The sequence below is a fragment of the Cavia porcellus genome, unplaced genomic scaffold (assembly GCF_034190915.1).
Source record: "Cavia porcellus strain 051 isolate PalLab524CR breed Dunkin Hartley unplaced genomic scaffold, mCavPor4.1 scaffold_37, whole genome shotgun sequence".
NCBI classification, from domain to species: Eukaryota; Metazoa; Chordata; class Mammalia; order Rodentia; family Caviidae; genus Cavia; species Cavia porcellus.
Window position 1 is genome coordinate 5,110,107 of NW_026947520.1, and position 72,089 is coordinate 5,182,195.

Below are 72,089 nucleotides of genomic sequence, written 5' to 3' on the forward strand. Positions count from 1 at the left end.
GTTTGCAGCCACAATTAACTGCTTCCCCTCAACCATGTCACTTTGCCTTGGAGCCAACTGAGTATGGACTGAAACCTCTGACTTGTAAGAAATAATCCTTTCCTTCTTGCATGTTGGGTGTCAGGTATTTTGTATCAACAACCAATGAAAAGTAACTCACACAACTGGTAATCAGTGTTTCTCAATACCCAACTCAATGCCCGAAACAAGAATGGCGCACTCTTGTGGACAGAAAGAAAACCAGTAGTAGCACACAATTATAAATTTGTATCACACAGAATTTCACTGCTTCCAAGGCTCTGCAGTGAAATGAGGTCTCATCAGTTTTCCTCTCTGTAGGCACTAAGCTTGTCATTTCTTTTGCTTTATTATAGCAAATAATGCTCCTCTGTCCATGTTCCATTCTCCCTATGTTCTTAAAAATCTATTGCAAGCTGTTATGCAATCTCATGCTTGGCATGGAAGTCAGGACCTCCTGCATGCTAGGCAAGTGCTCTACCCTCAAGATACGTTCCAGTCCTCCCTTTCTTATTGCTGGACATTAGGCCATGGGAATGTACTGCAGTTTTAGCCCCAAGCTGACTGAAGTTATTTGACAGGACACTGTAATCAATAACTACGGAACTGAGCCTAGTAAAACCAGAAAATTGAGTGTCAATTATAAAATTTTGCAATAAGGCACTGAGTTTGGGAATTCTTTGTTATACAACAATGGCTAATGAGCAAGATAGGGCCAAGAGAGGCACTATTCACAATAACCAAGACAAGCAATCAGTGTAGGTATCTGTCTGCAGGGAATGGGGAAAGCAATCATGGCATGCACTTGTGCACACATTCACACACACACACACACACAAACAAACACACACACACACACACACACACACACACACACACACACACATACCCTATTCAACCACAAAGAAGAATGAAATCCAGTCATATGCAGAAAAATTCAGGGAAGTGGAGGATATCATGTTAAACAAAATAATTCAAACAGACAAATATTGCATGTTTTCTCTCATATGTGAAAACTAAAAAATAAAGTAGAAGAGGGGCTATACAGGCCTGGGAGAAAAGTTAGGAGAGAGCAAGAAGATAGGAGAGGGGTTGGCAAACTTGACCAATACACAGTATATGCATATATGAAAATATCATGATGAATCCCCTTACTCTATACAACTAGTATGTGTCAATAATTATAATGTGTAAAAAGGAAAAGAGATGGAACAGATTTTAAAGCATTTGGGCAGTTACATGCTAATGCATACATTACTTAATCCATTGCTAATCCCATGCACCTGGTGGGGTTGCAGGTAATAGTAGTGCAGTGATTCCTGGGGAAACATCACTGGCCGTATTAAAGGCTCAGACACTTGCATGTGGAACATGAATCAAGAGGCCCAAGGCTAAGAATCTAAATGATAGAAGGTCCCCTTGCCCCAAGCCATGTACTATAGCAAAAAGATCCCCTGCCTTCATAGGGCAGGGAGGTAGCTGCCAGACACCAGGAACAGGGTCTGCATGCTGACTCTCCTATTTTAGAAATGACCTTGAGCAGATCTTGTCACTTTTCCACACTGTTTTCTCACTTACAAATGATCACTTATGTTAGCAGCAGTATGGAGACTGGAGATGAGAAACAGCATTTCCATGGTGTTCATGAGTTAGAGGTGGCCAGAGGAAACTGTTTTGCAGCATCTTCTTCAGCCTTGCATTTTTGGCCATCAAGGATGAAGAACAAGGCTCTTGTTTCCCTAAGGAAAACAAGAGGACAATGGGTGGTCCTGCAGTAGGAGTCAGCAGAATTCTAAATCAGGTCACCATGCTGGGGAGCTTTGAAGTTTCATCACTGAATCCTCTAATTTTTCTTTTTCTGTTTGTCTCTCAATTATTGTTTTGGTAATTATGGTAATATTTACATATTTCAAAAAGTACAACAAACAAGAAAAATTAGAAATATTTGCTCTTTTTCTATGTAGAGAGGTAGCAATCTTTGGTACATTTTTTAGCCTCCCTTTTCCTGTTAATGTTTTATTATATATCTGGTTCCAGGGTGATTAATTTAGGTTTATATCACTGTAACAGGAATCAGTGAAATAGGAATTAGAATTCTACCAGGCATTAAGGATAGTAGCCCCAAAATGGAGTCAGGAAGTCCAAATTGGAGCCTGCTGAGTTGTGACCTTCCAGGGACCTTACAAAATCATCTGCTGACTGTCCTGCAGTTTTTTGGGACCTGTCAAGAGCACGATCATGCAGGACATTGGCTGAAGGGTACATGGGCTGTGCATGGGCACTGTGTGAACACTTGTTGGCCTGTTTTGTGGACTCAACAAAGATTTTGCTGGGTGAGGTCACAAAATTAGAGAATGTACATGTTGAAGACATCAGCAACAGTGGTAGGCAGAGTGGAACAGAGCAGAAAACCACTGTTCATTTTTTTTAGTTTTATTTAAGGAGAAAAAAAAGCAGAGAAAGGGTACAAATTATACAGATTTACAGAAAAAAATAAACAGTAGCAAATTACTAGTTAATGGATTACATATTGTCATCCTAGAAATAATTGTTCAAGTCACAAAATTAAAGCTTGTAAAGTGGACATTCCAATAGTGAGACTGCAAACAGTTCCGTTCAATGATCCAATAAAACTCAGTGATATCATTTTCTATCTTATACACCTAAATATACATGCAGTTATATCTTTCAGAGCACTTTCTTTTCCTCTCTTTTGTACAATGACAATTACACATTTTGGGTTTTGTTGCTCTCACAGTTCTTATTATGTTTTTGGAAGGGAGTTGAACCAAATGTGACCTAACAGAACAGAGTCAATCAAGTCAAAAGGGTGGACATAATAGATAATGTAAAAGCATAATACAAGGTGATGAATAATGGTTACCATAATGCCTCCCGCTATCTCTAATAGAATTGCCTATATCATCAATCACAATAAAATTGAACAAAACAGTAAAGAACAAAACTGACAAAACCAAAACATTGGAGACATTATAGGTCTTCAAAAGTAGATAAAAGTCAATGAGAATGGGCGTCATAGTAAATCTCACTATCTTCACAGCTGTTGCCTAAACTTTCAAACCTGGTACTATCAAGCAAAACAGAATAGGGGGACATCAGTCAAAAACAAGATGGTGAGAGTAATACAGGACTTTAAATCGAGATAATGGAAAGTCAAAGTGGGTTACTATAATACATCCTGCTATTTTTTATTTATTTTTCCCTTAATTAAAAGGATAAAAATAAAAAAGTGAATAATGAAGTGGAGATTGAGATAAAAGAGGGCATAACAGCAAAACAGTGCAGATCAAAACATAACCATTTAAGCAGAATAGAGTTTCACCACAAGATAATCCTGACTTAAAAGTAGTTACCATATTGTCTCTTTCCTTGAAATCTTTGAGTATAACTTCATATACTGTAGTATCAAATACATCAAAACAATATAAAACCATTCAAGAGAATGACAGCATTGCAGGGTATTAAGAATCAACTAACAGAAAATGAACAATGGTTTCTGTATAATCTCCTTGTCTTTAAAAGTTTTTGCTTATACTATCGTACATAATAAAATCCAATAAGATACAACCTGTTTAGACCAATGGAGACAAAAGAACAAAAGCTTGATGAGACTTCAAAATTAGACAATACTAAACCAGTATTACCTATTAAGATGTCATTTTCTCCAAAATAGCTGTTCCTATCATCCAATCTTCTCTGCCTCGTTTCTATTGAGCTCTTTTTCTGTCATTAGTTGTCAGTTTGTCTTCTTCATTTTGTTTTCTGCTCCATTCATTGTGGCCTCTCTGCCACTATTTCTGGATTCTTTGTATTTTTCTTTTTTAGAATATCCTGCAGTATTCTCTGTAGAGTTGAATTGGTGGTTGCAAATTCCCCTAGTTCCTCTTTATCCTGGAAGCACCTTGTTTTTCCATCAATTTCCAGGGAGAGTTGTGCAGGATATATCAATCTTGGCTGGAGATTATTATCTTTCAAAGCTTGAATTATTTCCCCCCACGCTCTTTGTGATTTGATGGTTTGTGCAGAGAAATCTGCTGTTCCCTTGTAAGTGGTCTGTTTCTTGTCTCTGACAGCTTTTAATATTCTGTTCTTGTATTGAATTTCTGGAATTTTTATTATTATATGCCTGGGTGTTGCTCTGTTTGGGTTGTAGGTGGCTGGGGTCCTGTATGCTTCATACATCTGAGTATCTTTACCTTTTGCTAAGTTAGGAAAATTCCCCTGGATTATTTCTGTGAGTAGCTTTTGTAGCTCATTTGTTTGTGTCCCTATTTCTTCTTTTATGTTCTTAATTCTTAAGTTATGGATCCTCTTATCATCTTCTAGTCTTTGTATTATTGCTGTTTGTTTCCTTGTTACTTTTAAGAAGTTTTTCATTTCATTCTCCCATATTACAAATCTGCCCTCCAGTTCAGATAGTCTGTCCTTAGTTTCTTTCAAGCTGTTATGCCAGTTTTCGATAGAGTTTTTAGTTTCCTGGTAGTCTCTTTGAACCTGCTTCACACATTCTATGCTTTCTCTATTTTCTCCATCAAAGAATTCTCCCCTCTTTTTCTGTTCTTCCATTCCACCATCTGTTTTTTCTTGGGTGGTGCTTAGCATTTCTCTAACTATTCTGCTTATTTCTAGCTTCAGGTCATTAATAACTTCATTCCTGAACTGATCTATGAGGCTCTCTAGATGGCGCTTTATGTCTATTGGTGCGGTGTCTGCTATTGCCTGTTTCTCAGGATTGGAGGCCGAGGAGCCTTTCTTGTTGCTGCCTCTTCCCATATTCTTTGTTCCTTATATATGCAAGCTTATATAGGAGGCCCAGCTTCCCTCCCGTCAGCCACAGCCTGATCGAATTGCATTGGCTAGGTGTTCCCACCCACCGCAGCACACCAGGAAATTGTAGACCAGGCAGCCTACGTGGGGCCCGCCCCTCCAGGCCACCCTCAGGCTCTGGGATCTGGGTTGTGCTAGCCTACTGGGTCTTAGCCAGCAGTGTCACATAGGCTAGGCACTTCTCACCAATCCTGCTTGAGAGGGGGATATGTGGCTGAAGTCACTGCAGTGCCCCACTCCCGCAAGTCTGCCCAGTCCCAGAATGTCTTTTGCTGGTGTCTCATTAAACTGCGGAAGAGTGTCAGTTTCTCTCACTCACCTCACTGCAAGTCAATGCACAGCTCCCTGCCTGTCCTGTTTTCAACTCCATTGGCCGATTCCCATTCTCAGGTCTGTCTCCCTGCTGAGCTGATGTAGATGCAGCTGCCGCGTGGTGGGAAATCCAAATCGTGGCTTCCAATGCACGGGCTCCATCCTCCACACTGAGGCCCCTCTGTTCCTGTTCGAGCACCAGGACTGCCTTGCAAGTTGGTTTCTCTCAGCCGAGTTCATTCCTGGGTCAGCAGAGCATATCTCCACCTGCTTATGACTCCTTATTGCACACCATTCATGAATTCTAAGCTGAGTCTTTCAGAGACCCTCTGCAGCTGCTGCTATCTGTCTGCCATGTTCTCTCTGGAAGTCCAAAACCACTGTTCTTGATGTATAATTCTTACACAGGTTGTTATCTCATATTTACATACTTGTTCAGTGCTCTAACCTGTTCATAGGAGTTCACCTGTGCTGTCATGGTTACATAACTGTACCCCTCTGTGTGCCTGTGCAGACAAGCAGGGTCATGTCCTCAGTTGTCTTTAGATGTCCCTGAACTGTCCCTGAAGCAGTCTGAGTGGTTCCCCACAACACTACATAGATTGAACCCTAAAAGGTAGGTAGTCTTCCATAGGGTAACTCTTTTCTATACCCCTTAACAACTTCTAGATAAAGCCTCCCTCATGGGTATCCTACTCAGAACCTGCTCCTTGCTGGTGGGAGCTTTACTCCCTTGCCTTTACATCTATCAGAGAGGAGGAGGATAATGGGTAAATTGCTTGTGAAGTCCCCAAAGACAGCAGGGAGGCAGACCTCAGTACATCAGCAGTAGCAGGCAGCAGGCAGCTAGAGTTGTGTCTTTATCGTCCAGCCTCTGTATATGTTGTTATGTTTCCATTCTTGCAGGCTGGCCTCCCAGTGGTGACACAGCTGATGACCAAGCCTCTTCCACAAGGATCGCTGAGGGACAATTATAATCCAAACCATCACGCACACAAACAAAAAGCGTTTCTCATGTGTGCCTCACCCAGGGGCCAACACTGGTGTCCAACACACGTCACCTGCACTTCCTTCCCCTCAGTGGGACACTGCACTTCTTACAGCAGAGGAAAAAGAATTTTTACTAATTATTCAATGACAACTACAAAAAATAGATGTCTAAAGAAATGGTACATGGGAAACCATGTTGCAACTCAGGTGCACCCCCTCAAGGCAGCCCCACAAAACAAATGCAGTGAAGTTTGTTGTAGAGGATTCCCAGATTTATTTTCAGAGACAGCTCTATGATTACACAGACTCCTGAGTCACATGTGCATCTGACTGTTAGTTAACAAGGATGTTCCTGGGTGAGAGGTGTTGGAGGAGGAGGTGAATCTGTTCATTTGTTCTCTAAGTCTAGGGAATATCTTTCAGTTTCACCTTCAGTGGGTTTGCCTACTGTCCTGTAGCCATTTCCTGACTTACCTCAGAAAGTCTTAGCTTTCCTGATTTTGTTGTATTGTCTTTCACAGCCCTGACTCTTAAGGCTTCTAGTGGGTAGTGACATGTATCACTTGCATTCGTGTCTGACAACTATTCTCTCCTTGCCCAAACCCTAGTCAGGATCCTCTAGTCACCTGAAAGTGTCTGAGAAGTCTCCACAAAGAGGAGATGGGGACCTCCACTCATCCTGGGCCTGGTGCAGAGGTTCCAGTCTTGTCATGGAGGAGAATTGCTATGTATCCCTATGAGAGCCTCAGTAAAAGTTAGTAATCAGATTCAAAGATGCAGGCAATCAGAACAGAGTGCAGGTGCTCGGAGAATGAGGCCCATTATGGTCTAGGGCTGGGCAGCTTCTGTGTTATGGGGGATGGAAATCTGTGGAATTTGTGAATCTATAGAAGGCAGGGCCTCAAGTTACAGGCACCACACAATGGCCCATTTTCTAGGTAAAAGGCAAAAGAAGGCCCAGTTTAAGGCTTTATTTTATGTTTAAGACAGTGGATTTTTTTTTCAGTGACTTTCGTGGAAGGAAAAAAAGACATTGTAACTCTGGATACATTTGTATCCTGAAGCTGGGATTTTCCAGGAACCATCTCTGGCTATACCTGGCCTTCACATTTACCAGTCCTCTGAACATATCTTTGCAAACCAAATTGTGCTGTCCCAGTAGCATTCCACTGAGACTCTGGGTTCTGCATTCTTTACCTTAAACATAATGCATTTGTAAAACTTCCTCGTGAAAAAATACTCATATGGCCTAGTATAGCACAAAGTCCCTGGGGTGACCAGAAGTTAATCTAGTTTAAGTTAATCTGTTATCCATACCTGGGTCAAATGGGACCAGCAATCCTAGCTTTTGAGGAATCTCCACACTGATTTCCACAGTGGATGCACCAGTCTATGCTCCCACCAGCAGTGCAGAAGCTTCCTTTTTGCCCACAACACCTTTTAGCATTTCTTATTGGTTGATTTCTTGACATAAACATTCTTTTCAGGGTGAGGTGGAATCTCAGTGTTGTTTTAATTTTTCACCTATATTACTTCATATTTCTCACTCTCAGTTCATTTTTAGCTTGTGTGTTCATATCTGCATTATCCAGTTTTAGCCAGTGTCCTGCTAACGCAGTTGGCCGCAAGCCTCCATCCCTGATGTCTGATCTCCCTTAACATCTGATTGGCTTCTCATCCTCCACCATCATGCAGCTCATGCTTGTTCAGCCTGGCTTGCCCTCTGCAAGCATTCCATTAGGCTGTTAGGAAACAGCTCCCTTCCATCTGCTGCGCACTCTTAGTGTTGTCAGCTCCCTGACCTGACCCTGGCCTGCAGCTGTACATCCCTAATTTTCCTAGGTGCATGTAGAGTTCTCTGTCCTCCACTGGTGAACCCCTAACAGGGGCACCTGCCTCTTTCAGGAAGGTCCCTATATTGTGAGAAACTTCTTGACAACACAATCGGGGCCCAAAGTGGTGGCACAGAAGACTGTGGCAACTTCCTGAATGAACTAAGTTAAGAAAAGCCCTGGGTGTAGCTGCCTACTGCTTCCATGGTTGGTTGTACTGTCCCTGTCCCAGGACAATTTTTGTCGAGTACAGGAGAATCTCAGTTACAGAGTTAAGACTGCATATGTTTAGAGTATAAAAAAATAACAAGTGCTCTCTGTCACACAGTGTACATCTAAAGGTTAAACAGCAGTAAAATATTTCAACATCTCTTTAAAGTTGGTCATGCTACTTAAAGTTTGATCTACATCTACTGGAATTTATTAAATAAGCATTTTGTTATTGCATAAATAATATATAATTGAATTGGTTAATAACTATATATATATGGTCATTAATGCTATATCCTAAATTTATTAGATTTATACAGATATCTGTTAAAAAATCTAAATTTTGCCTAAAGTGTAAAACCTAAGTAAATGTACACAAAGTTTTTATATGGCATTGAAATTAATTATTGCTAACCTCACGGTATATCAAATACATTTCTTTTATCAAGGATGTAGGGTTTTATATGATATAGCATGTGAGAAAGACATCTTATCATATTGATGACTCTAAACTACAGTCGTAGGTGAGATCTAGGGTATATAGGAGAGATGGCAACCAGAGGAAGGTGATTAGGTTGATGACTTTGTCCACTCCATTTGTGTGCACATGCGGGTTTGGGTCAGAGAGATGCTGTTTGCACAAGGTCCCTAAAGTGATGTTTGCACGTTGACAGGGCTTGGTTGGTTGGCTGGCTTTGTCTTCTGCAAAAAGTATTAACCAGTATCCCTCTCACTCAGCCCAACTGCACCAGGACCCCTCTCTAGTCCAGCATTGTAGTTCACAGAATGTCCAGGAGGTGGCGGCGGAGCAGCGAGTCAACTTTGACAAGTTTTGTAGGAAGGCAGCAAGGAAAGGGAAGCTTTGGTAACAAGCAATAATAAAGGAAAATGTTAAATTCAATGAGTTTTCATAAATGAAATGAACATTCACCTTTTATGCTCTTTTCTGCCTGCTTCTCCTCTCTGCCCCCAAGATAAATCCTATCCAGAGATTAGTTTGTCCTCTTTTTATCAGTTATACATATGCATGTTCATTTATATCCATATATAGTTTGTGTTTTTTGAGGGTCTGACTTTTTCATTTATCTTCATGTTTGTGAGATTTACACACTGACTCATTCACAAAGCCATTACATTATGACCTGTCTCATGTAGTTGTAGCTATCTTTCTTCTCATGGCCCCGTGTTTCTCACCTTCATTTGTTCCTTCTTCTGGCTGGTCTCTTCTCCTCACAGGTTGATTGCCATCTTGAACTGTATAGTGAGACTCTGCCTCAAAAAGACAAAAATCCATTAAGTCAAGGAAAACACTGGGGATTGCATTTGTTACTGTGGATCATCTTATGCTTTCGGGCCACTGTTTTCAGCTTTGAATTATATTAAATCTGATACATGAAACACACCAACAGATGACTTTAGTGTTGCATGTGTTGCTCTGAAATGAATGCAGTATGAGCCAACCTTTGACAAACTATCAGTGTGCATGCAACCACCAAGATAACATTAATTGTGGGAAAGCATACCAAATGCAAAGCTTCACTTTTCAATAAAAGGTTCTATCATTGAAAGCTTTGTGATTGTGTTTTTGTGTCAAGCAAAATATGTCAATGGATGAGCATTTTTTTCTAAACTAAAACTTCAGTTCAGTATTCAGATCTAGTTGCAGTGTAGGCAGTGCAATAAATAAGTGAGTTTTGGCTTGCAGTATGGGCCTTGTTCTCTAAAAGTTTTCCCCTAAATGATCCAGGAGACCTGAAAGGTAAGGATTCCATGCCCAGGTCTCCTGTCTGGCCTCTGGCACTCACTGGGGTCCCAGGCATGGACAGGCCATTCAAACAGGGTCTGATTCCTCAGCTCACGCAAGGCAGATCCCAGCCTGAACATCAGTTCACTGGAAACTGTGAGAGTCAGCAACTAAGTTTGGGACACAACCAATCAGAGTTCTGCTCAACTTGTAGAAGCAACAGCTGATTCATCTAGCTCTTTCCCCTAAAACACAGAAAGTGGAGCATCCACACATTCACCCTTAAAAGGATCAGCTTTGTGGGGCACCTGGGCTTCATTGGGGAGTGGGGAGCTGCAAGGTGTGGGTCACAAGGCTACTGGTTTGCATGGTGTAAAAGGGGACAGTCTCTAAAGAGTTCACATCACTGCAGAACTGACCCTAAATTGGGTGTGGCTTCGATCCAGTCCCTCTGTGTTCCTACTGCCTCATGTGCCACACAAACCCATCAGGTGGAGTGTAGTCTGAGGCTTCCCAGATGAAGGATCAGAGACAACAGCTTGATTAGATTCTGTGACTGCTCCGTGGCCCAGCGGATCTCAGTGAGAAACCCAAACCACATGTCCTGTTCATGGGGTTGTAAAATGGACTGACTGCTGTAGAGAACAACATAGCCATCCTCTCCAAATTCCATAGAATCATTCTATGATTCAACAATTCTAAATATGTTTATACAGCTTAACGAAAATCAGGAGCTCAAGCAGATATATGCATTCCCATGTTCACAATAGGATTATTCCTAAGAGCCAAAACATGGGGAAAAAAACCCAAATGGTGGATAAAAAAAGGTGCTATGTATATATCCTGCAATATTATGTTAAGGGAAATAAAACAGAGAGAAAAAGAAATGTTATATGATTCCAAATATGTGATGGACCAGAAGAGTCCATTTCATGGAGACAGACAGTATAATGGTATTTCTAGGAGTTGAAGGTAGCAAAATGATGCTATTGTTGGGAGGGTTCACAGTTTCTGCTCAGAAACAGAGTTTTGGAGCAGGATGGTGCTGATAATTGCACAAGGTAAATGTTCTTAACTCACTGACAAAAATAGTGGATTTTGTGTTGTGCATATTTTAACATATTTTGAATAGTAGATAGGAGATGATAAATTGGACAGAAGAGATGAGTGAATTCAGAGACAATTTTTTGACAACCTGTTCACATTTTGAGGAGTATTACTCTCCTGGGTCCTGATCATAACACACACCCCATATATCACTCAAAAGACAGTACTTACAGTTAAAACTTCCCATCTCCTGACTGTGCACATCAGATTCTTCACCTACACTTAGTAACATGTCTCTGATGGCTTCATTCTAAGCAGAGGGAGGAAAAGAAGCATTTGCAAAAGATCTCCATGACCAGTGATGTCCTCAGGAGGCTCCCACTCTACAGGTCTGTAGTGGGGTTAGGGCCACTCCTTATCTGCTCTTCTTTCTTTATTAAGACAAAATTCAATCTAAAATTCAGCATCTGTCCTAGAGCAAACAGCTCAGAGGCAATTCATGCATTCAGAGCTGTGAGACCCTCACCATGCCTGGTAAAGAATACCTTCACCATCCCAGGTGGTAACCTAGGTTCATTAAACTGTCATTCTCCATTCTGCACACTCAGCCATGAACCACTATTGTGCTTCCTAAGGATTTTCCTGTTCTGGATATTTATACAAATGGAAGCATAAAAATAAGTAAATATTTACATTTGACAAAAAATTAATTTTATTACTCACAAGAGTTCTAAGTCATGAAGAAGACATTTAACAGTATGTTTGTACACAGTTCAGTATTTAAATGCATAAAAAAATTGATAACAATTCCCACATCTGACCTGAAAGTAAGTGTGAAATTATGGTAAATTATACAAAAGCTGTGTAGGTTGAAACACCTACGTAAACATAAAAACAATTGTCTTGGTTAAGGTTTCCCATTAGTCGAACACAGAATCCAAGACTCACAACTTGGAAGAGGAGATGTTTAATCTAGCTTACGGTTTCAGTGGAGTCAGTCCTGCCTGGTTTTAACATATTTTAGACAATAGATAGAATATGATAAAGAGGACAGAAGAGATGAGTGGATTCAGGGACATTTCTGTGACTCTCTGTTTACTTTTTGATGAGTAGTGTGCTCCTGGGTCCTGATCATAACACACATCCCATATATCACTCAAAGGACAAAGTTTTCAGTTGAAGCCTCCAGTGTCCTGACCATGCACACTTGTTTTTTCACCTACACTCAGTAACACATCTCTGATCCCTTCATTCTGGGCAGAGGAGGGAGAAGAAGAAGCATTTGTGAAATGTTTCCATGACCAGTTCTGTCCTCAGCGGGCTCCCACTCTACAGGTCTGTAGTCAGGGGTAGGGAGACTCCTCATCTGTGGTTCTTTCTTTATTAAGGTAAAAGTCAATCTAAAATTCAGCATTTGTCCTGGAGCACACAGCTCAGTGGCATTTCATGCACTCAGGGCTGTGAGACCCTCACCATGCCTGTTAAAGAACACTTCCGCCATCCCCAGTGGTAACCTAGGTTCGTTAAACTGTCATTCTCCATTGCCCACACTCAGCCACAGACCACTACCATGCTTTCTAAGGTTTTGCCTGTTCTGGGTATTTATATAAATGGAATTATAAAAATAAGTAAACATTTACATTTTAGAATAATACAGTTCCATTAGTCACAAAATCTCCAAATCAGGAAAGACTACATTTAACAGCATATTTGTGAACATCTCATTTAAAAGGGTAAAAAAATTGAAAACAATTCCAACATCTGACCAGAAATTAAGGGTGAAATTATGATAAATTCTATAAAAGCTGTGTAGGTTGAAGCACGTATGTAAACATAAAAACAATTGTCTTGGTCAAGCTTTCCCATTAATAGGGCACATAATCCAAGACCCACAGCTGAGAAGAGGAGAAGTTTAATCTGGCTTATGGTTTCAGAGGAGTCAGTCCTGCCTGGTTCCAAGGCAGTGACACCACAGCAGGAGGGTGTGATGGAGCAAAGCTGCACAGTTCATGGTGGCCAGGAAGCAGAGTGGAGGCACAGTGCCAGGGAGGAAGGGGCCAGAGACCAGATGGAGTATCTAACATCATTCCTCCATGACCCATACAGATGAGCCCAGAAGTACACTTTACTAATCCCTTGGACAGCTCTCAAGTCCATCAAGGTGACCATGAATATTAATCATCACATAGCAGAAATTTTGTGATATTAAAGTTATATGTGATTTACATATATGCATATATACAGTATTTTGAGGTTATTTCCACCTTTAAAATTCTAACCAACGTCAAAAAACGGTGAATTTTGTGTAATAGAAATAACCTTTACTTAAGTAAATTTTATAAAATCAACCCCAAAAGATGGAAAAACATAAGAGTAGTGTTTAAAAACACTCACAGGAAGACACAGAAATCTTAATTCTGTTGTGAAGAACTACTCTGAAAGACAGTTAAACATGGAAGGCACGAATTATTCAACTTCACACTAAGTATCTTCCCCAGAGAAATGAGTGCTACAGCTATACAAACACAAGAATGACTGCAGCAAACTTATTTTTAAGACTAAAACTGAAACAATACACAAGGCCTCAGCTGATAGACACATGAGGATTTGTGGTTCATTCACACAGTGGGATGTGATGGCTCAGCCACTGACAGGGAGCAGCACATGGGAAACCTCACATGGTTATGAGGATTGAAAAAACTCTATTAGCTCCCCCCAAACAAAAACAAAAACACTCTGTATAGTGGGTGGTCACAGCCCTGTTACCTCTAGAAAATACAAAGTGATTCCCAGAGACAAAAAGCAGGTGCATTGCTTAGGATAGAAGGAAGCAATTGTAAGGAGCCATAAGGAAAATTTGGACATGACTTATGAACGTATGAGAGGATGGTTCACTTGTCCCAGATGCTTCAGAAAGCTCACCTGGAAACACCCAATCATCATGGGCAGCTCAGGCCAAGACTCACCAGCTCCAGGCCAGAGGCTCCCAGAGATAAGAGGGAGCCCAGGACAGTTATCCCTAGGCTCAACCACCAGCCACTCAGAGACACTGAGTCCAGGAAAAGTTCAGATGCTGGGAAGGTAAGTTCTTACCTGAGCAGCCCTTTGGAACTTGGCCACTTGTGCATTCAAGTTGTGGCCATGAGCAAGCAGCTGAGCCTCAGTTTACAACACTGAAAGAGGGGTGCTGAGTGGATGCAGAGTGCAGGGTAACTGAGGAGGAAATGGTGGCTCCATGGCAAGGGGACAGCTGTGGCCTTAGCCCCATGAAGACCAGAGGCTATGCTGATTCCCAGGGATGACCTTCCACCCCTTCACCACTGACCTACACTTGCGGAAAGCTGTTCTATTCATTGGAAAGGAGATTGGAGGTTGGGGTGTGCTAAGGACAGGAATTCTTGGGGATGGCAAAGTGTCCATGGCCCACAGGTATCATTGGAAAGTGGGTGGATGTCATCAAGCCACAAATACACATGAATACACCCTGTGTGAACACACTTTTCCGGGTATTATCCATGGTCCTGTAAGTAGAACAGGTACAAACACTGCCCTTTTGAGTTTTGATGTTCTTTGGAGGTCACAAAATCAGCATGGCAGTAGAATAGACATTGTTCACCTCCAAGCAATTTTTCTGGGTCCCAGGCCTCCCTAGATGTGGGTACAGACCATGCAGGAGGAGTTGTACAGAGGCAAAGAGAACTAGGCAAGAGATGTTTGCCTGACCTAGACACTGCAGAAAAGCAGTACAGACACTGATGACCCCTCACTTCTCAGATATTCATGGAGCACCAGCCCTGAGCACTTGAGTGCAAAAACATGGCAGATATCAGTCTTTGCCTTTGCTGAGCTGACTTGCAGTGGGGAAGGACAGGGAGACACTGTGTCAGGCTTCCATGAGCAAGGGAGTGGTGTCATACCACTCAGCAAGGACTGCCTCCTATGGAGCATTCTGTCATTCTGTCAGGGCTCCCAAGGCCCACAGTGCCACACTGTAGTTGGGAGACAGAGGGAGTGGATCCTGCACTTGCTGGGCTAGAGGTCCATGTGCCCTCCCTAAGGTTACCTATGTAGGTAGTGTGTGAAGAGAGGCAAGACCTCTCACTCTGCTGCCTCCCTGTCTGCCCCAGGTCCACATCTCCTGTCCTTGACTCCTCACTGGAGCTGAAATCCAAGGTGGTTCCTCAGGCCAAGCTTCTCATGGACCATCTGGACCCTCCTACAACCCTGGAGCCTAAGTCACAGGGTAAGGAGCCCTGGGATTTGGGCTGTGGCCTTTAGGGTAGGGAATGTGCTAGGGAACTCAGCAATGTGTCCAGATGATGGGAGACCCAGGAACATTAGCCCCTCAGCAGTCATTTTGGGGATGCAGTCTGGGAGGCTTTACTGGGGCTGTCTTCTTGCACATAGCTGCCTCTGAGAGGCAGTGGCAAGGTTTGTTCTTGAGAGGTCCCTGAAATGTCAGTGATGTTTTCTCCTCCTGCAATTGCAGCTCCCTCACCAGCTCTGGCCCCACAGCAAGAGCCAGGACCTGGATTCAGTTCTCCACCAGCTGCAGAGCTGGACCTCCTGGTGGCTTCCCAGCAGGAGTCATTTCTTGAGTTCTACCTGCAGGGAACACTTGACGCACACCCACCAAACCCCTCTCTTACAGATTTACTTATCAGTGTATTCATTGCTACCCTTATTTCCCAAAGGTATGGCAGTAATGGAACTAGTATAAATAAAGTTTAAGATTTCAGTCATGTTTAAAATAATCAGCCTGGTAGCATTCTGTGTATTCTCAATGTTTTGCAAATTTCACCACTGTGCACTTCCAGAACATTTTCCTCCTCAATTTTGTACAGAAAGGTGTTTTCTTTTTTTCACCATCATGCTCCATCCCAGCCACCACTCATCTTGTTTCCTCATAACTTACCTCTGCTACTTTTTCCACATCAATGCTATCAAGTTTCTCTTCAGCCAGAGGATGCTGGATGTGACCTTTAATGTTGCTTTTTTTGTGAGAAGGCAGAATCTTAAGCTAACGTCCTTGGTTAGTCAGTCCCAGATTCAGTAAATTATCCACTATTCTTTTCTGGGGCAAGAAATACATATTATGGTTAAATACACAATGCAATATCAGTGAATAATATAGGACATAGTGGCTGTTGTTCCATCCATGAAAAGTGGCCTCCCTCCTAGGTGCTACTCTTTCAGTCTCATTTTAGTGTCAGCCTGAGTGTTTTAACTGTTGGGTGGGAGTGTGTCTCAGGGAAAAGCTCCTCGTAGATTGCATCTAGGATATGGAGACACAGTCTTGTCAGGCTCTACCCTATATGAAGCAGCCACCTTTTTAAATCTCCTTTTGTGTGTTAGATTCTTAGCAGTGGAATTTTACAGTCACGGTCATGGAAGCTTGGGTAGGACCAGTTCCTGTCCATGGGTCTGCATACATAGTGTCCATGCAAAGAGCATCATGGTGACCTCTGGCAAATGCAGCTCTACAAGCTGTGGTGTTCCCATGGGGACACTGCTTCCCCATGACATCTCAGCAGATAGCACAACAGATAGCACAACATCAACTCTGCTTCTTGAAGATGGATGAACATTGCCTACAACTTGACTCACTTTCTCTTACAAATTACTGAATCTCAGACAATTTTGGAAAATCAGGGCTTAAGGTTCCTAGGGGAATTTCCTTTCCCATTGCCCCAAGGAAGTTGTAGAATCCTCTTGATTGAGCTTCTTCACAAGGTAATAAGTTTTGGATTTATATAGGAAGGTTGAACTGAGGTCCTTCCCACAGAGTGACATCCCTAGCCCCTTTTAGTTTTTGAAATTTAATTTGACACTGAGTCTCACTGTGCAGCTAAGTTGTTTAGTCTGGGTTCAAATATGTGACCCTGTTGCCCTAGTCTGGTAGAGCATGGGGATTACAGAGACTCAAACTTCAACTGATTTCACTAAGAATTTTTTAAAAACCAAATCCAAATCTACTGCTATAGTCTGGCTGACCACCTTTAGAACATGGTTGATTGCTATCTCTCTCCAGGCTGTACCCAGGGGTCATTCTATGAGATGTCAATAACTTTCTGCACTTGAGGCTACAATACCAATACATAGAAGCAATTGCATTGCTTAGGGAACATAAGGATGGCCAAACTGATGAACTTCTGTCTCCTCACGACGCCACCAGAGAAACATGTCCAGAGGTGAGTGTCATTTCCACAACCAGGCAGGAGGAACCAGCCCAGCGTGCACTGTATTCACCTCCATCCCAACCCTTCCCAGATTTCTCCTCTATTTCTATACATTATGTACCTGGGATAGCAGCTCCCAAATTTCACAAATGTCATCTCACACCTCTGATGATGTCCCTAGCAAGCAGATGACAGTATGACCTCTATAGTGCATGATGTTTTACCTAGGTTTACATAGGAAGTCAGAAGGAGCAGGTCTTTTTCCTCAGAAATGGCACCCTGGCTACACTGCTGTTTTTTCTTTCCTATGCGGAAGCTTTGCCTCCTACCAAGGAGCCCTTGCCTCGGTGAAGCTGTTCTCTTCACTGTGAAGGACACCAGAAAGTCATTTCATGGGCTTCTATGGTATGCAGAGCAGTAATCTCTGGAGGATACCAGAGGACTCAGGTCCACACAGACATCCTTCCTGTCTGGAGCTGGAGGGTGCTTTAAATCATGAGTGTACCAGGCACTGACCATGATGCAATGCCAAGAGCAGATGCAACCATTGCTCTCCTGTGCTTTCATTTTGTCCAGGCACACAATCAACTTGGACCAAATGCTACCAATAGTATAGACTACGTTCCTGGCCTCTGTACATGGGGACAGAAAATAGAGGAGGGATGTCATGGGAAGCCACACAGAATGGAGTGATGCATCACTATATGAACTGAAGATGAACGAAAGGCAGGCAGGACACATTCCATTTGCACTTCTCAGATTGTTAGAGAGCAGCACCCTGTAGAGTACCCATGAGTAGAGTAACACTGAATACACCACTCTCTTTCTCACAGAGGCAACATGCCATGAGGTCGGGAGAGGGAGATGCATTTCAGGCTTCCTGAAGAATAGAGGACAGGTGGTCACAGCACTGTCCAGAGACTTCCATTAGCACATGAGGGCTGCCTGGGTCAGCATTGCCCCATTCAGGGCACAGTGATGGATGGGGTCTCTATAGCTGGAGCAAGAGGCTGGTGTCAAACTCCACAGGATGCCTTGGGAGGGCAGTTTGGGAGGGATGCCGGACCGGTACTGCTGCTTCCAATTGTCCTCCCTTGGACCAGTGCTTCCTTTACTGACTCCAGGAAAGTGCTGCTTACCAAGTTGGGACACCCAGTCCAAACTAACCTGAGTCTTTTGGAACAACCTGAAATCACTGAAGATGAGAACTACAGTGAGCAAGGTTTGGCCTTGTTCTATTATTCTCTGGGGAGGGTGTGTGTAACTTTACATGGAGAAAGACTCTCAAACTTGGGGCCTTCTGCAACAATGAGGCATGCACAAGTGAGTGGGGCGAGGCAGAACAGGAAGCTTTTCTGTGGTGGATTTGTGCACAGAATTGTATTTGAGAGGCCTTGGGAGGCTTTGGGGCCTACAAGTATCAAGGACAGTTGGTGATCTTTCTCCATTCTCTGAGGCAGGGCTGGTACCTGACTGAGCTCAAGTCCTACTTGCTGAGCTTGTGCGAGCTCCACCCCCAGTGACCTCACCAACTCTAGGATCAATGTGAAAGCTATGCCCAGTTCAGTACCAGGACTTCATGAATTTCAGAGCTGGGCTGTTGCTGGCACCATGGTAGACATCCTGAGCTCTGCATAGGCCCAAGTCCTGCAAAGTATTGCCTTTCCTTCCCCTCCCCTGGTGCCTCTTGTATTTCTTTCAGTTTGCATTTCTACTCTTATGTAATTCTTCTAAACATCACATTCTGAGTTAATTTAAATTATCAGTTAAGATTTTATTAGTTTCAACATGTTCAACTCAGTAGCGCTATCATAAGCGCATCACCAAATTGTACAATATTCACATCTGTCGAGTTTCAGCTTTCTGCTGTTTTGGACCCATCCATAGCCCTGTACTCTCCTGCTAGTCCCCATGTGCTTCTAACATTTCTCTCGATGTGATTAGCTACTCTGAATCTTTCATGTCAGTGCATCAGATTCTGTTTGGCCAAACATTACTGGAGGAGACTGGCTGCTATTGCTCTTTGATAGAAGAGAAAATACCAGGTAGACAAAGTCTGCAGGGAAAATGTAGAGGCCATTGTGTATATACTTATCTTTTCATGTTGGAAAAGCTTTCCCATGATTTCAATGACAGAATGGAGATTGAAAGTTCTGATACATCACATTTTAAAAACAGAAACAAGACTAATGTAGAGACCACAGCAGGAAACCTTTCCGTACAACCAATATTCAGATAGATGATTGTTATTACAGGTATGAAAGACGTCTCAAGAGTCCAATTTGTGAGAGAAGTGACAAATTATTGTAACTCAAAGGCAATCACCACACATGGCCAACAAGTACAGAAAATGTTGAGCCTCCCAAAGCTGAAGCATGCAGGGGACACATCCTTGAGATGTGCTGTGTCCCCATTCGATGGCAGGTTCTAAGGCAGATGCTGAACAGCACACATGAAATTATGGGGTGCAGAGCAGAACCTTGACATGCAGCTCCCATCAGAACTATACACTGGTGTCCCTGGAGCATGCAGGGCTAAGAACAGAGATTTCTCCCAGAGAGAAACTTGCACAACTTTTCAAGATTTCTGTTAAAGAGTTTGATTCACAGTACTGTTTGAAGCAGAAAGGAAATGGGACCCTCCCTAGCCTCCACATAGAGGGTGCACAGGAGAGCTACCTGGAGGATGTTGTGCATGGTTGCTGGAACTAACTGGCCACAGGGCCACAGAGTGAAGGTCTAGGAACCAACAACCTCATGGCAGCACAAGGCTTTCCAAGAGCCAGCCAGTGCACAGGGAATCTCTACAGCAATCCAATGCTTCCCAAAACCAAGAAGAGCTTGGGGAAAGGACATTTGTATATCAGGGTGGCCAGTCAACTAATGAGCAGCCCTTCCTGGCACAGCTGTGCAAGGCATGTCCCTCTGGGGTAACCCTCCAGCAGGTCCAACTCACTGCCTTTTTCAGGTCTGGCAGCAAAGGAAGTCACACAGAAGCACAGCGACACAGTTGAAGTTTTCTCAAACTAAATTGTTTAGCTTCCTTTGAAGAAATGATTGAAAATGCACAGGTCTGGAGAAAAAAGGCTGAGAAAAGTGCTCTGCATGTTGTGTAAATAAACTAGCCCTTGACAAGACATGGGAATAATGCCCATGAATGGGTCTGCAATGGCAGAGGCATAAAATCTCATGCATGCAGATTCCATAAATGCAAAAGAAAATGGCAAATAAATGATACATGTACAAGATTTTCCTTTGGAAGGATAATCCCTGCAACACCTGGATTTGCCAAGCCACATCAGTAAACCCAGGGCAAAACCTTCCACACCATTCCATCACCCAGCAGTGAAAGCTCAGCAGCTGTGTTCCCTGCTTGTTGCAGCTGCTGGTTGACTATTTCTAGGTGTTTCTATCTGCACAAGCCATCTGCCCCTCTCTCAGCTCATGGCTGCCAGAGTGTGGGCTGGACTATGTGTTTACATAAAATCCCATCGTGATTTCAGGATGGGTAGCAGCCTCTTGTCTACTGGAAGTTATTTTTCAAGTTTGGGCATAAGAAATCTTAGACAATGTGCTAATCCAGTTGAGGGGAAATGAGATTGTTTGAAATAAATGCAGGAAGCTCATTTTGTCAGTGGCAGATTCAGTTGGTACTGAAGCCTATATTTTGGAGGTAAAAACACACGAGTCAAGGTTTTCTTTTCAAGGTGCTAGAAGACAAAGAAATATCCCCAAATTCAGTTTCTGCTTTGTTTCCACCACGCTACGAAGCTGCAGATTGGATTCTGAGCATTCAAGCATATGGGTTTGAAGTGCAGTAGAAATTTGTAAGAGCTTCAGTTAACTGGGGCATGAAAAGACAAATAAAGGTTTTTTGCAAAATGCAATTCTAAATATATGTTTAAATAAATAAAGAAACCACTAAAAAAAAACAAAAAGAAAAGGTAATGACAATTATGTGTATTGTTCCAATGCCAAAGCCTCAGTCAAAATTTGCAGACTGGAAGGGTCAGTGTGGTCAGTGATCTTTGTGTATGTGGGCCTGAGGGTGTGCACCACCCACTATGCCAGCTGAACACATGGCAGCACCTGAAGCCTGGTGGAGGCTGAGGCCAGGACTCAGGAACTGAGGACCCTGGGGCTGAGGAGGCAGAGTCTTGGCTGCACCTTTGCAGGGCTGCAGCATGGATACAGTGGGGGAAAGGGGTGTAAGGCAGGCAGTGCTGGGCTCCTCTGCATGCTGCTCACTCCCTGAGCTGCCTGGAAGCAGGATGATTCAAGAATTCCTTGCTGGAAAAACAAACATTGAACCAAATCTCTTGCTGTCCTCTGGCAATAGCAGGCACAGATGTGCATGGTGGCTTCTAGGGTGGCTTCTAGCACCATTGCACCGTGGAAGGACTCTGCATGACCTCATGTGTTAGAGATAGTGATAAACAGAGTGTTGCCTTTCTGAATATCAAGACTCCTTTACACACACACCAACCCCCACCCCCACCCCCCCACACACACATACACACACACATATAGATAGATATTCAAAGTATGTATTGTGAATTTCATTATATATAATGTAATTAAATCATCCATTTTCACTTACCTATTCAAGGAATTAGCCACTATTTGTTGTTAACTAAACTGAATAGAAGTAATATTGAATACAGCACTATAATTAATCCAATGGTATAAGAAAATGGACAAAAAAGAAATAGGCATACTCCCAGGATCATGGTCTGCCATCGATGAGCCCCTCTCTCCTGTCCTTACCTGTTGCATGGGTCCCTGTGTCTTCACTACTGGGTAGAGAGAGGGCCAGGCCATGAACTCTCTGTCATCTCAGGTACATGGGGACATGGCCTGAGACATGGCCTTCTTGCTGCATTTTCAGTGGCTGTAATTTTATAATTGATGCAACAGCACTGCTGTGGTACAGACAGTGGTTTCTAACTATTCACAGCTAAGCTGAGTAAGAAGAGAAAATGGGTGTTGTCAGCCTCATTCTTTATAATGAAGCCTTAAATGTTGAATTTCCAGGTTAATTGTATACAGGTTGAGTTTCATAGTCACAGATTTCCCACCTGAAGTTTCTACATAGAGTGGAAGCCTGAAAGAGGAAGCCCAAAGCTGTGCAGATCTCTGTTGAGATCTGAAGGTGGGGAAGATGGCCCAGGCAGAGGTGCTGGACACCATGACACCTAGCCAGAACCATGGCAAGAAAGGCCCAGATTCAGGCCTGCTGATCCATGAGTGAGCTTCTCAGCAAAGCAGCACAGCTTGCAGGCTGGACAGGAGATGGCTGGAATGGCCCTGCTGCCAGAGCTCCTCTCTGCAGGCCTGTGGCCCATATCTCCCTCAGGGGACCTTTGTTCAAGAAGGTCATCCTGTTACAGAGCCCACCTTGACTGAATGTCTTCCACTCAGGTGCAGATCTCAACTGCTGCATGTGGACTCACCAAAGCTGTGGAGCAGGACAGTTACTTACAGGGAGCAGTTCAGAAAATGGGGACACTGCAGGCTGGTCAAGGTATGGAGCCTGAAATAAGAGACGGGCTCATGACTGCTAGTTTCCTTCAGTAGAAGCAGCATGATGAGAATATTTTGCGTAAAAGACTAAATAATTGAAAGTAGTTACTCACAAGAATATACACTGTAGGGTTAGTTTGAGGATACCAAAGAAAATGGCTTCATCCCGAAGTAAAATGAAATATGACCCTTCATGGATGTGTGGTTTCCTTTGATGTCACTGACACATAGACATCAGGGACAGACACACTGATAAACAGAGCAAAAATTAGAAACAAAAGTCAATATCCAAAAACCAAAACAAACCCTTGGAAAGTAGAACTGCATGGAAAATAATGTTTTACACTGGCCTGGCCTTCTAGAAGGCAGTGTGCCCCAAGTAGCTTTAACTTTCACACCTTTCTGGGGGGCCTGAATTCAAACAACAATCAAATTCCAGGAAGGATCAAATAAAAAGCAAATGTGCTTCAAGGACACCAAACCTCAGTCCCAGTGCAGAAGGCAATTAGAGTGATGCTCTGAAGTACATGCTGACCATAGTTAAAAATCAGAGAATCTAACACAGTGTTAATGGGATTTTCAGTCTTACTCTCTGTGAAAGAAACTGCAGACTAGGAAGGTAGCAGATAGCTTAAGTAGATAGACTTTCTGCAAACTGTCTGAAAACCGAAGCTGAACATTTTATTCCACGAATACACAACATTGCTATCAATTGCCAATGCAGGATAATGTACACCTATAATCCCAGCACTCTGGGAGGGTGAGGAAGAATGAGGAAAGATTTAAGCCTAGCCTGGGAAACTTAGAAAATTAGTGAGACCATGTGTTAAAATTTGTAAATAATTTTACAAATGTATGAAAATATCCATCATTTAGAAATTCCAGAAATCCCAGTGCAAGGTACATTAACCACTATTAATCTATAATTATTTTTACCATTTTATAGACTTAGAAAGAGTATCTTTATATGATTCTTATTATTATTTCAAAAAAGATAGTAATCCCTCGATCAAATTCTCATTTGAAATATAAATTTAGGACAGAGAAAATAGGAATGATCAAATTCTCTTCATACTGAGCTACTCATATCCTAAGAGGGTATATTCAGTAGCATATCTGCAGTCATTTCAGTAAAAACATTAAAAAATTAAAACAATGAAAACACCAGGCAGAACATCAATGCCTACATGATGGTAAATCTTATGCTAGTTGTGTTGACTAAAACACATATTCAAGAAAACCTCACAAAGATTTGATTTCTCAATTAACAGGTGACTTTTGACTTTTCATTTTTATATTATTTCATCTTTCTTTCTTTCTTTCTTTCATTTTGTTTTTAGAAAGGATTTTGCTATGCAGCTCAGGGTGGTCTTCATCTTATCTTGTAGCCCAGGATGACCTCAAACTCACTACAATCCCCCTGCCTGAACCTTCTATGTACTGGAATGATAGGTGTGCACCAACATCCCTGACTGAATTTTCCTTTTTAAATTTTCTCCAAAGCAAAATTAGTCAGATTATGTTATATTCTTATATTTCCTCAGGTTGATTATTCAAAGTCCAATCAGAAAACACTGAAAACATGCTGAAGGAGTTTCAAAATCCTAACCAACACATAACATAGTGGAACATAACATAGCATGGCATAGTATAGCATAATAAAACAAAACAAAACAAAAACCCACCACTTAACTCTGCTTGAATCAACTGCTTCCAAAGATACTTCAAGAATTTCTAAGGTAGCCATACAACAGAAATATGATCCAGTAATTTGACATTCAAGCACTATTCTTTGAAATAAAAGCATATATACACACAAGAACATGAATAAAAATGGCTGTGGTACCTTGCTTTCAAGAATCAAGCCATAAACAGAACAAATCCCCATCAGCACATAGGTGACACATGCATGAACAAGTCGCAGTTGTTTGGTTCAGCCCCATAATAGCAGGTGGTGACAGCACAGGAGGAGCCCAGCATGGAGACACTGCTTGAAGTATAACAAGCAAAGAGCATTGCCACTAAACAGGCTCAGCACCATCACCTACAGGAAAGGCAAACCACCCAGCAGGGACACAAAGCTCATGGTCTGTTTGGGATGGGAGGACAAGAAGTGATAGCAGCTGCTAGCAGACAAGTTCCCCAGGAGTGACACGCATGTGTCCTTCATCCACATGGGGCAATGATGTTCATGGCCTTGCAAAGCCTTCCCTTGCTCTCACCACTGGCTGTCCCCCCCCTCACAGGCTGTCAGAGTACAGAGCACTATAGTGTGTGGCTGAGGTAAACATCCAAGGACTCATAAGTAATCATTCATAGGCATGTGAGAGCAAGACTTGCTAGGAATCCTCCTCCCCTGGATTGTGGGGTTTTAACATGAAACATTTACATCCTTCAAAGAAAAATATTATGGGCAATCTGGGAACATCTCCATGCTCCCTAATGGAATTGAAATGAAACTAACATATGCCCAGGAAAGCAAGTCACCTGAAAATGTGACATATCTCTAAGTGAAGACACTGAACACCTCATCTTCAGAGACAAGGGACCCTTTGGATGGAATTGTGTGCTTGGCACCATGCCTGCCACATCTGAAGCATCGATATGTTTGCTGCATTTAAATTTTCAAAGTGTAACAAAGTGTAAAACCACATTCAGTTTTCCAGTTTTTCACCTGCTGTTTCTAAGGAGAACAGATTTATTCCACAATAAAAATAAATTGGGCATTAGAGCTGGCAGCCCAGCTATGGACCCTAGCGTATGACCTCATTTGCTTGGCAATGGATCTAAACAGAACTCTGAAGGATCTGGTCACCAAGCACCTTGTTCTGGTGACAGTTGGCCTTCACAGGCACTTGGCTATAGAGAGTGATAAGTCAATATGTTATGCTGCATTCCCAGGCCTCAAAACCCCAGCCTCAGGACCTGCCATGGAAAAACTACCTGGGAACTAGTGAGAGGATGGTTCATTCAGCCAAGAAACTTCAGGATGCTCACCAGGAACTGCCCAACCATGAAAGGCAGCACAGGACAGGATTCACCAGGCCTAGTTCCCAGGCACCCAGACAGAAGAGGGAGCCTAGGCCAGATGTCCCTAGGCTCTGCCACCAGCCATTCAGAGACACAGACTCCAGGACAGGGCTATTTAGAACTGGCCACCACTGTAAGTCTGCATAAACAATTCCCTCCCTAGGTCATCAGTGTGAGGGGGTCTGAGGACAGACACTGAGGGCAGATGCTCCTGGGCAGGGACAGGGAAACTGAGCCTGGGCCACTGTCACATTCCCATCTAAGACAGGCTTGGCAGGAGGAGAAGGGCAGTGGCCATGTTTATCCACAGACTCGAGTCATCTCCTGTCCTCCTGGGTAGAAGTCTGGGACAGTGCTTTTTGTCTTTGAGGAACATAAGTTTATGTTGTTTAACAACGTGAATCCTGTGGTTTCTCAGAGCCTCAGGCTTTCTCCAGGCTTCGGGGCTCTGGCCCAACAGAGCTGTATACAGGACATGGGCATGGAGCTAGACACTGGCCCCAGTGTGACATGTCCCTGCTCTAGACATGGTACCCACAATAACAAAAGATATCTACTCTGATGCAGGGTGTGTCCGCAGAAGTGACTGTATAGAGGCCCATAGAGTACTGAGGGGAATTTAGGTCAGATTAACCATTTAAGCACATCCATCTAGGACTTGTCAAACACTGCACCTGTGGTCCTGCTCTCAAGGAATGTAGACTCCAAGTGCTCAAATACCATATCCTCTCTACTCAGCATATACCTTGTCACAGGCAAGGTCATTGTGCACACATTGGTGGGAGAAGGGGAAATGGGACACAAACAGAAAGTCACTTCATTTCTTGGCATGATTGAATTCTGCCCGGGTACCTCATTTTCAGCCCTAGGCCTGGTGTCCATGGACCATTAGCTGGCAGCCTCTCCACCCTATCCCCAGCTCTTACACATCATCAAACCACCACAGATGTGCTCCCCTCAAATGTCAGTCCACTCTGTCCATTTCTTGGGCACTTGTCTTACAGGAATTTTTCAGGCACCGCATTTCCTTTCATAGGAGCCTCAGGGCTAAATGAGCACAAGAAAAGAGCACTGAACACAGCTGCTCACCTTCCATGGCTATGGAAGGGTAACTTAATTCCTTCCTGTGGACATTCTATCAAGAAACTGGGGAACATTCTGTGGAGCCTCATTAATGAATTTGGACATCTAGAATGATCCTCCATTTTCTCGTCTCTAAAATTGGAGGCCGACTTAAGACTCATAGGTTTGGTTAATGCATAGACTTCTATTCTGCTCTCCTCTATCGAGGTGATGTGAGCATGGTAGTATTCCTTAGTGAGCCCTGTAGCACAAGCCTCTGTGGACCATTTGGAGTGTTGACTTTGCTTCAGCTCCAACCCTTCTGAGAAGTCATGTGCATGACACCATTACATGTCTCCCCACTGTCTCATCACAGATTGGAAGTCAGCCATCAGAGAGCCTGGCAGAGGTCTGTACAGCAAGCCAGGTGCAGGCAGATGGACCTCACAGCCTGAAGGAGACTCCAGACTTAGCCTTCCTGGACAGCTGCCCCAGCTCTGGCCATTCCTCTCTGACTTCCTCCATGGCTGACATTTCAGTCCTGCAGCCACCAAAGCTGTGAAGGTGAGTTCTTAACTTAGCAGCCCAGCGAGACTTGGCCACCTGCAGACTCAGGTCCTGGCCATGTGCAAGTTCATCACTCAATCTCAGTTTAAAATGCTGAACGATGAGGTGCTGAGTGGATTGAGAACTCAGGGTCACTGAGGATGAAATGTGGGCTCCATGCAAAGTGGTTAGCTGTGGCCTTGGCCCAATGAAGACCTACAGTAGAGCCTGTGCTGATTCCCATGAATGATCTTCCATCCCCTTTACTGACCAACACTTGGGGGAAGCTTTCTATTCTTTGGAAAGGAGATTGGAGAGTCACTATATGGGCCTCAGGGTTTGTTCAACGCAGGACACCCTGAGTAGAGCAAAGAATCCACGACTGTCAGATATCATGGAAGAGCAACTAGGTTTAATTATTCTACAAATACACATGAAGACACACTGTGTCCAGACACATTTCTGGGTATTGGCCATGACCTTGTAAGCAGAGCAGATGCAACTCCTGCCCTTTTGAGTTACAATGTTCTTTGGAGGCCACAGAGTCACCATTTGCAGCAGAACAGATATTCCTCACCTAAAAGTAATTTTTCTGGACCCCAGGCCTCCCTCGGTGTGGGTACAGACCATGCATCAGTGGGTACAGCAATGGATCACTGCCTAAGCTAGAGACTGCAGAGAGGCAAGACAGATACCAACTGACCTCTCACTTCTCAGATATTCATGGAGAAGCAGCTCTGATCCATTGAGTACAAAGACATGTCATGTACCAGTCACTGCTTTCACAAAGCTGACTGCACTGGGGAGGGGCAAGGAGACAATGTGCCAGAAAGTACAAGTGTGATACAACTATGCAAGGTCTCCCTCTCACAGAGACTTCTTTCAGCCTCTAAGGGCTCCTTGGGCCCAAAGTGCCCCACTCAGCATAGGTGAGGCTATAGCTAGAGGCTGTACAAACTGGGCAGAAGGCCTACTACCCCCCACAGATGAGTTGCCCAGGTATATCAGGCCTCTCACTCAGCTGGCTCCCTTCTGCCCCAGGTCCATATCTTCTGTGCTTGACTCTTCATTGGAACTGTACTTCCATGTAGATCCCCAGGCTAAGCTTCTTCAGGAACAGCTAGAGCATCCTGAACTTCCCAGGCCAGAGGTCCAGAGTTTATGGGCTTGTGGGCAGGGGATATGCCTTGGAACTCAGCAAAGTGCCCAAATTCTGTGTGACCCAGGAGTATGAGATCCTCAGCAGTCAATGTGGGGATGTAGTCTGGGAGGCTTTGCTGGGTTTGAGCTGGTGCACACAGCTGCCTCTGACAGTAAGTGGGAAGGTATTGCCCAAGAAATCCATGGACAGTTGGTGATATTTTCTCTTCCTGAAATTACAGGGCCAGTTTCAGTCCATGCATAAGTTGCACCTCCTGGCCTTGTGCCACATCCACCTCCAGCTCCCTCACCAGCTCTGGCCCCACAGCAAGAGCCAGCACCTGGATTCCCTTGTCCATCAGCTGCAGAGCTGGACCTCCTGGGTGCTCCACAGCAGGAGTCGTCTCTTGAGTTCTACCTGTGGGCAGCTCTTGGCCCACACTGGCCATTCCCCTCTCTTCCAGTTTTATCATTGTATTCATCACTACTCTTATTTCTCAGATATTTGTTAGTGACAGAACAAACTAAACAAAATTTAACATTTTAATGAGGTTTAAAGTAATCAGCTTGCTGGCATTCAGTGTATTCTCAATGTTGTGTGGATTTCCCCACTGTGGAATTCCAGAATGTTCTTCAAATTTTTACACAATGCTTTTTTTTTTTAATTTCCCCTGCTGCTCCACCCCAGCCACCAGTGATCTTATATCCTTATAATTAACTTATGTTACATTTCCCACATCAATGCCATCAAGTTTTCTTTGCCCAGAGAATGCTGGTAGGGACTTTTTAGGGTTAGATTTAGGGTTCTGGTTAGAGTTAGGGTTAGGGCTGGACTAAGCTTCCAAATTTTGCATCATACCCACTGCAATAATCATAAAGAAAGAACAATTCAGACAAAGCAGTGCTTTGTGCTGCCAATGGCTTGGCCCTGAGCTAGGTTCTCAATGCCTGCAACATTGAGAACAGTCACGAGTTGATGGACTGCACCATTGTGCACAAAGTAGGGCCTAACTTCCATTCTATGCATCACATGTGCCATGGACCTATCAAAAACATAATCAGTACACACTGTAAATAAGTAGTAATAAAAATATGATAATTTATAAGCAAAACACACAGCAAGAAAATCTACTTCTGGTATATGGGAATAAAAGCACAACTGATGAAAAACCTCATGCAGGGACACACTCTACCTGGCCAGCACTGAGTCCTGCCTGCACATGCAAACCTGACAATCAAAGCATCAGCTGTCCTCAAACTAAGACCACACTAATGGAATTTTGGGGCCAACCTTACTATCATGGGAACTGCAAATTTATACTTTGCTCTATGCAAACCCTAACAGAGACACATAGAGATCTCACTGTGTGCTGACTACCCAAGATCCCCAGAAGCAGCTCACTTGGGAAGACACGTGAACCAACACTGCCAACAGCTGGTGACGACTAAGTCATGGAACAGAAAGTGAAAACAAAATGCAGGCAAATCTTCTGGAGGATCTATCAGTTGGGCTCCCAAGTCCAGCCTTCGTAGCTCTGCTCAGACTCCTGACTTTGTTACAATAAGATGCTAAAAATTAAAATAATTGATTAAAAGATAATTAACAAAAATAGTTACTTAAAAATATAGTTATTAGTAATATTGTCATTCTGTACTGAGCTCATTACCCTAGTAACCAAGCACCAACCACATAGTTATAAATTAACTGACCGCGTCATTTTCTGCTGTTCTGTAATGCATCATCCCCCGCTACCTTAGTGACCTGTGTGCAGTGTCAACTTCTGTTACCCTTGTAAGAGACAAACAAAGCTATGTCAACCATGTTCCTTTTATGAGAGACAAAGGTTCCCAGAATTGGCAGAACAAGGGCTATAAATTGGCTAACCACCCACTGTGAAATGCTTCTTACCTCAAGCAAAGGGGAACAAGGCCCACCTTATTTCTGTTTCTCATCACTATGTACTTAATGATCAATGAGCTAATCATAAATGAACTATAAAAATCAGTCAAAACTCTAACTCAGTTGCACAGCTTTGCAAATTCCATCTGCACTGTGTCACTGGGCCAGCTAAAATAAAATTGGGCTTCTTTTAAAAAAGACATCTTGCCCCGTTTGTCATCTTGGAGTCTTGCCCCGCTTTTCACCATGGGGCCCTGTTTTTTGAGTAGAGTACAACAATTTCTAGCAAAGTGATCAAAATAACTGTCTCCTCTCTGGCCTCAGGATATAGGCTCAGAAGTGGGTGTAACACTGACAGCTGGGGATGCCCCGTGTCCTTCTATATTTTCTGTCTTGGCAGGGAAAGCCACTTGTCTTCCTCTACTTTCTTCCCCTGCCTACCCAGTGGAGGTTTGAAGGCTGAGCTGCTGCCCAGCTGGCTTGGTGGAGATGGCTAGCAGGGCATTCAACATACATTTTATCAACATAATTTTATATGTGACATGATAAGAACAGGTGCCTTGCAGAGTACATAAGGTGCTGATTTCAGTAGGGGTTGTGATGGGCATGGGTTCTCCCTACCAAACATTAATGCTGTGCCTGGTTTCAACACACTATGAACCACAGGAAAAGTGAGTCCCCATGAGTTCAGGAATCAAGGGAGGCTAAGATATTCTGGTAAGTAACTCCACTGTATGACAGTGGGGTCAACAGATAACACTGTCCTTGGCCTTCAGCCTGGGGATTGACTCATCTGAGAACATTGTCTGACCAGTCTGCTTGAAGGCTGCGCATCTGTTGCTTGGGGAGCTGCATTCCAGGTCAAGGTCAGAACATTTTAGAATTTTAATGCTCTGTGCATACAGAGGAGGGATGGAAGTGAGGAAGATGTTTGTCACAGGGCTTATGAATTGATCTTCAAGTTGCAGGCTTGAAACTTGGTCTCTTTTCTAAAGCTGTACCCCAAAAGAGATTTGGGCTTTAGGATATTATGTGTGCCTTGGTACAGGGGACAGAGGCTTTAGTTTTGTGGGGTATTAAAATTCCCTGTGTCTGTGGTATGAGATTTTCTTAGAGATAGGGTGATGAATGGATATTTTAGTGGGTAAAAGGAGAAGAAACCACATGGAGCCAACATTAGCAACAGCAGTAAGCAAGCATCTTCATTATCCAGCCTGTATATATCGCTCATCATTAGGCATTACATTCTTGCATACTGTCACAAACCTTAGCGCATCCATGGCTGTCTATGCTAAGTTCTGCTTATAGACTTGTGTCCATGCTGTGCATATGCTATTCAGTTGGGTCAGGTCTATACAGGTCCTTAAAGCCTTTGGGGTTGAAACAATGTGAAGTGGTTTCCCACATTCCACCACCTCAAAGATCAGGGAAAATATGCTTATTGTAAGTGACCCATGTGGTGGACTCATGCACACAAAGACCACAACCACAGTAAATGTAAAGCATAATGCCACTAATCCCACCGCAGTGCAGCTTATGGCCACCCAGAGTGAAGTGGATCCCAAGGATTCTCTCCACTGCATGTGCAGGTCTTGGTGCAAGGCCTGGAGGGCAGTGAACTCCACATCCATTTCCTTTAAAAAAATTTTTATTAAAAGAAACAGTAAAAAAGGTAGCATACATATCTCAAAAAAATTAACATCATAAAATCGCTAGTTGATACATTACATATAGCCATCTTAAAGTAATTGTTAAAGTTACAAAAAAAGCATAAAAAGTGGCTAAACACTCAAACATTTACAGTGCAAACCCTTCTTATCAATGATTAACAGAAATTTAGTAATATGGACATCTATCTTACACACTATACATATCATTATATCCTTTAGAGCAGTTTCCTTTCTCCTTTACAATATCTATTACATTTTTTGGATCATATTACTTTGTCATTTTTAGTATGTTTTACACCATAGACAAAATGTGATATTTATGACTGTGAGTGTTGTTTATTTCAATTATGAGTATACTCTCAAGTTGCCTCCATTTACCTATAAAGAACTCAAGACCATCCTTTTCTTTATCTGAGTAGTATTCCATTGTATAAAAATACATTTTTCATCCACTCTGCAGCTGATGACCATTTTGGTTGTTTTCAAGACTTAACTATCACATATTGTGCTGCTATGAACATGGGTGCACATATATCACTGTGACATGACATTTTCAGTTTTTCTGTGAAAATACCCAGGAAAGGAATAACTGGATTGAATGGAACTTCCCATCCTAGTTTTTTGAGGAATCTCAATACTGATTTCCACAGTGGTTGCACCAGTCTGCACTCCCATCAAATCATCAAGAAGATCATACACCATGACCAAGTGGGATTTACCCCAGGAACACAGGGGTAATTCTTGATGTTCCTTTTTCCCAGCAGCCTCACCAACATTTGTTATCAGTTGATTTCTTGATGGCAGCCATTCTTTCTGGAGTGAGAGGAAATCTCAATGCTGTCTTAATGGGCATTTCTCAAATGATCATTAATGGTGAACATTTTTTTGTATATTTATTTTCCATTTGTATATCTTCATCTGATAACTGTGTGTTTATTTTTGATGCCCACTTGTGGAGATGGTCTTCAAATCTGGGGGGCTTGATGCTTTTCAGTTCTTTATATGTTCTGGATATAAGTCCTTTGTCTGAGTGGCTGTTTGCTAAAATTCTTTCCCATTTGTGAGTTTAATTTTCACCTAGTTGTTGATGTTTTTGAAGTACAAAAATGTTTTAATAATATGAGATCCCAGTTGTTGATTCATTGAAGTATTTCCTATGTGGTTTGCATTTTATTCACAAATTCTCTGCCAACCCTAATGTCCCCAAGATTTTGATCTACCTTGTTCTCCAGTTGATTTAGTGTTTCTTTTTTAATATTTAGATTCTTGATCCGTTGTGACTTTAGTTTAGTGTATGGTGATACATGAGTGTAGTTTCAGTGTTCAGAATGTGGAAAGCCAATTTTTCCAATACCATTTATTATGGAGGCTACCTTTCTTCTAGGGAACATATTTACCCCGTTTGACAAATGTAAAGTGGCTGGTAGTGTTTGCATCTTCTAATATATTCCATTGATCCTCAGGTCTCTGCCAGTACTATATTGATTTTCATTACTGTGACTCTGTAGTATAGTTTTAAGTTAGGAATTCAGATCCCTCCTGTCTTGCCTTTGTTACCCAAAAACGCCTTTGCTATTCTACATTTCTTCTGTTTCCAGATGAATTGTAGGAATATTTTCTCTTGATCTGCAAGCTATGTTAATGATATTTTGATTGGGATTGAATTAAACCTGTGTAACAGTTTTGGGAGTATGGCCATTTTCACAGTGTTGGTTGTTCCTAACCACAATCAAGGAATATCCCTCAATTTTCTAATATCCTCCTCAATCTCTTTGTTTAGAGTAGTATAATTTTCACCACATAGCCCTTTTTATTCTTGGCTAGGTTGATTACTAAGTATTTCATTACTTTAGGTGCTATTATGAAAGGTGATATTTCCATAATTTCTCTCTCATGGCGTTTGTGTACAGGAATGCTATTGATTTTTTTGAGGATTCATTTTGTATCCAGCTACACTGCTGAATATTTTTATTACCTTTATTAGTTTTTAATGGAGTTTTTGGGGTCTTCTATGTGGAGTATCATGTTGTCTGCAAGTAATGATAATTTAACTTCTTATTTTTATTCCTCTTACTTCACCCTCTTGTCTCATTGCTCTGAATAATATTTACAGAACTATATTGAATAGGAGTTGTGATAGTGGACATCTTTGTCTTCTTCCGGATTTTAGTGTGAAGGCTTTCAATTTTTGTCCATTTAGTATAATGTTGGCTGTAGGTTTGTCATCAATAGGCTTTATGAGATTGAGGTAGATACCATCTATTCCAAGTTTCCATAGGCTTTTCATTATGCACCGGTTTTGGACTTTATCAACAGCTTTTTCTGCCTCTTTTGAGATGTTTTGGCTCTGTTAATGTGGAGTATTTCATTTATTGACATATTTTGAACCATTCCTGTATTCCCACTTGGTCATGGTGTATAATCTTCTTGCTGATTTGCTGCATTCTATTTGCTAATATTTTATTGAGAATCTCTGCATGAATGTTCATGAGTGAGATTGGCCTTTAGTTCTCCTTATTGGTTGGGTCTTTCTCTGATTTTGGTATCCGAGTGATACTTGCTTCCAAGAATGAAGTTAGGGAGGACTGATTCGCTTTCAATTTCATTGAAGAGTTTAAGGAGTATTGAAGTTAGGTCTTCTCTAAATTTTGTATGGAATTCAGCCATGAATTCATCAGGACCTGGGCTTTTTGTTTTTTGGTAAGTTTTAAATTGTTTTTAACTTCAGTAGCTGATGCTGGGTTATTCACAATTGTTTTATCTTCTTTACTGAGCTTTGATAGTTCATGTTGTTAGAAATCTGTCCATTTCCTCTGTGTTTTTCCACCCTATGTGAATAGAGATTTTCAGAGTAGGTATTCATGATCTTTTGAATTTCCATGGAATCTGTAGTAATTTCCCTCTTTTCAGTCATTATTGGGTGGATTTTAGTTTTTTCTTTCTTTTTCTTGATAAGGCTCGCCAGGGGATTGTCAATTTTGTTTATTCTCTAAAAAAAACCCAGCTGATTCCTTAATTCTTTGTAACATTTTTTAGTTTCAATTGCATTAATTTCTGCTCTAATCTTTACAATTTCCTCTCTTCTATCAGTGTTGGGTTTGACTTGCTCCTTTTCTAGAAACTTGAAATGTAGCATTAGGTTATTTGTGTTCATTCCATTTTCTTCATGTGACTATTTATTGTTATACATTTCCCTCTGAGGACTGCTTTCATTGCGTTCCATAGGTTACAGTACGTTGTATCTGTGTTTTCACTGTATTGTAAGTATTGTTTTGTTTGCCTTTTAATTTCATCTGTAACACACTGGTTATTCAGAAAGTTATTTGATTTCCATGTATATGAAGGCTTTGCACTTTTTTGCCATTGATTTCCAATTTTATTGAGATATGGTCTGATATTATGCATGGGATAATTTTGTTCCTTTTGCATTTAGTTAAGCATGCTGTATCGGTTAATATATGATCTATTTTGGAGAAGGTCCCATGTGCAGCTAAGAAGAATGTGTATTCTAATATAAATTATGATGTGGTTGTGTGGAACACTCTGTAAACATCCATCAGCTCCATTTGCTCACAGGTGTTATTCAGTGCTGTTATTTCTTTGCTAATTTTTTGTCTCGTTGATCTATCTCTAACAGTGGGGTGTTAAAGTCTCCTATTGCAATTATATACTTGTGTTTGGTTTTTCATGTCCATGAGTATTTGTCTTCTATAGTTGGGTATTTGGTGCATACATATTTGTAATTCTTCCTCTTGCAGTTTCTCACTTACATGTACCTAGTGGCCTTCTTTATCTCCTTTAAACATTTTAGGTTTAAGATCATTTTTTCTACAAACAGAATAGCTATGCTGATTTTTTCTGGGTTCCTGTTTCATGGAAAACTGTTTTCCATCCTTTGTCTTTTAATCTATGAATTTTGAGTAAGATGTGTTTGTTGTATACAGCATATTGTGGGTTCCTGTTTCTTGATCCATTCTGTCAGCCTGTTTGTTTTGTAGGTGAGTTATGCCCATTTACCTTTATGGATATCACTGATATGTACTGGCTTGACTTTGCCATGTTGTATTCCTGTTGCTGATTTCCTGCTTTTCTCCCTTGTTCAATTTCTTGCCGAGCCTGCTCATTTCTTTCTGTTGTTCTGGAGATTGTGGTCACTTTTATCTCTATCTAGCATGTTTTTCAGTAATCCTTCTAGGGTTGGTTTGGTGGACATGAATTTCTTCAGTTGTTCTTTGTCATTGAAACATTTTGTTACTCCATTAAATTTGAAAGACACTTTTTCTTGGTACATCAGTCCAGGTTGAAAGTTGTTTTCTGTTAGGGCATGAAATTTTTCATTCCAAGCTCATCTTAACCTCAAGGTTTGTGCTGTAAAGTTTGCCTTAATAGTAATCATTATCTTTCCTGGACAGGTGAGTTGTGTCTTTTCTTTAACGGCTTTAGTATTCTGTTTTTAAGCTGTATGTCTGGGATCTTAATTATTATATGTTTGACCATAGACTTATGTTTGTTGTGACTGTTTTGCACTTTGTGTGTCTCACTTTTTTGTATATCAGAATTTTCCTCATGCTTGGAAATTTTTGTTATTATTTATGTGATAGCTTAGGTATGTCATTTGCATTGACTCTTACATCATCACTGATGTCTATTAGTCTTACATTGCTCCTCTTGGCATCATGCTGAAGCTGCTGGATTGTCATTTCATGATGCTTTGCTATTTTTATATGTTCTACACTTTCATGATCACTCCCTGCTATACTGTCCTCAAATTATGAAATTCTATCCTCAGCTTCATTTAAATGGTTTTGCCAGCTTTCAATACATTTTTTGGTTGCTTGGATATCTGTTTGCATATGTTTCATAGATTCTGCTTGTTTTATACATTGTTCTCATAGTTTCAATTTACCATACTCCTGTATTTATTATCTATTTCTTCTCTAGCTATGTTGAGAAACTTGTTTACTACAGTTGTTACTTCTGTTATTTCTTTACATGAGACATTATTTCTAATATGATTTCTTCTATAGCTTCATGGATTTGTTTCTTTACTTCACTTGCTATCTTTTGAAGTTTCTGATCTATGACTTTTAAAGTCCTCTATTTCAATGTCGGTTGGTCTTGGTCCTGATGGACTAGATGTTTGAGATTGCATTTTGCCTTTTGTTTTTGTCATTTTCCCATAGGTATAACACCCATGGTGTGACTGTTTCACTCACATTTTGCTTTAACTCTTTTGGCCAAATCTGTCTAGATTGTACACATGTATTATGGGTAGAGAGGAACAGCCCCGTGAGTCCCTCTCCTTGGGCTAGGGGCTCCTCCACCTCCATCTTCAGTCAAGTCATAGGCCTGTCATGCAATACCAGGGAACTCTCACAAGAACTGTCCTAGTCATGGGGCCTTAACTTCAGGAGAAGTCAGTACTCCCTGGGTCATGCAGTGTGACTTCCACAGGAGCCAGCTGTGATTCCAAGTCCTTCAGCGGACTCACAAGTCTATCACTTCTAAGGCCTTCAACATGCCCTTGGCAGTCACATGAACCCTTTCCAGTTTCTACATGCCTCATATCATTGTCAATTATCAGGTAAGTGAATATTCATCCCACAAGAGAAACCCTGTTTATGTTTTGAAGAGCACAAAGGAGACTTTCATTTTTGTTCAAAACACACTGGTATTGGTGAGGAAGTGCAGAAAGGAAATTTCTTCTGTCTTGCTTGTGGTACATTCACTTCAGATACCATTTTGACAGTTAATTTCAGATTAATTCATCTGACTATCTTAGGATTCTGTGCGTACAATCCTCTACATCATGAAAAGAATTTTATAAGATATTCATTTCAACTTTGTTTCCAACAACTGAAAACTGCAATGTGAATATCAAATAACATTTGAATGAATAAACAAACCACAGCAAACCATGATGTGAGAACCTGCTAAAGAAAATCCATAGGAAAACACTGTACAGTAATCTCACTGTACATAATCTTTAACGATTATGATTGGTGAAAGAAGTCAGAGAGGTCAAATTCTGTCCAGTCATTACATACGTTTTCAAAATATGACAAGACATGTGTGATAGAAGACAGGTCAGTTCATATAAGAGATAAGCTGTGTTCTCTCAGAGTTGCTGTGTATCAGGAATCCAGGAGGCTTTGCTGGGTCTACTACCATCATATCTCTCTGTGAGGACAGGCTCTGTGCTGCATTTGTTACCCAAAATCGCCTTTGCAATTCTAGGTTTCTTCTGTTTCCAGATTAATTGTAGGAATTTTTTCTCTAGATCTGCAAGGCATGTTAATGGTATTTTGATTGGGATTGAATTGAATCTGTGTAACAGTTTTGGGAGGCTGGCAATTTTCACAGTGTTGATTGTTCCTAACCACAATCAAGGAATATCCTTCCATTTTCTAATATCCTCCTCAATCTCTTTTTTCAGCGTAGTATAATTTTCAGCACATAACCCTTTTACATTCTTGGCTAGGTTGATTACTAAGTATTTCATTATTTTAGGTGCTATTATGAAAGGCAATATTTCCATAATTTCTCTCTCATGGCGTTTGTGTACAGGAATGCTATTCATGTTTTGATTGTTCATTTTGTGTCCAGCTATGCTGCTGAATTTGTTTATTACCTTTAGTAGTCTTTTAATGGAGTTTTTGGGATCTTTTATGTAGAATATCATGTCATCAGCAAGAAATTATAATTTCACTTCTTATTCTTATTCCTTTTATTTCACCCTCTTGTCTGATTGCTCTGAATAATATTTGCAGAACTATATTGAATAGGAGTTGTGATAGTGGACATCTTTGTCTTCTTCCTGATTTTAGTGTGAAGGCTCTCAATTTTTGTCCATTTAGTATAACGTTGGCTGTAGGTTTGCCATCAGTGGTCTTTCTGAGATTAAGGTAGATACCATCTATTTAAACTTTCCGTAGGCTTTTCATCATGCACAGGTTTTGGAGTTTATTAGCAGCATTTTCTGCTTCTTTTGAGATGATCATGTGATTTTTATTTTTGGCTCTGTTGATGTGGAGTATTTCATTTATTGATTTGCATATTTTGAACCATTCCTGTATTCCCAGTTGGTCATGGTGTATAATCTTCTTGATGATTTGCTGCATTCTATTTGTCAATATTTTATTGAGAATCTCTGCATGAATGTTCATTAGTGAGATTGGCCTATAGTTCTCCTTATTAGTTGGGTCTTTTTCTGATTGTGGTATCAAAGCGATACTTGCCTCCAAGAATGAAGTTAGGGAGGATTGCTTTTCTTTCAATTCATTGAAGAGTTTAAGGAGTATTGGAGTTAGGTCTTCTCTAAACTTAGTATGGAATTCAGCCATGAATTCATCAGAACCTGGGCTTTTGTTTGTTGGTAAATTTTTAAATCATTTTCAATTTCAGTAGCTGATGCTGTGTTATTCAAAATTGTTTTATCTTCTTCATTGTGCTTTGTTAGGTCCTGTTGTTAGAAATCTGTCCATTTCCTCTGTGTTTTCCATCCTAAATGAATAGAGATCTCCTGAGTAGGTATTCATGATCTTTTGAATTTCTATGGAATCTGTAGTTTTTTCCCTCTTTTCAGTCATTATTCGGTGGATTTCAGTTTTTTCTTTCTTTTTCTTGATAAGGCTGGCCAGGGGGTTGTCAATTTTGTTTATTCTCTCTCTCTCTCTCTCTCTCTCTCTCACACACACACACACACACACACACAAAACCCAGCTGATTCCTTAATTCTTTGTAACATTTTTTAGTTTCAATTGCATTAATTTCTGCTCTAATCTTTACAATTTCCTCTCTTCTATCAGTGTTGGGTTTGACTTGCTCCTTTTCTAGAAACTTGAGATGTAGCATTAGGTTATTTATTTCTGTTCATTCCATTTTCTTCATGTGACTATTTATTTCTATATATTTCCCTCTGAGGACTGCTTTTATTGCGTTCCATATGTTACAGTATGTTGTATTTGTGTTTTCATTGTATAGTAAGTATTGTTTTGTTTGCCCTTTAATTTCATCTGTAACCCACTGGTTATTCAGAAAGTTGTTATTTAATTTCCATGTATATGAAGGCTTTGCAATTTTTTGCCATTGATTTCCAATTTTATTGAGATATGGTTTGATATTATGCATGGGATAATTTTGTTCCTTTTGCATTTAGTTAAGCATGCTGTGTGGGTTAATATATGATCTGTTTTGGAGAATGTCCCATGTGCAGCTAAGAAGAATGCATACTCTAATATAAATTATGATGTGGTTGGGTGGAACACTCTATAAATATCCATCAAGTCCATTTACTCACAGGTATTATTCAGTGGTGTTATTTCTTTGCTGACTTTTTGTCTCGTTGATCTATCTCTAACAGTGGGGTGTTAAGGTCTCCTATTGCAATTATATACTTGTGTTTGGTTTTTCATGTCCATTAGTATTTGTCTTATATAGCTGGGTGCTCCTGTATTTGATGCATATATATTTGTAATTCTTCCTCTTGTAGTTTCTCACTTACACGTATTTAGTGGCCTTCTTTATCTCCTTTAAACATTTTAGGTTTAAAGTTCACATTTTCTGCAAACAGAATAGCAATCCTGCTTCTTTCTGGGTTCCTGTTTTATGGAAAACTGTTTTCCATCTTTGGTATTTTAATCCATGAAGATTTGTTTTTTTGAGTAAAATATGTTTCGTGTATACAGCATATTGTGGGTTCCTGTTTCTTGATCCACTCTGTCAACCTGTTTCTTTTTATGGGTGAGTTGCGCCCATTTACATTTTTAGATATCACTGATATGTACTGACTTGACTTTGCCATGTTGTATTCCTGTTGCTGATTTCCTGCTTTTCTCCCTTGTTCAATTTCTTGCCGAGCCTGGTCATTTCTTTCTGTTGTTCTGGAGATTGTGGTCATTTTTATCTCCATTTAACATGTCTTTCAGTAATCCTTCAAGGGTTGGTTTGGTGGACATGAATTTCTTCAGTTGTTCTTTGTCATCGAAGTATCTTGTTTCTCCATTAAATTTGAAGTACATTTTTTTCTGTGTACATCAGTCTAGGTTGAAAGTTTTTTTTTTTTTTTGGTGGGGGGGGCTTGAAATTTTTCACTCCAAGCTCATCTTAACCTGAAGGTTTGTGCTGAAAAGTTTGCTTTAATAGTAATCATATTCTTTCCTGGACAGGTGAGTTGTGTCTTTTCTCTAACAGTTTTAGTATTCTGTTTTTATGCTGTATGTCTGGGATCTTAATTATTATATGTTTGAGCATAGACTTATGTTTGTTGTTACTGTTTGGCACTTTGTGTGTCTCACTTTTTTGTATATCAGAATTTTCCTCATGTTTGGAAATTTTTATGTTATTATTTATGTGAATAGCTTAGGTATGTCATTTGCATTGACTCCTGCATTTTCACTGATGTCTATTAGTCTTACATTGCTCCTCTTGGCATTATGTTGAAGCTGCTGGATTGTCATTTCATGATGCTTTGTTATTTTTATATGTTCTACACATTCATGATCACTCCCTGCCATACTGTCCTCAAATTATGAAATTCTATCCTCAGCTTCATTTAAATGGTTTTGCCAGCTTTCAGTATATTTTTTTGTTTCTTGACTATCTCTGCATATGTTTCATAGATTCTGCTTGTTTTCTACATTGTTCATTCATAGTTTCAATTTACCATGCTCCTGTATTTTTGTTTTATGTATTTCTTCTCTAGCTATGTTGAGCAACTAGTTTACTATAGTTGTTATTTCTTTACATGAGAAAATATTTCTAATTCAATTTGCTCTATAGCATCATAGATTTGTTTCTTTACTTTGTTTTCTATCTTTTGAGATTTCTGATTTATAAGTTTTAAAGTCCTCTATTTCAATGTCGGTTGGTCTTGGTCCTGATGGACTAGATGTTTGAGATTGCATTTTGCCTTTTGTTTTTGTCATTTTCCCATAGGTATAACACCCATGGTGTGACTGTTTCACTCACATTTTGCTTTAACTCTTTCGGCTGCTCCCATATTCCAAAGCTGTCTAGATTGTACACATGTATTATGGGTAGAGAGGAGCAGCCCCTGAGTCCCTCTCCTTGGGCTAGAGGCTCCTGCACCTCCATCTTCTGTCAAGTAGTAGGCGTGTCATGCAATACTAAGGAACTCTCACAGGGACTGTCCTAGTCATGGGGCCATAACTTCAGGAGAGGTCAGTACTCCCTGGGTCATGCCGTGTGACTTCCACAGGAGCCAGCTATGATTCCAAGTCCTCCATGGGATTCACAAGTCTATCACTTCTAAGGCTTTCAACATGCCCTTGGCAGTCACATGAACCCTTCCCTGTTTCTACATGCCTCCTATCATTGTCAGTTATCAGGTAAGCGAATATTCATTCCACAAGAGAAACCCTGTTTATGTTTTGAAGAGCACAAAAGCAGACTTTCTTTTTTTCAGCAAAACACACTGGTATTGGTGAGAAAGTGCACAAGAGATATTTCTTCTCTCTTGCTTGTGGTACATTCACTTCAGATATCATTTTGACAGTTAATTTCAGATTAACTCATCTGACTATCTTCGGATTCTGTGCATACAATCCTCTCTATGTCATGAAGAGAATTTTATAAGATATTCACATGAACTTTGTTTCTAACAACAGAAATGTGAATATCCAATAACATTTGAATGAATAAAAAAAGCTACAGAAAACCATGAAGTGAGAACCTACTAAAGAAAATCCATAGGAAAACACTGTACAGTAATCTCACTGTACATAGTCTTTAATGATTATGATTGGTGAAAGAAGACAGAGATGTCAAATTCTGTCCAGTCATTACATATATTTTGAAAATGTGACAAGACACGTGTGACAGAAGACAATTTCAGTTCATATAAGAGATGAACTCTGTTCTCTCAGAGTTGCTGTGTATCAGGAATCCAGGAGGCTTTGCTGGGTCTGTTACCATCATATCTCTGTAAAGACAGGCTCAGGGAGATGGCAATAGGGCAGAATTTGCTCTCAGAGTCTGTCCCTTGCTTACAGGCAGGACCGAAGGTGAAAGCCTGATTCCTTTTGGACTGTTTTCCCTTTTCTCACTCAAAGCTCATCAGCCTCTCCTCTTGCAAGCTTCAGAGACAGCAGTGGCTTCCCCACAGCCAGAGATCCAGAGAGGGAGAAAAATGAATACTAAAATGTAAGAGAGAACATAAGAGGGAAAGAACAGAAGATGCATAACAGTTATTTTAATGCGTGGACCTTAGTATTCGCATCACATGATGTCTGCCATATTCAGTTATTTAAGAGGGATTCAGGAGCTGGGGACAGAGCTCAGGGTAGAGTACTTGCTTACCATGCATGAGGCCCTGGGCTCAATTTCAGCACTGCTAATGCAAAATAACAGCACTAATAATAATAATAATAATAATAATAATAATAATTCACTAAGTGAGGCCCATAATGTAGGGAAAGGGCTACGCAGCTTTTGGCATCAGAAGGTCAGCTGTCAGCTATTGAGTAGGAGTCAGGTCATGGGAGTGCTAATTCAAATAAGTATGAATGTAGAAGCAATGGCAGAAGATTTGGGGGTGCAACTCCATCCATAGTGCTTGCATAGCCTGTGTGAGGTCCTGACTTGAGGGCATAGCACCAGTACACAGCAGAGATTGTGATGCTTAGGGAACATAAAGATGATTGAATTGAAGAACTTCTGCCCCCTCACAATGCCACCAGGGAATACGTCCAGGAGGTCAGTGTCATTTCTACTACCAGGCAGCACTGTATTCCCTGTTCATCACATCTGTTCCTGGATTTAATGTCTAATTCTGTACACTATGTACACAAGACACCAGCCAACAGGCATTACAATTGTCATCTCAGACTGGTGATAATGTCCCCAGGAAGTAGATGCCAGGATGACCTCTATAGTGCATGGGGACACTCTGTGAAAGACCTGAGGCATGATGTCTTGTCTAGGTTTATGTAGTAAGTCAGGAGGAGGATTTGGGTCTAAACTCAGATCTTTCTCCTCAGAGCTGTGACCCCGTCAGCACTGCTGGTTTTTCTTAGCCTTGGAGAAGCCTTGCCTCCTACCATGGATCTGTCACTTGAGTGAAGCTGTTCTCTTCATTTTGAAGGACACTGGAGAGTCGTTCCATGGGCTTCCAAGTTATCCACAGCAGGAATCTCTGGGGGAATACCATGGGATACAGGTTCACATGGACATCATAAAAGGAGATGGTGAGTGCCTTTAACCACCCATTTCCTAGGCTGTGACCATGATGCAATGGCCAGAGCAAATGTGGTCACTGTTCTCTTGTGATTGCATGTTATCCTGGACACAAGTCCCTCTAAAGAACAGATCAGGTACTACCCACATTACTGTGAATGTGCCTAACCTCCTGGCATCTGTATATATGAACACATAATAGGGGAAGTGGTGTCCCCAGAAGGCACACATGATGGAATGCTGCATCACTATATGAACTGAAGAGGAAGGAATGGCAGGCAGAACACACTCCCTCTGACCACTCACTTCACAGATATTTACAGTGCACCAACCTTGTAGAGTAAGCACAAGTAGAATAACACTGCAGACACCATTCTCTTTCTCACAGAGACAACACCACGAGGGTGGGAAAGGAAGATGGATTTCATGCTTTCCTAAAGAACGGCGGACAGGTGGTCACATCCCTTTTAGGGACTGCTATCAGCAGGGGAAGGCTTCCTGGGCCAGCATTGTCTAATTCAAGGCAGAGAGAAGGCTGTGCTGGGCTCTCTGCAACTGGAGCAGGAGGCTGGTGTCCAATTCTACAAGATGTCCCAGCTGAATTGTACCAACCTGAGCTCACTGAATGTGAGCACTGCCTTCAGAAGATTTTGGCTTTGGCCTGTGGGCCTCTGAGGAGTGCATGGGACACTTGACAAGGAGAAAGACTGCCAGTCTTGGGACCTCCTGCAACCCTAAGGCATGCAGAAATGAGTTGGTCAAAGCTGAATGAGAAACTTTGCTGGGGTGGATTTGTGCACAGAGTTGTGTGACAGGCACTGGGAAATACTGCGGCTTGCAGGGAGCAAGGACAGTTGGTGTTTGTTCTTCTTCTGCTGATGCAGGGCTGTTACCTGACTAACCTCAAGTCCCAATTGTAGAGCTTTGGTCATCCCCACCTCCACTGAACTCACCAGCTCTGGGACCAAAGTGAAAACTAGGGTCAGGCAACCTGTCTTAAGGAATTCCATAACTGGCACTTTTACTCATGCCATGACAGGTGTCTTGAACTCCACTTAGGCCAAGTCCTGCAAAGCACCTGCTTTTCCCTTCCCATCCCCTTGTAACCTCTCCCTTTGTATTTCTTTCAGTTTTGATTTTTACTCCTATGTCTATAATTATTCTCAACATCAAATTCTAAGGTAATTTTAATTAAAAGTTAAGATATCATGCATTTCAACATATTCAATTCAGTAGCACGTCATCACATCAACAATTGGTACAATTTCCACATCCATTGAGTTCCAGCACTCTGCTCAGTTTTGGACCCTTCCATATCCTTGTACTCTCTTGCTACTCCCCACCCACTCTGACTTTTTCACACTGTGATTTAGCACTCTGGGTCTTTAATATTCGTGCATCAAATTATGTTTGGCCAAATATTCCTAGAGGAGACTGGCTGCTATTGCTCTTCAATAGAAGACAAAATCCCAGGTAGACCAAAGTTTACAGGTAAAATGTAAAGACTATTGTGTATCTACTCATCTTTCCATGTTGGAAAAGCTTTCCCATGATTTCAGTGATACAAGGGAGAGAGAAAGATCTGATTCCTTACATTTGAAAAACAGTAACAAGAATAATGTCGAATCCACAATAAGAAATCTTTGCTTACAAGCAGCAGACAGATAAATAGTTTGTATTAGATGTGCCAAAGAGGTGTCATGAGTCTGTCTCTGAGAGATGAATACTTCTTGTAATTCAAAAGAGAATCACCACATGTAAACAAATGTAGAAAATGCTGAGCTTCCCAAAACTGATTAATGGAGGCACACATCCCTGACATGTGCTGTGTCCCCATCTGATGGCAGGTTTTAAGGCAAGTGCTGAACACCACTGGAAGAACATGGTGTGCAGAGAAGTGCCCTGTCCAGTAGATCCCATCACAGCTCTACACAGGTGTCCCTGGACCTTGCAGTGCTCACAATAGAGATTTATCCCACATAGAGATTGGCATAACTTTTCAAGCTTTCTGTTCAAGGCTGTGGTTCACTGCAGTGTTTGAAGCAGGAGGAAACTGAGAGCCTTGCTACACTCCACATAGAGAGTGGGTCATGAGAACAAGGGAAAGCTGTGGGGATGCTGAGCTCAGTCTCTCTGGGCCCACAAGGAAAGAGGAAAAGGAATCTGATCACGAAGTAATACACTGATGAGAGTAGTATGTGTGCATGGAGGATCTTGGTTTTGAAAATGAAATGTCTCTGACATCAATGTGTGTCCACACACAGACATGTGAATATCTATGCCCAAGAATGGTGTCTCAGCAGTGTACTTACTTATGCAAACCCTGACTCAAAATAAAAAAGAAATTTAAAAACAGAATTTATTGTAGTTCAGTGCACGGGCCTGCATTCAATTCCCAGAACTGAGTTAACAAAAAAAAAAAAATGGGAGCACAATGAAGGGCTGCAGAACACCATCGCCTGGTCTTTCTAGAGAGCAGTGTGCTCCAAGCAGCTTGAGCTTCCATGTCTTTCTTGGGCACTTTGATTTTAAAGAATGATCAGTTTCATGAGGGATGGGGAAAGGAGGATTTTCATCCAAGAACACGAAGTCTCATTAACAATGGAGAAGAAATTTTCAGAGATTACTAAACTGCATGGTGACCACAGTTAATAAGGATAGCTTTCAAATCTGTTAAACAATAGGATTTGCAGTTGTAGTCACTGTGAAAGTATTTGTAGCTTAGTAAGGTGGTAGTACATTAACTAGATTGATTCTTTCTACAAAGGAGCCATAGATCAAAAGCACATGTTACCCCACAAACATTCATAATTATTGTGAATTACCAAAGGAGGTATCCTATACCTGTACTCCCAGCACTCTGGGAGGGGAAGGAAGGAGGACCACAAGGTTAAACCCAACTTGGAGAGCAGAGTAAATTATGTAGAGACTGTCTCAAAAAATTTTAAAAAACCAACCAATTTTTAAAGTGCATGGTCATATAGCTCATACAGGAATCCCTGCGATCATTGACCACAGTGTATTAACCACTCTTCTGGTATGAAAAATTTTAATTTATTCATAACAGTGTTTTCATACTTTATTAATATCTACCTGTGCTACATTAACATAAAAAACAGGAAAAATTGGTTGTTTGTTTGTTTTATTTTCCTCTGAGACAAGGTATTTCCATGTACTGCAGGCTGACCTTGACTCAACAAGTATTTCAGGCTAGCCTTGAACTCCCTGTGATCCTTCTTTCTAACCCTCCCATGTGCTGGGATTACAGGCATGCGCCACCATGCCTTGCAAGTATTTTTTTTTATTGTAAAGAGAATAAAACCAAATGAAATAAAACAGAATAGAATCAATCAAAACAAAAGGATGAACATGGTACATCAGTTAAAAATATAATCCAACATTAGGTTGTGGCCTCTCAGCTGGTACAGAAAATGACTCAACACCTTGCTGAACTTCAAATTTCTCCAGATAATTGAGCAAATACCTAAATTTTGCAAGGTGTCTATTGTTAACATGTCTTGTTTACAAAGCAATTCATATCAAGTACCAAGGGAAGAACACAGAACTTTGATTTACTATTTCCAATGTCTGGAATTTATCCCAAGAAAAAATATATATGCTAAATGAAGTTTTTCTAAGAGGAACTAGACTTGTGTACATGGTCAGTAACAGGATAACTAAGTAAAACTCTACCTATGCATATAAAATAAATATTCAACACTACGCAAATACATAAATGATGTGAGCAGAACTGGGGAGTATGGTTAGAGACAGCCGAATATGGACAAGATGGGTATTCTGCAGCAGGTTCAGCAATGTGGGTGAATTTTTTTTTTTTGTGGATTTAGGTTTTTAAACTGCTGATCACAGTTCCTCATCCCTCAAAGCCCCATGCTATATTGAGACTCCTCACAAAGCTTAAACACCCAAGAGACACCAATATTAAAAAAAGCAGAAAGCCCTTATCAATGGAATGGACTGGAGACAAAGCATGTGCAGGTAGAATAATAACTGCTATTTTAGTATAACATCTAGTTCCTCTCTCAGTCTGCAGGGAGGAGCTCCAAGTGGAATAAAATTCTCCTTTTGGGGTAAATGTCCACAGCTCAGCAGGGCCAGGGTCACTGAGAGCAGAAGCCATGTGAGACCCCCAGCTGCCCTGCCCACAGGTCCCACAACAGGGCTGGGCTCCCAACAGCACCTGGGGGGGGGGAGCAAGGATCCCAGGCCACGCGCCAGGCTGGCCATGCAGACCCTGACAGAGAGGAGGGAGGAAAGGAGAGAGGGCCCTGAAGACCTGAGGCTAGGTGGCCCCAGGCCGCGCCCGCCGCCTCGCTGGAAACCCGTTCAAGGGCACCTGCACCGCTAACAATGGGGCCAGCGGGCCCCTGCCGCCACTCAACACTGGCTGCCTCCCGCCTACCTGGCACAGACCCCAGTCCCAGCCCAGCCACAGCTTAGGCCGAAAGGAAGAGTGCTCAGGTCTCCAGAAGGGGTCGCTAGCGGCAAAATGGCCACTCCGTGCATCCACTGTGAAGCGAGGCCAGGCGCGAGGTGGGACTGAGTGAGATGTGGAGGCCAGTGGCTAGGGACCGTCCCTGGGCGCGGACCGCCCAGGTTGTGCTGGGTGGAGTGTAATCTTCGCTCGCGGCCAGGGGGTGGGGCCAAGCGATGTGAGGGGCGGGGCCAGAAGCTGGGACCCAGGAGGTGCAGAGCCCTCCAGGAGGCAAGAATGAGGCGGTGGGCGTGGCAGTGGAGGTTAGGGTTTCTCTAACGCTGGGTGTGGCTGCAGGTGGAGCTTCTGGGAGACTGAGCCCCAGGCCTGCTGTGAGAGGAAGCAGAGGAGTGGACTGAGTCTGAGGCTTGGAATTTATAGATGTCTGGACTCAAATCTTCCCGGGCCTGACACCTTAGGTACACTGCTTCTCTTCTGGAAGCCTCAATTTAAACTATTCTTATTCTCGTATTATTTTGCTTTGAAATATTGTCTGTTTTTTTCTATTAAAAAACAAACTGTGATGAATGGCAATACTCATCTCGTGGCACTGTTGTGAAGATCCAATGAAAACCCTGCAGAGTCTTCCCATGGTTCCTACCATATAGCAAGTGCTCAGATGCCATTGTTATTTGCTTTGTTGCCCTTGTTTTATTATAGAGAAATGAGTGCTTTAGGTATCCGTGGTCTGAATCTTCATAAATTAAAAATATGTTTACATGTTAATATAACATACTAACAAGCATATGTAACACAGGGGTAAGATCAGGGCCTCTCTGAGGTGCTTTACATATGTTAATTCTTTACATATGTTAATTCTTAGGGGTTAGGAATTATTTTCATTTTCATAGCTGTGTGAGCCAAGACACCAACATTTAATACCTTTTCCAATGACAAACAAGTGGATAGAATTTTAACCCAGTGGGCCTAATACCAACACCTCCATTAACTAACCCATACTTGGCACAGCACTGCTACAGTTCTTTGGATTTTTCACATGAGTGAGGCATGAAATTGTTCATGGGAGGTTGCACAGGTAGGTAGAGGCAGTTTTTGTCAGGGTTCACTACAGGATCAGATTTAATTTGTGTGTGTGTGTGTGTGTGTGTGTGTGTGTGTGTGTGTGTGACTTTATAATGGATTTATAAAGTAGGATTAGAATGGCCTTCTGCAGAGTCACGGGGAGAACACAAAAGGGCCATGTTCTCCTTGAAGATGCAGAAGAATTGGCTGAAGGTAACATGGACTGTTCCTGGGCACTGTGTGAACATTTGTTGGCCTGCTTTGGGAACTCAAGAAAGATTTTCTGGCGTGAGGTCCAAAGGTCACAGAATGTACATGTTCAAGACATCAGCAACAGTGGTAGTCAGTGTGGAGCAAAGCAGAGAACCACTGTTTTTGTTGTATAATTCTTACAGTTTACTATCTCATATTTACATTCTTATGTAGTGCCCTAAGCAGTCCATGGTGTCCAGGAACCAGAGTAGAGGGACAGCACCAGGGAGGAAGAAGCCAGAGACCAGATGGAGTATCTAACATCATTCCTCCATGACCCCTACAGATGAGCCCAGAAGTACACTTTATTAGTCCCTTGGACAGCTCTTAAGCCCATCAATTGACAATGAAGTCAATCATCACATAGCAGAAGTTTTGTAATGTTAAAATTATAGATGATTTACATATGTGCATATATATACTATATATATATATATATATATATATATATATATATATATAATATATATATATAGATAGATAGATAGATAGATAGATAGATAGATAGATATTATTTTGGGTTTTTTCCACCTTTAAAATTGTATCCAAAGTCAAAAAATACTGAATTTTATGTAATAGAAATAAACTTTGCTTAGGTAAATTTTAGAAAATGAACTGAAAAAGACTGAAAAATAAATGAACAAGAGTTTAAAAAAGAACAGGGTTTAAAAATACTCACAGGAAGGGCCAGAAATCTTTACTCTGCTTTGAACAACTTCTTGAAAGACAGTTAAACAATTTCTGAGTTAAACAAGCCAGACCTGAAATATTCAACTGCACACTGAGTATCTTCCCCTTGCAAATCAGTGCTAAGCTATACAAACACAAGAATGACTACAGCAACTTTATTTCTGAGATCAAAACTGGAAACACCAAAAAGGGCCTCAGCTGACGGACACATGAGGATCTGTGGTTCATCCACACAGAGGGATGTGATGGCTCAGCCACTGACAAGGAGCACCACTTGGGAAACCTATCATGGTTATGAGGATTGAATAAACCCCACCAGCTCCTCCCAAACAAAAACAAAAACCTTCTGCATCCTCTGTGGCTACAGACCTGTCACCCCTAGAAAATATAAAGTGTTTCCCAGAGACAAAAAACAGACACATTGCTTAGGATGGAAGGAAGCAATTATAAGGAGCCATAGGAAAATGTGAAGGTCTCGTATACATCACCACTTCGGTGATGATTTTCAAGGGGCTCATGTATGACAAGATTTCTAGAGGAAATTTTGTTTGTTTTTAGTTTCAGTTTTGTTTATTTTTGGTAACAGGAACCAAATTCAGGACCCTGTGCTAGCCAGGGAGCACTTTGCTACTAGCTATATCCCTAGACCATGTCAAGTTTCATCCAATTTTGTATTTAAACCTGTTAGTTCATTGTATGTCAATTACAATGAAATAAAATTGCTTTTAAAACAATTCTCATCTGAGCTATCACAAAAGCTTTATTTACTTATAGATTTTTACTGACAAGCAATTTTGTTTTTTATAGATTTATTTCTAAGCAGTATTGTTTATTTATAGATTATTTTATATGAGGTCTGTTTATTTATAGATTTATTTAATTTTGCTGTGCTGAAGATTGAATCCAGTGCCTTGGTCCTTTTATCATAATTTATTCCCAGACAGGGCCTTGCTAAGTTGCTAAGTTGTTTACATTGGGCTGGAATTTTATTACATTTATTAGCATTTTTGTATACTTAAGTATAACAAAGGTAATTAAATTGAGTAATCTCAAATAAATCAATAAATACAGCTTAACAAACAATAGCTGGATGTGATGGTACGTGCATTGAATCCTGGCACTTAGGAAGCTGAGGCAGGAGGATTGTTGCAAGTTGTAGTTTAGCCTACATAGTGAATTGAAGGCCAGCTTGAACTACATTGTGAGAGTCTTAAAAAATAAATTAGTAAAATAAAATAAGATAAACCCTGGACTAAGGCAAGGAATTATCTTCTAGTCCAAAGCATGGGCATCTTCAGAGGATTTACTTTTGAAGTTGTTATTGTTTGTATCTGGGTGTCCCCACCAAAGCCTCATGAAGTCACAGAGGCAGCTAAACCTAGCATCTGTGATTGGTTCAATGTTTAGTGCTGTAATTGGTGATAAAAGTGCTTCACCTTCCCGGGGTTTGAATTATTGGAGTAAAAGAGGTCTCACCAGTTCATTTTGTGAGAGAAGTGAGAAAGTCTTGTAATTCAAAAGGAAATCACCACCTGTGGCCAACAGGTGCAGAAAACATTCAGCCTCCCAAAGTTGATAAGCACAGGCACAAATCACTGAGATGTGCTGTGTCCCCATCCAATGGCACATTTTAAGGCATGAGCTGAACAGCACTGGAGAGAACATGGGGGACAGACCAGAGTCCTGTCCCATAGTTCCCATCACAGCTATATACAGAGCCGTCCTTAGACCTCACAGGACCTAGAAGAGAGGTTTTTCCAACAGAGAATGCTACACAAATTTTCAAGATTTCTTTTCAAGAGTTTGATTCACAGTACTGTTTGAAGCACGAAGGAACTGGGACCCTCCCTAGCCTTCATGTAGAGCAGCACAGGAGAGATGTTTGGAGAATGCCATGCATGACTGTTGGAGGGAACTCTGGCCAGGGCCATTGAGGTGCAGGTCTAGGGGTGAAAAACTCATAGCACAGCAAGGTTTTTCATGGGCTAACCAGTGCGCTGGGAGTCTACACTGCAAACCAGTGCTTCCCAACACCAGGGACAACCCCAAGCAAGGGCATTTGGATGCCAGATTGCCCAGTCAGGTGAAGGGCAGCCCTGACTGACACACCTGAGCAGAGTATCCCTCTGGAGCTGAACCCCCAGCAGGTCCACCTCACTTCCTTTTCAGGTCTGTCAGCAAGGACATCACACAGGAGCATGGCAACACAATTGAAGTTTGCTCAAACTAAATCATTTAGCTTCCTTTTGGAGGAAAGATTGAAAATGCACAAGTCTGAGAAAAACAAGGCTGAGTACAGCATTCTGCATATTGTGTAAATAAACTGATCCTTTACAAGTCATGGAAATAATGCCTATGGGTGAGTCTGCAATGGCAGAGGTGTGAAATCACATGCATGCAGGTTTCACAATTGCAGAAGAGTAACTCCAAATAAATGCTACATGGACATGACTTCCCTTTGGCACTGCACTACAGCAATCTAGATTTACTGAGCCACCTCAGTAAACCCAAGGCAAAACCCACCAGATGATTCCATCACCCAAATATGAGGGTTCAGCAGCTCTGCTCCCTGCTGGATGCTACTGCTGGTTGACAATTTCAAGGTGTTTCTATCTGCACAAGCCATCTCTGCCCCCTTAGCTCATGATTGCCTGTGTGTGGATCAGACTATGTCTTTACATAAAACCCCACCATGATTTTAGGATGGGTAGCAGTCTCTTGTTTGCTGGAAATAATTTTTGAAGTTTCGGTGTAAGAATCCTTAGGCCATGTGCTTAGCAAGTTGAGGGGAAATGAGATCGTTTGAAGTAAATATAGAAAACTCATTTGTCAGTGGCAGATTCAGTTGGTATTGAAGTCCATATGTTATGGGTAAACAGGCATGAGTCAGGGATTGCTGCACAAAATACTGAAAGGCACAGCAGTGTCCCCAAGTTCAGTTTCTGCTTTGCTTCCCTCGTTCTACCAAGCTTGAGAGTGTATTCTCAGCATTCAAGCACATAGGGTTTGAACTACAGTAGAAATCTGTAAAAACTTCTGTTAACTGGGGAGTGAAAAGACAAAGAAATGTTTTTTGGCAAAATGCAGTTCTAAATATATGCTTAAATAAACAAAGAAGCCAGAAAAAATGACAACAAAGAGAAATGTAATGACAATATTGTGTTTTGTTCCAATGCCACTGCCTCACTTGCAAAGATAGGAGCAAAATTTGCAGAGTGGAAGGGTCACTGAAGACAGTGGTCTTCGTGGTCTTCATCCCCAGAGGTGCAGATTGGGTGCCCTTCTCACTAAGCCAGATGAATTCAGGATAGCACCTGAATCCTGGAGAAGCTTGAGACCAGGACCCAGGAAGTGAGGCCCCTGGCACTGAGGAATCAGAGGTTTTGCTGTGTCCTGGCTGCTCTGCCTTCCCTTGCCTGCAGGGCTGCAGCATGCATGAGGTGGGGGAAAAGGGTGTAAGGCAGGCAGTGCTAGGCTCCTCTGCAAGCTGCACACTCCCTGTGCTGCCTGAAAGCAGGAAGATTCAGGACTTCCTTGCTGGAAAAATAGACACTGAAGAAAAACTCTTGCTGTCCTCTGGCAGTAAAAGAAACAGGTCAGCACAGTGGCTTTTATGGTAGGAAGAGCAGGGACACCCTCCACAGCAGGATCCTCATGGCTTTATGTGTTGGAATTTTTAAAAGTTAGTCGTGAGCGATGTGTTGGCTTGCTGAATACCAAGCCTCCTTATTTTATATTTACAGTGATATGTGAAGTGTCTGTATTGTGCATAACTTTCAGTATATATAATGAAATTAAATCATCCATTTTCACATACATATTCAAGAAATTAGCCACAATTAAATATTAACTGATTTGAATAAATGGAATACTGAATAGAACACTACAAATAATGCAATGGAATGGAAAAAACACCAAAAAGGCTTCCCCCCAGGTTCAGTGCTCTGCCCTCCAGGAGCTCCTCTCTTCTGTCCTCACCTGCTATTCAGGCCTGGGTCTCTTCATTCCTGGGTGGAGAGAGGGTCAGGAGTTGAAGTCTCCTATCATCTCAGGTAGGATCCAGGACATGGACTTCTTTCAGCATTTTCTGTGACTATAATTGTATAATTGACTCAGCATCTCTGCTGTGGTACATTCATGGTTTCTAACTATCCACACTCATAACTGAATAAGAAGAGATCACGGGTGTCTCTCAATCTCATTTTTTATAATGAGGACATAGAAGTGGAATTTCCAGGTTAAATGTGTATAAATTGAATTTCCTGATCATAAAATTCACACTAAAACTCATCATAGAGTTGGAGCCTGGAAGGGGAAACGGGGTTCCTTAGATCTCTGTGGAAATCTGAAGTAGGGGAAGATGGACCGTGCAGATGTGGAGGACACCACGGCACCTAGTAGTGTACCATGGGCAAGAAAGTCTCAGGTCCAGGACTCCTTATCCATCAGTGAGCTTCTCAGCAAACAGCATACACTGCATGCTAGATAAGAGAGGGCTGTTGTGGCCCTGCTGTCCAAGTTCCTCCCTGCAGTCCTGAGTCCCCATGTCTCACTCAGGGTACCTCTGGACACCCAGGTGAGATCTCAACTGCCACATGTGAATTCACCACAGCTGTGGAGCAAGACAGGTGTTTACAGGCAGCAGGTCAGGAGGTGGGGACACTGCAAGCAGGTAAGGGTACAAAGCCTGAAATAAGAGCCCTGGCCCTAGCCTGCCCCAGTGTCCTCCAGAAGTAACTTCACCCTGCAACAATGTGCTTTAAAAGACTAAATAACTTAACAGATTACTCACAAAAATATATACTGTAGGGGTAGTTTGAAGATACAAAAGTAAATTGCTACATCCCTAAGAAAAATGTGACATGATCCTTAATCCATACATGATCTCATATGGTATCCCTGACCCACACCCTCAGAAGAAAACACACCATTTGACATAGCATTAACAAACACGGGCAATGAGTCAACAATCATAACTGCTTAATAACAACAACAAATGCCAGGATATGATAAATGCCCTGCTGACTTGTATGAAGTGTATAGTAAAGAATCAATACTGGATCTGGCCATATTGGGACTTAGGCATCTAAATAAGAAAACAGTTCTCCTGCCTTCCTGGCAAGCATCCCTGATGCAAGCCAAGAGGAGAACCAGTCAGCATCTGTGGTGAGCATACTGGTACATGGACTGACAGCCATACATCTCACTTGCCCCCCCTTGGTCAGTAAGGAGAGGCAGAATTCTGAGCATCTCTTGGGAAGATGACTGTGTGCAATATAGAAAATATGGGGGATTTCTTTCTATCTGGTGTTTGAAAACAAATGTTGTCTTTAATCTTTTGCTGTGTTTAATTGTTTTGCTCTATTCAGTATTATCTTTTGACTGGTTTTAAAATGTTCTGTGTTTGTTTGGATTTCACTATAACTAATTGAATGGAAGCCAAATGTGAAGATAATGAGATATACTATGGTACCTATTACTGTTATCATGGACCCTGCTGTGAAGTTCCGTACCAATTTCAGTGCATTGTCTCAATTTGCTTTGTTCTGTTTGCCCAGTTGTATTTTACTATCTTCAAAATAAAATTTTGAAAAAGAATAAATACTAATCATTTTTCATGTCTTTTAAGGGAAGGGAACCACCACCAATTCCTTTTAGATGACAAAGTCACCCTGATAATGAAGCCAGATAATAATGCATTAAAAAATGATAATGCTCTAATGGCCAATATTCTTAATGAACATACACAAAAATATTCAACTAAATGCTCATCAGCTAAATTCACCAGCACATGAAAATTTTAACTACCACAATGAACACTGGGTTCACCCTTAGTGGTGCTAGAATAGTTCCACTTGCACAAATCATTCAGTGTCACTTGCCACATTCACAGTATGAGGTACAGCTAACCCCTCAAGAGATTTGGTAAAATCACTTTGAGAAATTCAAAAGGTCACCATCCTTTCATGATAAGAACCATTCACACACCATTTGCAGGAGGAATGAATCTCAGCACAGCAAAGTACAGACATGACAAGCCCAGCACTGACATCATGCTCAGAGATTGACAAGTTGCAAGATTTTCTTCTCAGGTCAGGAACAAGACCAAGCTTTGGACTCTTTTCAACACACAACTTCAAGTCCTAGTCCTAGAACTTAGTCAACAATAAGAACCCAAAAGTTTACCAAATCAGAAAGGAAGAATAATAAAAAAAAAAAAGAAAGGAAGAATAAGAGATCTTTCTGTTTCCTGAGGACACAACATTTCATATAAGAAACTTAAAACTCCACTGAAAAACTTTAAGAACAAATGGACAAATAACTTCAGTTTCAAGGTACAATATCCATATGTCATAATCAATTCATATCTATGTGCTTCAAACAAACTGCAGCCCCAAATACAAGGAACACAATTCATTTCATAATTCATCCAAAAGAATTAATAGTCATGTAAAATTTTAACCAAACTCACCTGTTCTTGGAAAATTGTAGAAATTGAAGCAATGAGTGAAGTGGCACTAAGAGAAAACAAGACAGACTGTGATGGTGGATGGGAAGAATTCATGTTGTTATAATGTACATACTATCCAGAGCAACCAGGTGTTTAAATGCCATTCCTGTCAAAATATCCATGCCATTTTCTTAGAAATAGAAAAAAAAATGAAAATTCACAGGGAAGGACAAAGAGTCATCCTATAGCCATGGAAAAAAACATTAAAGTTAGGGGCAACAAAAAACATAGTTTTCTGGTATATAATAAAGTGACAACAGTCCAAAGGGTCCTATACTGCAAGAAAGGACCACAGATTAAAAAGGCCAGCCCAGTAGAGAAAAACTCATACAGTCACCAGGAATTTTGTTTTGTTTCTCTTTTTTCCTTCCCTTCCCCCTTCTCCCCCTCCCCCGCTTTCCTTCATTTCCCTTTCTTTAGTTTTCTTTTTCTTTTTCAGTTATTGGTCAAGTTCTTCCTGTGTATCTCTGGCCTAATCTGAACTCAGAGTGTGTTGCAGGCTTGTCTGGATCTCCCAGGAATCCTGCTGCCTGTGCCTCCTGAATGCAGGCATTGCAGGCATTTTCAACATTCCATGCTCAGCCTATGAGTTTTTAACAACACTCTGATGAAACCAGGTCTGCTGGAGTGTCTTGTAATGCCAGCAGTCTGGAAGGCTGAGGCAGCAACATCACAAACTTAAGGAGAGCCTCAGCAGTATAGCCACTTATCCAGAACCTGGAAGAAAATAAAAAGAATTTTAAATGTGGAAGGCCATGGACCTAAGTGCAAATCTCAGTATTCAATCCGTAGAAACCTAATGTAAAACAAAAACCTTGGGAAGTCCAACAGTAGAAAAAACAGTATTTTACACTGTACTGGCTTTCTGGAGGGCAGTGTGCCCCAAGTGGCATTAGCTTTCACACTTTTCTTGTGGTTTGACTTCAAACAATCATCAAAATCCATGAGGGATAAAAAAATAAACAGAAATTGCTTCAAGGACATCAAGTCTCAGTCCAAGTGTAGAAGGCATTTGCAGTGATATTCTGAAGCACATGATGACCACAGTTACAAAACAGAGAATCTACAAACAGTGTTAATGGGATTTTCAATCTTAGTTGCTTTGAAAAAACTGCATTTAGGAATTTGATATATAGCTTAACTAGATCCACTCTTTCTGCAAAATGTCTAAAGATCAAAGATAAATATTTCGTTCTATGAATGCACAAAATTACTGCTGATTACCAACTCAAGATAATGTACATTTGCAATCCTAGCACTCTGGGAGAGGGAGGGAGATTGAATAAGGAAAGGTTTAAGCCTCACCTGGGAAACTCACAATCTTAGTGGGATCATGCCTTAAAATTTGTAAAAAGATTAACAAATTTTACAAATGTATGAAAATATAGATCATTAAGAAATCTTTGTGCACAATACAGTAGCCAATGTTATTCTCTCATTATTCTTCTGCATTTTATTCTTTTACAGACTTAACAATACCATCTTTTATGTGGACCTTATTAATATGTACTTGAGTTACATTAAAATAAGACAAGAAAGTCTTTCCAAAAAACAGTAATCCTTTGCTCAAATCCTACTTCCATATATAAAGTTACTACTGAAATAAAAAGAACCATCAAATTCTCTTTATACTATGCTCTCTAAATCCTAAGAGTGTATATTCAGTAGCATATCTACATTCATCTCAGTTAAAAGGTCAAAAAAGTTGAAACAGTTCAAATTCTTGGCAGTAGATCAATGTCTACTTCATGGTAAACCTAATGCTCAGTGTGCTGACTAAAGTTCATATGTAAGAAAAATTCATCAAGATTTGATTTGTCGATTTATAGGTGATTTTTGTGTCTTTTTAAACCTTTTTAATGTATTATTTATTTCAATTTATTTATTTATTTTTGAGACAGGATTTTTCTATGAAGTTTAGGCTTTCATGAACTCACATTGTAGCACAGGCTGACGTCAACTCACAGCAATCTTACTGCCTCAGCCTTGTAACTTCTGGCATTACAGATGTTTACTACCAAATCTGGTTCTCATTTACTTTTTAAATTTTTTCCAAAATTAAATTACCCAGGATTATGTGATATGTCATAGTTTATCAGGTGAGTTATACAAAATGAAATCAGAAAGCACTGAAAATGCATGGAAGGAGACTCAAAAGCCACACCAACAATAAACATAGCGTAACATAACATAACATATTATAGTATAATAATGCTCACTTGTGTTTTCCTGACAACACATTTGTTAAAAACATAATTCCATTGAAACCTAATCAGATTTTGAATTCAATAACACTGCATTAAACACTTTACAAATTACATGAATGTTAAAATGGAAGTGAAAACCACAGGCCACAGGAAACCAACTGGGACTCATGGCCCAGTGTATGTGTTTAAAGATAATCAGTACACACCACAAACATCATGCACTGGTCCTTATAAATAAAGCGATATGCCATTGTATAAATTCACAATTCAGTAAAACAGAACACAATCTGAATCATAATTTAGCAAATTTACTTTTTACTGTGTTGACAGCTCAAAATTTAGGTTTCCCTTCATGCCATTACTTCAGTATTTTAGGAAAAAACAGTAATAATTACAAAATATATAATGCATTCACAGCATCAAGGAATAAAATAAAGGCATTTGCATGATACATCCAATAACAACCTTTTCCCCCAAAACAACTCCATATTTAAGAAAAATTGATTTCAAAGTATGGTTACTCATAAATCATGCCAAATTTTATAATTTCTGGAGATTATATATATATATATATATATATATATATATATACATATATATATATTGTGATGTGCTATTGGACACAAGTTATGATTCTGTCAGTATGGCACAATCAGAAATTCACAGTAGTATGGTTTACATTTGGTACATGTGGGGAAACCTTACTAGCGAATAAAGATGTAATATAAACATAACAAGTAAAATTCTGATGGTTAGAAAAACAAAGGTTTACTTAAATGACCAATACTGGCTCCACTGAGAAACAAAATCAGGCAACATAATTTACATGATATGATATCCAGTGATGCTAGGAAATCAGCAGATGTCTTGTCACAACTTGGAAAACATAACATTCATTAATGTACAAGTTATGTGAAAAGAACACCACTTTTTCAAAAACACATACTCCAAGCCTCTACAAATGTATATCTTAATGCCAAATATTGCATCAACTTCAGAAACATCATTTATGAAAGAGAAAATGAAGCATGTGCACCAAAAGATTAAAACAAAGCCATGTTAAAATTACAATTCCCAAAAAAAAATAAGAGACTAGACTAATATCACTCTGAACAGTGAATAATAGTATTGCTCAATTTTATATCATAATGCTACAGAATTAGCATTGGGTTTGTTAGTGTCACTTCTTCAGAGTATCTGTTCATTACATTATGCATTATATTATTGGTTCCAATAAATAGGTTATAAATTCTTCTCATGTGTGAATGTCTATGTGTATATCTATCCTTTCTGTGTTATGGGGGAAAACAGATCAAAATAAGACAACAAAACAAATTCCTAGAAAATCATGATATGAAAGAGACATATAAGACCACAATATTAGGTGATATACAGTACTTACTATGCTTTCTCTTGTTATTTTCAATAGAATTGTCCACATCATCAGGGAGTATATAATTAAGCATAACATTATACAGCTACTTTTATAAAATCACAAATTTAAAGACGTTGTAGGATGTGAAAGCAGTTAATAATCAAACCTGATGTAGAACCCGTGGTTTCCTGCCAGGACCAGTGAGTCAGGCCAAGGCACATAATCCCATCCCCGTCTGGAGGAACTCCCTTCCTCACCTGGGGATCAGGTGGTTGCCCACTGGGAACAGTGGGTTGGGACCAGCGAGTCAGAACCAGGGAGTCGGGCCAAGGCACAGAATCCTTTTTCAGTCTGGGGAAACTCTCTTCCTTACCCAGGGATGAGCCCACAGATTCCTGCCGGGACCAGCAGGTGGGGCTGAGGAGCAGATTCCAATTCCAGTCTGGGGAACTCCATATCTTGCCAGCAAGATCAGCCGAGGCATGGAATCCCATACCAGTCTGGGTGAACTCGCTCCCTCACTTGGATCAACACTTGAAGCTTGAAAATACAGCAAAATGACAAAATGAAAGACCAAAATGCAATTTCAAACATCCATCCCATCCCAAAAAAGCCTAGGAGCCATGTGCATAGAAGAAAACACATTCCACATAACTGAAATACCTGAAATAATAGTAACTGAAATAAAGAAGCAACTTTGGGAAGCGTTAAAGAAATTCAAACTAGAAATAATCTCGTAGGTAAAAAAAAAGAAATGTTAAAAGAAATGAAGGAGATTCTGAACATATCTAAAGAAGACACAGTTAAAAAATTGGAGGAACTAAACAAAAAGATAGAATCCCTGGATGAACTCTATAAGAAACAAACAGAATACATAAAGCAGATTCAAAGTGATATACAGGAAATCAAAAACTCCACTGAAAGTTGTAAAAATTGTCTCAATGAATATGAAGATAGAATCTCAGACCTTGAAGACAAGATTGCAGCCAGTGAACAGGAAAGGAAAGATCTTTTAAAAATAACAAGAAATCAGGAAATAACTATTGAACACCTGCAAGATGATTCAAAGCGGAACAACATAAGGTTGATAGGGATAAATGAAAAAGAAGGGGACAACATAAAGGATGTCAAGAGGATATTTAGAGAAGTAATTGCTGAAAATTTCCCAAACACGAGATTGGAAACTGATATCAAGATCAATGAAGCATATAGAAATCCAAATAGCCATAACCAAAATAAATCTACACCCAGACATATAATAATGACCATCCCAGAAATTGAGCAAATGAATAGAATATTAAAAGCTGTCAGAGAGAAGATACAGATCACCTATAAAGGAAAATGTATCAGAATGACATGCAGACTTCTCAGCACAAACAAGTCAAGAAGAGCATGCAGCAAAGTATTTCAGATCCTAAAGGAAAAGGATTTCCAACCTAGACTGATTTACTCTGCAAAACTGTCCTTCAAAGTCGATGGAGAAATAAGATACTTATATGACAAAGAACAGCTGAAGAACTTCATGATCACCAAGCCAACCCTGCAAAGAATACTGAAAGACAGTTTAGATACACTTAGGGAAAAGCCACTAAACAAAGCAGACAAACAGAACAGAAAGATAAAGATGCAACAGCAGAAAGATAACATGTCAACAATAAACCAATATATAACAGTTCTAACCATTAATGTAAATGGTCTCAATGGACCAATTAGAAGAAACCGACTGGCAGAATGGATTAAGAAACAAAATCCAACCATATGCTGTCTACAAGAAACCCATCTAAACCCAAAAGGATATTCACAGACTGAAAGTCAAAGGATGGAAAATAATACTTCATGCAACAATAACCAAACAAAGGGGGGGGGTAGCTATTCTGTTTGCAGACAATGTGAACGTCAAGTCAATAATGATCAGAAGGGATAAAGAAGGTCACTACATACTGGTTAGGGGAAAACTCCAAGAGGAAGAGAAAACTATCTTAAACTTATATGCACCAAACTCCAGAGCACCCAGTTACATAAAACTAGTACTAACAAAAACGAAAAATCAAATTAGCATTAACACAATTATAACAGGAGATCTTAACACACCATTGACACCAATGGACAGATCAACCAGACAGAAAATGGCAAAGAAATAAAAGAACTGACTTGCACCTGTGGACAAATGGACTTAACACATATACAGAGTATTCCTCCCAACAACAACAGCATACACATTCTCCTCAGTATTACATGGGTCACTCTCTAAAATAGACAATATGTTAATTCACAGAGCATATTTAAATAAATGCAAAAGGGTTGAAATTATCCCTTGCATGCTATCAGACCATAGCACTATGAAATTAGAAATTAATGATAAGATACTGCAAAAATCCCACGAACACATGGAAACTGAATAACACTCTTGAGTGATCAGTGAGTCACAGAGGAAATTAAAGAAGAAATTAAAAGATACTTACAGACAAATGGAAACACAAATACAATGTACCATAATCTGTGTGATGCAATGAAAGCTGTCCTCTGAGGAAAATTTATTGCACGAGTTCCCACATTAGGAAAACAGAAAGAATACAAATAAATAACCTGAAGTTATACCTCAAACATCTAGAAAAAGAAGATCAAGTCAAGCCCAAAGCCAAAAGAAGAGAAGAAATTATAAAAATCAGAGCAGAAATCAATGCAATAGAGACTAAAAAACAATCCAAAATATCAATGAATCAAAGACCTGGTTCTTTTGAAAGAATAAATAAAAACAAAAAGCCCCTAGCCAACCTTATTTAAAATATGAAAGAAAAAGTTGAAATCCATGCAATAAGGAATAAAAGATGTGAAATTACTACAGACCCTATTGAAATACAGATCATCAACACCTATTTCGAAAACCTCTACTCTCAAAGGTTTTATAACACAGAAGAAATAGACAGATTCCTAAAGCATATGAAGTACCAAAGCTAGGTCATGAAGATGTAAAACTACTGAATAACCCAAATTATATTAATGAAATTGAAAACGTAATAAAATCGTTACCTACAAAGAAGAGCCCAGGCCCAGACGGATTCACTGAAGAATTCTACAAGAAATACAAAGAAGACCTAATGCCAACACTCCTCAAACTCTTCATTGAAATGGAAAGGCAAGCAATCCTTCATAAATTGTTCCTAGAAGCAAATATTACTCTAGCACCAAAACCGGAGGAGGACCCAACTGAAAAAGAGAACTACAGACCAATCTCCCTAATGAACAAGGATGCAAAAGTCCTCAATAAAATATTGGCAAATAGGATGCACCAAATCAACAAGAAGATCATATACCATGACCAAGTGGGATTCATCCCAGGCATGCAGATATTGTTTAATATATGTAAATCAATAAGTGTAATACACCATATCAATAGAGCCAAAAGTTATAATCACATGATCATTACTATAGATGCAGAAAAAGCTTTTGATAAGGTCCAACATTCATTTATGATAAGAACCTTGCAGAAAATTGGAATAGATGGTCCTTACTCAATATAATTAAGGCTGGCAATGACAAAACAACAGCCAGTACCATACTAAATGGTCAAAATCTGAAGGACTTTACTTTAAAATCAGGCACAAGACAAGGATGTCCCTTATCACAGCTCCTATTTAATATAGTACTGGAAATGCTGGGCAGAGCAATTAGAAAAGAGAGAAATAAAAGGCGTAAAGATAGGAAAAGAAGAAGTTAAATTATCATTATTTGCAGATGACATAATACTTTATATAGAAGACCCCCAAAATTCCATTGAAAGACTCCTAGATATAATAAATAAATTCAGTAATGTAGCTGGATACAGAATAAATACTCAAAAATCAATAGCATTCCTATACACTAACAACAAAGTCACAGAGACAGAAATAAGAGAGGCCACACCCTTCACACTAGCAACCAAGAAGATGAAATATTTAGGAATTACTCTCTCAAAAGAAGTGAAAGGCCTATACAGGGAAAATTATAACACACTGAAAAATGAAATTTAAAATGATCTCAGAAAATGGAAAGACACCCCTTGCTCATGTATAGGAAGAATAAATATTGTGAAAATGGCCATTCTCTCAAAACTTTTATACAGATGCAATGCAATCCCGATAAAAATACCATCAACATACCTCATAGAACTTGAGAAATCACCCCTAAAATTCATCTGGAATGAGAAGAAACCTAGAATAGCAAAGACAGTTAGAGGCAGCAAAAGCAAGGCAGGAGGTACCACAATCCCTGACTTGAAGTTATACTACAAAGCAACTGCAGTATAATCAACATGGTACTGGAACCAAAACAGAGCCGACTATCAGTGGAATAGATGAGAAGATACAACCACAACTACAAACACACTCAAGTACCTTATTTTGATAAAGGGGCCAAACATATTCACTGGAAGAATGACAGTCTCTTTAATAAATGGTGGTGAAAAACTGGCTCTCCATATGCCTAAAACTAAAACTAAAGCCATGCCTATCACCATGTACTAAAATAAAATCTAAATGGATCAAAGATCTAAATATTAAAACAGAAACACTAAATCTATTGGAAGACAAATTGGGTAAAAACCTTGAAGACATAGGAGTAGGTAGAGAATTGATGAACAGGACTCAAACCACATGGGAAATCCTTCGCAGAATCAATAATTGGGATCACCTCTTATTAAAAAGTTTCTGCACATCAAATGAAATCTCCAGTATAGTGAAAAGAAAGCACACAAACTGGGAAAATATCTTAGTGAACTGCCCCTCAGACAGAGGACCTCTGTCTAAAACATATAAAGCATTTTAAAAAAGGAGACCACCAAAATTCAAAGACCCAATCCAAAAATGAGCATCTGAGATGAATAAACAATTTTGAGTTGAAGAAATATAAATGACTAGTAAATACATGAAAAAATGTTCACCATCAATGGTCATTAGAGAAATGCACATTAAAACCACACTGAGATTTCATCTCACTTCTGAAAGAATGGCCAAGATCAAGAAAACCACCAACAACAAATGTTGGAGACACTGTTGGGACAAAGGAACTCTCCTGCACTTTTGGTGGGAGTGTAGATTGGTACAACCATTGTGGAGCTCAGTGTGGAGATTTCTCAGAAAGCTGGGACTGGAAGCACCTTTTGACCCAACTATTCTGCTTCTAGGCATATTCACAGAAGAACTGAAAGCATCATTCCACAGTGATATATGTGCACCCATTTTTATAGCAGCACAGTTTGTAATAGCCAGATCTTGGAAACAACCTAAGTGTCCATCAACTGAGGAATGGATAAAAAAAGTTATGGTGTTTTTATACAATGGAGAACTACTCAGCTATAAAGAATGATCACATTGACATATAAATAAATGGACACAGACTGAGACCATACTCATAAGTGAAATAAATCAAACTCACATGTATAAATACCAAATATATTCCCTAGTATAAGAAATGATAATACATAGAAGTATGTGGTAATCATGATACCCAATCATATTGGTTTGAATCCATATAATGTTTTCACTCATTAAGTGCAATGGTTTTACCCTGGGTTTTTCAATTTTAGTACCAAAAATAGCTGTTCTGAAGAAAATAATACATCATAAAAGCTAGTGCTGATTTAATATCATCTCCTTGGGAACTCCCATCAAGTTGTTATACATGTTTCCACTAGATTTAACATGTTGTATCTTAATATATTTTACTGTGATAGTATAAAAAAATTTTTTTACAGGCAAAGAGATAATATAGAATTGTTGTTCATTTTCTGTTAACTGGCTCTAAATACCCTGTAATTCTTTCACTGTCTTGAATGGCTTCACACTGTCTTGATGTGATTGATTCTATAGTATAGTATACGATTGATTCTTCTATAGTATAGTATCTTCTATAGTATAGTATGTGATTGATTCTTCGTATAGTATACGAAGTTATACTCAAATAAATCAAGGAAAGAGGCACTATGGTGACTAATATTATGTTAGATTACCTGGTGGGGAAACCAAATGATGCTTTAATTGTTCAGTTCTGACCTGTGTTGTTCTTTTACAATGTCTCTTTTATCTTGATCTCCACCCTTTTTAAAAAAATTATTCTATTTTTTTCAATTAAAGGAAAACTAAATTAAAAAATAGTGGGATATATTAACTTTCTATTTTCCTATTAACCTGATTTTAACCCCAGTATTGCTCTCCCCATCTTGTTCTGCCTGATTTTACTATATTCTATTTTGTTTGATAGTATCAAGTTTGAGGGTATAGGCAACCACTTTGTAGGCAATAAGATTTACTATGATGCCCATTATGGTTTGACTATTATCTTCTTTTGAAATTCTGTAAGGTCTCCAGTGTAGATTTTATTGGTCTTGTTCTGTACTGTTTTGATCAATTCTATTATACCTGATGATATAGGGAACTCTTTTTAAAAATACCAAGAGGCACAGTGGAAACCATTTTTGATCACCTTATATTCTATTTTTGCATCAAGTAGTATGCCCATCCTTATGTTCTAACCAACTCTGTTTTGTTAACTCACTTGAGGTTTTATTCTCTTCAAAAATGTAATAAGAACTATGGGAGTAAAAAAAAACCAAAAGTGTAATTGTTATTGTGAAGAAGAGAAGAAAGGAAGGTGGTCTAAGGGAAGTAGGTGACTGTTTGAGTGTGTAGGAAGGAAAACCATATTACTGAGCTTTGTTGGATCATTGAACGGACCTGTTTGCAATCTCGCTGTAGGAATGTTCACTTTATATGCTTTAATTTTATAATTTTGACAACTGTTTCTAAGAAGACAATATGTAACCTATTAACTAGTGATTTCTTACTGTATTTTTATTGAAATTTTGTATTATTTGTACCCTTTTACTGCTTTGCTTTTTTATGTTCTTTTTTTTCTCCTTAAATAAAAAAAAATTAAACCTGGAATTTATATCTTTTATTTATTTATTTTTTGGTACTGGGGATCAAACTGATGACCTCACACTTGCCAGGCAGGAGCTTAAGCCACTGAGCTAAATCCCCAGCCCCCCAATATATATCTGTCACATCTTAACATCTTCAGAGTAGTTGCCTCTACTCTTGGACTTGATACCAGCAATCATACCAAATGTGAATAAAATCAGTCAAGGCCAAATAACATTCAAACAAACCAGCTTAAAATAAGTTCAGTCATAGTAAGACAATGTTAGTAATACAGGGTTTTAGTTTTAGTTAATAGGAAATTAAGGACAATTACCATCATGGTTTAACCTGCCATTTTTGGGTTATCTCTCTGTGCCCTCAAATCTAATATGAGTAGACAAACCAGAACAAAATATAATCAAACTAAACAGAGCAACAGAACTACTGTAGCTTTTAAATCCTGATACACTTTTAACAAGTGCTCTGCCTTCTTTTTTTAGGCAGTTCCTCACCTTTCTCCTTCTCAGGATACTATTATTCACTGTTCAGAATGATATTAGTTTAATCTCTTATGTTCAATTTCAGCATACATAAAAATAAAGACGTCTACTATGAAAAGAATGAGACACATTATGGTAATTATTATCGACTTCCCCAAAATCAGTCTTGAAGATCAAAAAAGCCTGCATCATCCTGTAATTATTTGATTAGCTCTATAATGTTCAGTATATATTCAATGCTTGTGAAGCTGTGAACAACTATTGTGAAGAAAACTAGAGACAGTAAGATAGAAAATGAACATCTCAGTGGACTTGCTTTGAAACCTGTGTTTCCTTAACTTGTTTCCTTATGAACTGTTCTGTTTCATCATGTTTAATCTTACCATCTTTAAGATAAAAAACAAGTTTGTAGAACAGATAAGCATATTAATAAGTTTTTGTTGGATCACTGAGGTGAACTGTTTGCAATGTCATTATTTGAATATCACTTTGTATGCTTTAATTTTGTAACTTGAACAATTACTTCTAAGATGACAATATGTAACTAATCAACTAGTGATTTCTTATTGTTTATTTTTCAGACTTCTGTATTATTTCTATACTTTTTGGTTTTTTTCTTTAAATAAAAATAATTCACCAAAAATATAAAAATTAAGGTTTAAAGACAAAATATTAAGTAGATAGACACTATCCACATTTGAAAGTGAAAAGCCCATTTCAGTTTACCATGTTTAATTACAAGATGCCATGTTGAAGCACAAAGATACTTTAAAAAATCTAAAGAGGTATAACTGATTAACTGAAAACCATACAAAATATGTACTTGAGTAGAGCTCCACTTCAGATTTGTCATTTCTGGAAAATTTGTGAAGAAATATTGATATCAAACTTCTGTATTGATTATTTCTTCAGGTCTACTTGGAATTTTTAAAGTAAACTTAGATTTAAACTGTCTGAAGAGTGCTGGTTTTTCTATATATTTAACAACAAACATGGATTGCCGTATTTCTCACATTGTTCATGCACATAGGATCCAGTGAGTTCTTTCAGATATGTAACAATGATCATGTGTGCTGAGAGTATTCCCATAACACATGGGATTTATCTCTTGTGTGAGCTTCTTCACGTACTTCACTTATAATCTGGCTGCTGAAAGTGTCTCCACTTGCTTACTTAGCCAGTGGTTCTTCCCAGTGTGAATTCTTTCATGTGTTTTGCAATGACTGTATGTGGTAAAAGCTTTGCCACATTGTTATATACATAGGTTTTCTCACCAGAGTGGAGTCATTGATGTATTTTACAAAACCCATGTGTGGTGAAAGCTTTCCCACATTCTTCACATAAACAGGGTTTCTCAACATTTTAAATTTTTTCATGTATTGGACAATGAGCATTTCTGCTGAAACCTTTCCCACATTCCTTACATATATAAGTTTTCTGCCCAGTGTGAAGTTTTTCATGCATTATGCAATATGTACTTGTGCTGAAAAAATTCTCATGATGCTTGTATACACTGGTTCTACCTTGAGTGTGAACTTTCATGTTGCTTAAAATGTCCAGGTTGGGTAAAAGCTTTCCCACATTGCTTACATATATAGGGTTTCTCTCCAGTGTGAATTCTTTCATGTTTCTTAAAATCTCCCCATGTGTTAAAAGCTTTCCCACATTGCTCACATACATAGGGTTTCTCTCCAGTGTGAATTCTTTCATGTATTTTACAATTTGCCCATATGTTAAAAGCTTTCCCACATTGCTTACATACATATGGTTTCTCTCCAGTGTGAATTCTTTCATGAACCTTATAATATGCATGTGTGGTAAAAGCTTTCCCACATTGCTCACATACATATGGTTTCTCTCCAGTGTGAATTCTTTCATGTTGCTTACAATTTCCATGTCGGGTAAAAGCTTTCCCACATTCCTTACATACATAGGGTTTCTCTCCAGTGTGAATTCTTTCATGTTTCTTAAAAATTCCCCATGTGTTAAAAGCTTTCCCACATTGCTTACATACATATGGTTTCTCTCCAGTGTGAATTCTTTCATGTTGCTTACAAAGTCCATGTCGGGTAAAAGCTTTCCCACATTGCTTACATACATATGGTTTCTCACCAGTGTGAATTCTTTCATGTTGCTTACAAGCTCCATGTTGGCTAAAACCTCTCCCACATTGCTTACATACATAGGGTTTCTCTCCAGTGTGAATTCTTTCATGTATTTTACAGTTTGCCCGTGTGTTAAAAGCTTTCCCACATTGCTTACATACATAGGGTTTCTCTCCATTGTGAATTCTTTCATGTATTTTACAATTTGTCCGTGTGTTAAAAGCTTTCCCACATTTCTTACATACATATGGTTTCACTCCATTGTGAATTATTTCATGTTGCTTATAATGCCCAGATTTGGTGAACCCTTTTCCACATTGCTGACATACATAGGATTTCTCTCCACTGCAATATTTTTCATGGATCTGAACATTGTGTTGTGTTTCTGCTTCTTTCACATTCACATTACCTTCTGCAGTACAAGGGAATACTTCTTTACACTGATTCCAAGATGTATGTCCATAGGATTTCCCTAGCTTGTCATTTCTGTAAAAAAAAAAAATCACATATCGGATTGATAACCATTATTACTAAGTTTTTATTGGAGATTTGAACAAAATTGTTTGCAGTCTCACTCTTTGAATCCCCACATCATATGTTTCACTTTTGTATTTCATTGACTATTTCTATGAGCAGCATATGTAATCACTGTCTTTAGATTTCTTACTGTTTATTTTCACTTTGAAAGTGGTATCATTTCTACTTATTTTGTTTTTTTAGTCTTTCCTTACACTAAACAAAAAAAGAAACATTCACAGTGAAATGGGTCTGAGTTTAATGACTGCATTAATGTCAAGTTCTGTTTTTAATGCCTGTTAAGAAACCATGAAGTAACAGATGGCCTTGTAAGACATGTTGAAAACAACCATTCCCAAAAGACTGGTACACACTTGGAAATCTTAAAATTTGGTACCTTTTGAAATGCAGAATCTTTATCTTCACTTTGGGCATGGGTACATATGTGTATCACATACAGATCATTATGATATGTTTCCCCATCACAATCTCCCTTCTGTCCTTAACCTGTAGTTCCCTTTTCCATATGGTCAGTCTTACTTTTCTCTATTAACTCTTTCATTTCATTCCACAATTTATATTTTGGTTTCTCATCTAAGAGAAACCCTGTGAACTTTTAGGTTTTATAGCTGAGCTATTTCACCGAATTGATGGGAGAAAGAACCACCTATTTCTTATGGCAAATGACATTATATTCTTTATTTTTTGACATTATATTTTTTTTTACATGCTGGGAATGAACAACAGCTATTAGCATAAAATCTATAGCTTTTTAAATCTGTTTTAAGAGATTTTCGCTGATCATGAAGCTTTGAAGTTTGAACTTGAATTTGCAATTCTGCAAAATCTGATTCCTAGTGTGCTGGATTTACAAGAATGCACAATCACAAAGAGTCTATTAACGTTTTCCTTCTCCACAAATCCAGTGATAGATAGCTAAGCTTCTTCAAGGCCTGATCTATTATAACTTGATCTGCTTTGTATATGAGTAAGCACATATCAGTATTTTATATGCATTTTGAATTTTTAAAAATATATCCAGGACAAGTATGAGGGGATCAATTTCTAGAGACAATTGCACACTGATATTCAGAATGAGTGCACTTAACATTCTACCAGCGTTCTAAGAATTTTAGTCAGAATGGCTGATTCTTTAGAGCATGGCTTGGAAACACAAGAACTCCATTTTATTTCAAGTTCTATTGCAATTTAAGCAACTTTTAGATGATGAATGTGTTGTATTCACATGTATATATGGGTAGAAAAACTGAAGA